Genomic DNA, 72,089 nt, shown 5'->3' with positions numbered 1-72,089 from the left:
AGACTCATTTGGTAATTCCATGCCTTTAAGTCCATATGAAATTACCTATGAAGCCGTGCAGTCGTTTGCCGACCCGTGTTCAACCAAAAATGACGTAATGAATGTGGTCCGTGAGGAATCACTTTTCACATCAACCTCGGATTTAACCATGTTTTCTGAACTTGTTCACTCTGGTGAGAAAATTCGTGAAATCCTATGTGTAGATGGTTTACCATGGGAAGATCTCCCTCACAGATCTTCGTTTTTACCTGAGGATGATCGTTTTGAAAATGATCTCTCATCAATTTACAACTAAAAATGTTAAGGAACCTCACAATCCAATGAAACATCCTAATTCAGAGTTAAATTTGGGAAACATCTCTCGAACTATTCCTATTGACATTTCGGTTAAGCCCGGAATTGTTAAGAACATTCATATAGGTGCCTCATGTACAGATGACGAAATTCAGATATATAAGACCCTATTTCAAGAATTCCGTGACGTATTGCCTGGTCCTATGAGGAAATGCAGGAATTGATCCCACGATTGTTGTTCATGAGATCAAGACTTACCCAGACGCTAAACCCGTCTGGCAACGTTTGCGTCAGATTCACCCACGGAAAGTTGCTGCAATTAAAGTAGAAGTTGAAAAATTATTGAAAGCAGGTTTCATTTATCCAATCCCATTAACGGATTGGGTATCGAATATTGTTCCGGTTAACAAAAAGGAGAGAACAATAAGAATATGAATCGACTATAGGGACATTAATCGAGCCTATCCAAAGGACAATTACCCAACTCCCTATATCGATCAAATCATTGATGATTGTGCCAGCAGCGAAATATTTTCCTTCATGGACGGCTTTTCCGGATACAATCAAATCAATATTCTACTTGCCGATCAACCAAAAACGGCTTTCATTTATCCATGGGGAACATTTGATTATTGCAAATTACCTTTTGGGCTTAAGAATGCCAGAGAAACTTTTCAAAGGGCGATGTCTTATGTGTTTCATGACATCAAACACATTGTGCAACCGTATCTCGATGACTTGCCTGCTTATTCATTACATCGAGCTGATCACCTCGTCCATTTACGAGCAATCTTTATGAGGTGTAGGCATTATCGTAGTCGGTTGAACCCACACAAATGTGTCTTCTGCATAGAAACGGGTCGATTACTGGGGTTTGTAGTTTCAAAAGCCGGCATTCGTGTTGATCCCTCGAAGATCGAAGCTATCATCAAATTGCCTCCTCCTTTGAGTCTTCGCCAACTCCAAAGTTTGCAAGGGAAAGTAAACTTTTTACGACGATTCATTCCTAACTACGCCGAGGTTACAAAGGGTTTTACCCAGTTGTTGAAGCAGAATACTCCATTCTATTGGGATGAGATAGCTCAGAAATATTTTGATGCACTTAAACGCACGTTGACCCATGCACCGTTGTTGCATCCTCCCAATTACAACCAAGATTACTTCTTGTATCTCGCCGCCTCTCATTCCACTATTGGAATGGTCTTAGTTCAGGAATATGAATTTGGAATGGAACATGTGATGTATTACCTTAGTCGAACCTTAAATCCAACTGAGCTAAAATACTCACATGTGGAGAAATTGGCATTGGCAGCCGTTCAAGCTGTCCAACGTTTTCGTCACTACATTTTACTACGTAAAACTATAGTAATTTCGGATTGCAACCCTATGATCTACATTTTGACCAAACAATTGCTAGGGGGCAAGTACTCTAAATGGTTCATTATCCTGCAGGAGTTTGACTTGGAATTTGAGAAATCTAAGTCTAATAAATCTTTAGTTTTTGTGGAGTTAATGTGTGACTTCCCGCATGCTGACACGGAAACTGTGGCGGAGGAGCCCATTGCAGACGGATCCTTATTTCTAATCAGCACTTTAGATCCGTGGTATGGGGATATCATCATTTATCTCCAGACCCAATCCTTTCGGCCAGAAATTTCAAGGTCAGAACATCGGAAAATTCGATTCCAGTCCCAACAATTCAGGATTATTGGAGATACTCTTTATCGCTGTGGGCGGACTCTGTTTTTTGACGTTGCTTAACTCACAAGGAAGCTGAAAGGGTTCTAAATGACTATCACTCTAGAGCGTGTGGCGGTCATATGTCTAGGTATGCCACAGCCCAAAAGATATTGCGCGCTGGCTACTTCTGACCGTCTTTATTTAAAGATCGTATTACGGTGGTCCGAAAATGCCACAACTACCAGATTTTTGATCGTAAGATGCGCGCTCCACCTGCTCCTCTCCACCCTATAATTGCCGTTGGTCCTTTTGCCAAATGGGGTATCGATTTTATTACATGTAACCCTCACTCGGCCGGGGGGCATGCGTATATCATCCTTGCGGTAGATTATTTTACTAAGTGGGGCGAGGCGATGCCTGCATTTGAGGCAGACGGCAAGACAGTTGCAATTTTCGTGTTCAATCATATAATTGCTAGGTTTGGTGTCTCGCAAGCGATAATCACTGATCATGGGCGTCATTTTCGAAACATTATGATGACCGAACTTACAGGCCAGCTTGGTTTACGTCACTATAGTTCAACCCCTTATTATCCACAAGTGAATGGTCAGGTTGAATCCATCAACAAAGTTTTAGTTATCATGATCCGACGAATCATTAGGATTCATCGGTCGAATTGGCACAACATGCTATTTTCAGCGCTTTGGGCGTACCGAACTTCAGTAAAAACATCAATAGGGTTCACTCCTTTCCAACTAGTCTATGGTTTGGAAGCTGTGTTACCCATTGAATGCAAAATCCCGTCACTGCAAATGGCCATCGAGTTACTTCCAGCCACTTCCGAAGAGGAAAAGCGTTTGTTATACTTGGCTCAATTAGATGAGAATCGACGTGATGCTGCATTGGCGATCGAGACTCACGCAAAACGAATGAAAGCTCAGTATGATCGAAATTTGACCCCTCAAAATTTTTCGGAAGGAGATCTAGTCTTAGTTTATGATCAAGCTAATGATAAATTAGGCGGTGGAAAATTCGTTCCGATGTGGCATGGTCCCTATGTTGTCAAGCGAAAGCTAGCCAAAGGGGCCTATGAATTGGTAGACTTTGACGGGGACTCTTTGGGTAAACCCAGAAATGGCCTTTACTTGAAGAGGTATTATGCTTAAAAGAATGGGTATGGAGATTTTAGTTCGGATAGTTTTTTCTTTCTAGCTGGTGTGTTTTAGTTTAAACAGTGTGCTTAGCTTAGAGAGTGTTTTTTGTCATTATTCCTGTTTATCTTGGTTTTACTCTTGATATTGCAGACGTCGATGCCTCTCCAAACATACATTGGTTTCACTAATGGTGCTTGTCGTAATACACGAAACATCTCTTTCGCAGCTTGGGTTATATATTCGCCCTCTGATGAGTTAGTATCTATGCATGGGGTAAGCCTCGGTCAAACAACGAACAACATTGCCGAATATAGTGCAGTGATTGAGTTATTATCTGAATCTATTTCATTTGGGATTCGGAGTTTGATAGTGAGGTTAGATTTTGAACTCGTTGTATTACAACTTAATAGAGTGTATGCCATTAGAAATCCAGTGTTATTAAGATTATTTTTTAGAATGCGTCTCTTGCAACGTGAATTTGATTATATTGAATATCAGCATATTCCAAGATCTTTAAATACATTAGCAGATGCAATTGCTTCTCGAATTTTAAATAGACATTTGCAATAATCATACATATAAATTTAAAAACATTCCATAACATGACTTACAAGATAAGCCGGTAATTGTGATATATATATATATATATATATATATATATATATATATATATATATATATATATAGGAGTGTGTCAAAAAATACATCGTCCTCGATCATAGGTTGAAAAACACCTTATGATCGGCAAAAATGATAAGTACAAAAAGAACAAAAATGTCACATGTGCCCACAATAAGCGATCATCCTATCACTGGTGATGATCTCTATAAGAAACCACTGCATGGTCCACCTTGCAAAGGAACCTCCTAAAAGGTCCCGGGACACCAATCACATAGTGCTGAAGTCGACGAGAAAATGTCGTCTATAGTGGTCTCAGGAATATCTCCTGTCAAGCGCTCGAGATGACCCTCCAACTCGGCCAAAACCTCTACTGATTCGTCCTGTAGGGATAGCGTGGGTGCAACTGGTTGTTTCCTCTCGAAAGGCCGGAGAGCGACTGGTCGCTGTGGACCCACATCTGCATTTGAAATTTTTTACTATCAGTTTTGAGACGATGGAAAAATAACAAAAAAATATAAAATAGGAAAAATGTTGAAAAGGATTTTACCTTAGTCATCCCACTGCTCTCTTGGTGGAAGATCCATGTTTGGGTCACCATGAAAATCAATCCCAGCGTAAGGGAAGTCCTGAATAGAAAACAACTGGTTTTCCAGCCATTGGAAATACTCAGGTTTGAATAGAGCAACCTCTGTCCTCTCGGGGCCATGATTGCGACCCATCGCATCAGTTTGGGCTCTCGAGGAAGCCCACCTCCAACAGTAAGATGCTGTGGGATTAGCATAGGAACCCTCTCTAAGCTAAAAATAATGACCAAAGCCCCATAACCAAAGGTCTTTAGTCGTCCGTTATTGGCCCTGGTCAGTTGGCCTTTCACATTGGCCAACACAGCATCGCACCAGTTGAAGATGGTGCCTCGAAAGCAATAAACTGCCATACGCATCTGGGATCCGGTGGAAATATGTAATGCGGCAGCTCCGCAAAGTCTGGTGACAGTGAACATGTTAGGCCCCTATACTACTAGTGTAACCCCTTATTGTTATTAGTATAACCCACTTATTATATTGATGTACCCATGTAGTGCCCATATTGTTACTATTATGCCACATAGAAGCCCACCATTGTTACTGTTGTGCCCTACAATATTATTGTTATGTAGGCTTTGATTGTATTGGGACCACTTAGACTCCTATATATAGAAAGGAGGTATTTTCATTTGCATCATGCAAGAATTTTTCATTTATGTAATGTAAAGGAGGTTGCCCCCTCGAAGAGGCTGAAGTCTAAGGCGTGGATTTATCTTTTCTATCTTTTCTTGAGCTGGTTTCATAACATTTGGTATCAGAGCTTTGGATTCTAGGGTTTCGCTGCTCCAAACAGGTCATCGTGGCATTTTTGCTATAACTTTTCTTCTGTGATGTTTCAGAAGTCGCAAAAAAAACCCACTTGAGAAGAATTGGCGCTAAACCTTGCGTCCAAATTTCAGATCTTTTTGCGTGATATTTTCGGTGATATGATCTGCGGAAGTTGGTCTTTTTGTAGACTCCTGAATTACACTCAAAACAGGTGACCTGGGGAAAATCGTCATAACCTTCTTTATGAGTATCGGATTGAAATTTCGTAAGAAGGTACAGAAAGAGAACGGACTTTAGTTTCGGTTTATATATTTTTCAGAGTCAAAGGTTGAAACAGTGACACAAGGCACTTCATACAAGTTCGCTCTACTGAACCAGTCTATAATCAGGTCACTGCGGGAGATTGTGCATAACGGTTTCTTGGAGAATCCAATTTGGATCGGACTTGTGGCATTGGAAAGAGGACACAGAGGGCTACTACAGGTCACAAGTTCAGAACTTAAAGATCTGAAAGTACAGAGTTACAGTCGTTTCAAGGTAGAGCTCCTAAAATCAAGAAAAAGCAAGATGAGGAAGTTTGATGGCAAGGATCCGGTAAATTGGATACTTTAGATGGAGCAATATTTTGATATACATGGTGTACAACTGTTACAAAAGGTATGTATTGCATCTTCATATTTAGAACCAGATCAATTTTTATGGTACAAAGGGCTTTGTTCTCGTAAAAAACTTGTTACGTGGTCAATTTTCACGGAGGAAATGATAGCACATTATGAGGATATAAAGAGAAACACCTTCTTTAGAGCAACAACACAACAATTGGAAAGAGTAAAAGGGCTTTGTGACATAATGGAAAGCAAAATTATGGAAACCAGGAAGCATACCCCTCACAACTATAAAGATGGAAGTGTTGTTTCTCCCAGCCTTCCACAACCTACAAGGGTTACACCACAACAATTGGAAGAAAAAAGAGAAAAAGGGCTTTGTTACAATTGTGATAGCAAATGCACTAAAGGTCATAGGTGTGCTGAGAAGAAATTATTTTACATAGAATATGAAGAGGAGGAAGAAAAGGATCAAGAAACATCAAAAGAAGAGGATATACGTCAGGACACCACCCCAGAGAAAGAAGAAATGAATCAGACCATATCTTGTAAAGCCTTGGCAAGAATTACCACTCCTCAAACTCTCAAGATAGAAGGACATATCAAGAAGAAAAAGGTGCAAGAAGTGAAAGATCACATCGAGAAAGAAGAAATGAATCCAACCATATCTCGTAATTCAATGGATGAAATTACCACTCCTCAAACTATCAAGATAGAAGGACACATCAAGAAGAAAAATGTTCAAGAATTGAAAGATCACATCGAGCATCAAGAAATGAATCCGACCATATCTTGTAAAGGATTGGAAGAAATTACCACTCCTCAAAAGATAGAAGGACATATCAAGAAGAAAAAGGTTCAAGTAGAGAAAGATCATATCGAGCATCAACAGCAAGTTCTCCAACTTTTAAAGGATAACGCCACTTTGGTGCAAAATCAAATGAAACAACAGGTAGATCAACATCGTAGTGAAAAATGTTTTGATGTGAGTGATTGGGTATTTTTACTGCTACATCTCAAGCAAGCTATTTATGAGAAGGAAATGTTGGCAATACTACATGCACTTAAAAAATGGCGACCTTACCGAATGGGAAGACGCTTCAAGGATGAGGATGTGGAAGCATTGTTTTGTGCTATTTATATTATCCAACCAAATTGGATAAATGAAGCAACAGATGAATGGAAGAAGAACGAAGAAGTATGGCCACTTATTCAAAAGTTGCAAAAGATCCCAATTCAAGCAATACTGCCAGAAATTGAAGAGGAAGGAAAAATCATATTGGAACCTGGAGCAGTCACAGAAACAAGAACCCGAAAGCTACGAAATCGATCAATTTCAGAGTATCTCATCAAGTGGAAGAACTTACCCACTGAATATTCCACATGGGAGGACAAGAATTTTATATAGAAGCATCAAGAACTACTCAAGCGTTGAGGACAACGCTTTTTGAAGGAGAGGGGCATGTTAGGCCCCTATACTACTAGTGTAACCCCTTATTGTTATTAGTATAACCCACTTATTATATTGATGTACCCATGTAGTGCCCATATTGTTACTATTATGCCACATAGAAGCCCACCATTGTTACTGTTGTGCCCTACAATATTATTGTTATGTAGGCTTTGATTGTATTGGGACCACTTAGACTCCTAGATATAGAAAGGAGGTATTTTCATTTGCATCATCCAAGAATTGTTCATTTATGTAATGTAAAGGAGGTTGCCCCCTCGAAGAGGCTGAAGTCTAAGGCGTGGATTTATCTTTTCTATCTTTTCTTGAGCTGGTTTCATAACAGAACACAATCACCATGAGCTCAGGATGGGATATAGTCTTTATGTCTATCCCTTTGTCTCTAGCCTGGCTATTGCAGTACTCTAGCCGGAGGCTATCGACAGACTGGCCACCTGGCCTAGTCCCATGCAGAGTCAAGCCTTCGCCTCTCTTAGGCAAACCAGTCAAGAAATAAATGTCCGCCGGCTCGATTTCGAGCTGGTGGCCGCCAATGAAGAAGCACTGGACATGTATGCTCCATCTGTCAACCAGCCACTGTAAGAAATCCACCTGAGCCCTCATGTCAGGAATGGCCCAGAATTTGTACAAGCCACAAGCCCTCAAAGCATCAAGTGAAGGCTGATGATTCCATGCGGCAGCATCTACGTCCTCATGCTCTCATTCGCGCCAATCTATCATGATGTACTTTTTGCATCAAGTATAAGGATAAATTAAATTGCTAGAAATTATTTTGATTGGTCCATTTTTGAGAATTTTTGGGTTAAAAACCCTTGTGGCGGGGACTGCACCCTCCAGGTTAGAAACAGTGCGTGGGACCGCACTTTGTCTACATGGAAGGTGCGTACCCCGAGCTTTTTCCCAATGGAGAAAAATTCGGGGTCCGGAGGCCCACAATGGTAAACTTGCGGGCCCCCGCGCACGGGTTTTGTGCCTAAAAACCTTCCCAAAAATGAAATAAATGACTAAAATAAAAAATTAAATGGTTAAAAATGAAGAGTGGGATGATGTGGATTACCTGGAGAAGACAGTGTTCGATTCCGATGGTTGGATTTTCTGCAATCTTCACGGAAAGTTTTCTGAGCAAAAGCACTATTTTCTCACCCAAACTCAAAGGTAAAAATGAATTCACAAAGGCCCTTTTTTATAAGTTTTTTGAGTAAATAAATTGCAAATTTGTTTATGTTTCACTTTGAAAAGGTATTTTGCGACATTTTTATCCATTTCAAACAGGTATGAGTAATGTTTGTGTTTTTGTGCAGAATAACGGATTATTCAGGTGAAATCATTAATTTTCAATGAAAAAACATAAAGTGTCACCTTTAAGCTCTTTTCTGACTCCTAAAATATGAAAAGATTGCCGAGTGTTTCTTTTAAATTCGTTAAAACAGAATTAAAAGATGGTCCACTTACAGCTCTTTTCCGACCGTAAAAACATGAAAAGATTGTCGGATTTTTGTCGTTTCAAATTCGATATTGGTTATAAAACGATGTGTCATTGATCGCTTTTTTACTTTTTCGGGTCAAAGGAACTAATGACGAAAAGTACTCCTTGGTCGTAAAAAGATCAAGCGGTTCTCTCAAGTATTATTTTATACATTTTCGGGCTTGGGAGACACAAATTAACGAAAAAGGTCAACCCTGGAGTCTTCTTAAGTTTTTTCAGACTCTCTAAAAATTAAAAATGCCGAGTTTCTCCTATACTTGACTCGTTAAAATTTCACAGTAAAGGAGATGTTCAATTACAAACAGGAATGAACCACTCCTTCTTAGGGTTCAAATTTAAACTAAGTTGGACTCATCCGAAGGATGAGCTTATGATCAAGCAAATGATATCCTCCTCAAGCTTGTCAAAAATAAAGAGGTACTTGCCAGAAATGGTGGGGGAAAGGAGAGAAAAATGAGCCTGTTTGTCATACTTTGTAACCACTCTTGAACACGACACTTTCATTCACCTGGGTTGGGAAACCCTTTGCCCAACAGTTGATCAAACCACATTGAAAGTCTTTAGCCGGTTTCTGGGTATTAACTTTGGGTCAATTGTCACCAAACCATCTGCCGTGTTGTTATGTGTTCAAGAGGTCACTGCCAATAAGCCATTCATCTGCAAAATATCTGTCATCCATCTTGACCATCCCTGAGTCAGTCCTTGCAACTAAATTTATTCAACTTGATCTATGATTTCATGTTGTGGGCTTGCCTACGATGGATCGCTTTCTATCGACATCAGCTCATTATCTAGAAAGATGATCTAGGAATCGTCAGTACCTTGAGATCTTCATGCCTCAATGGCAGATTTCTCACCTTTGATGACAGTTTACATCATTGACTTTCGATCATAGGATTCCATGACATGTTCGACATCAACACATTTGTTCGCATCTCATGGTCATTATATTGGGTACTTTGAGAGCCATTGACATCACTAGTGGTTTCTCTCACACTTGTTAACAGTTTACATCATTGACTGGTTATCAAGTGGTTTCTACCATGTTCGACATCAACACGTTCATTCACATGAATAGAATCATACTATTTCGGGAAGTAGAAATGAAGACCCTGGATCTTGTTTCCAAAATCCAGGCTGCAAGGAATTTTGTATTCATTATATAATGGACTATTCATAAACAGATGGCTGCGTCCATACTGTGTCCACATGAGTCTATACTTGTGATGTTTTACAAGAGCATTCCTATATCAGAGCAGTAGTTAGTTTTTCTAGTCAGTTTTGATCTGAGTATGGGAATGCCTACCTCAGCGATGATATGATCTCATATATATATATATATATATATATATATATCTTGCATTGAATGTCTTTACAGGTTCCAACCGGGCTCTCCACAAGATGATCCTCAAAATGATAAAGTACTTCACTCTTCCTAAATGATAAGAAATCCTCATCTACTATAGACTTCGCACTTTAAGGGGAAATCTGTTACACAAAAATATCGTCACCATGATTATTTGAAGTCAGTATGGGTCTATCATCACTTGTACTGTCCTCCTAAGCAAGTCTCAGACCTCAGCTCTTCAAATCAAGCTTTGGAAATGGGAGAAAGACATTAAAAATCAATGTAACTCTGGTTCCGCACTTTCTCTCACTGTCACCTGCGGTCCCGCACCTTCTGTGTACAAAAACTGCGAACCTGCCCGCTCTGTCCCTAACGGTGTAGGTGCGGACTCCTGTGAAAGTAAAAAGGTGTAAGTTTTATCTTAAAAAACCCAGTTTGGGTTAATTCTAGAGGTTTCTAGAAGGAATTTTGACGTGGATTGTTCGCTCTGAGGTGGTTCATGCATCCCAGAAGAGAAGGAACTAATCCCTTGATGAGAGGAGCTATCCCTTTGAAGGAGGGCTTTATCCCTTTGAAGGAGTACCTAGTAACCTCCCTCCATTGCACTATAAATATAGGCATTGAGCTGGTTGTTGGGGAGGTTAGAAGCTGAACATTTTTTAGGGTAAATTCTGGTGGAATCAAGACTTCCTAGTTAAGCCTAAGAGGAGAGATCACATACCTTTTTGGTTTCATTGGGGAGTGAGTGAAACTTGTCAAAGTAGAAGAGACTTCTTGCTGGACCCTGGGAGGAGCTTGTACAGCGTCAAGGCAAAGGTTGTAAAGTTCTTCTTCTTTGAATTAATACAATCAAACTCATTTTTCTCAACAAGTATCTTATCTTATTTGTTTCATGGACTCCTTGACTTTCATGTTAAATATGTTTTATGCAATTGGCTTTTCAGGTGCTATTTAATTTGTTTGCCTTGTTTGTGTTTGTAGATTCGCGAAAAGGAGCTTATTTGGATCAAAGGAGTGAGGGCATCCACAAGCTTGCGTTGGACCTAAGGTACGCCCTAAAAACACTTGTTTGTTATTGTTTATCAAAGCATATTTAGAGAAAGATAGTGTCTGGTTGGTTTGCATGTCATTAGGTCTTCTTTAGATTCTAGGAAGGTCTATCTTGTCCGCAAGGTCGACTTATTCCGTGTGGGCATGAGATTAGTAGTGCCAGCTTCGAAAGATGATGGATATGCTAAGGTTGTGACCCTCAATGAAGCAGATAAGGAGCTAAATGCGCTCAAAGTTTCTTTGGGGGTTCTCGGAGTCATTTGTCAGGTACGAATGATTTGCAATATTTGTAAAAAGGAATTTCTTGTGGGCATGAGATTAGTAGTGCCAGCTTCGGAAGACGAGGGATATGCTAAGCTTGTGACCCTCAATGAAGCAGATAAGGAGCTAAATGCGCTCAAAGTTTCTTTGGGGGTTCTCGGAGTCATTTGTCAAGTACGAATGATTTGCAATATTTGTAAAAAGGAATTTAATTTCTCAACCTAGGGTTTTGTCATTTAAATGGTTTTGATGTAATTTTTTGGATTGATTAAATTGAATCATTTGGGTAGTTGGGAAGCATTCGTTAATTATCTATATTGATAAATCACACGAGTAAATGTCCATTCAAATTATTTCATGCAACCAATTGGAAAAATCCTAATAATGAACTATATTAGATAATTCTAAATATATACACTAGTTTATTCTAAACTTAGACCCAAATTATTCAATGAAAAAAAATTACATGGAAGAATTTTATTAATATTTGTGCATTGATAATGAACATATTATGGCCATTTTCTAAAGTGGGTGAAATGTTTATTATGATCTTATGGCCCTATTTAAAGGGTCAGAATCTGTGAAATTTTTGTTGGAATCTTGGAAAATAAGTTGTGAAGAAATTTAATTTTTTGAATGTTTAAATTATGATGGTGGAAATGGATTGAACACCATCAAGAATTCTGAAATATTAAAATCTTAAGATTTGACACTTCTAAAATTTTCAGCTAAATTTTTCCAAAATCATATCAAAATTTCTATTATTTTAAATAAAAAATTATGGTGTTTTCCCTTACCAATTCATTGTATGGATCAATGATTTGATTGATATAAGAGATCATAGCATGGTTGAGTATTTCTTTTCATCAATACTAGGGATCTTTAGGTTTTTCTCTGTGATGCGCAGGTCACCCTCCAATTGCAACAGATGTTCAAGCGATCCATCACGTACGTTGAACAAGATGACTTCGATCTCGAGAACAGGATAGCGCAGTTTGTCCTTGATCACGAATTCGCAGACATTACGTGGCATCTTGCTTAGAAAAAGCTCATCTATAGAGTGGACGATCGAGAGCTTGTTAATACATCTGGTAATGGAGTAAACGATTTCATAGGGTTTCGCCCTACCTTTTCTTCTCTGCTAGCCACTGCCAGGATAGCAGGTAATAGAATCCAACATGCATGCCCATCCACATTGATACACGTTTGATATCATCTAAGGTTGAGTTTATCAAATTTATTGTTCTTGATTTCTATTTATTCATTAATGTTTGAATTTACAGAGGAGGTCGAAGAAAGCCATAATAGCACTCACAGCGTGTGTGTTGTTGCCGCCGTTCAAGTTAATTCCATTATGGAAGTGAGTACAGGACTGAAGAACAACGATCTTCTCTTTCATGGATATCCAGTGATTGGGTACCAGAATAACATGCAAGCTGCAGGATCTTGTCTCAGAAGCCCCGAGGATAGACTAGAGACACCGTGCACATGGGATCCTAGAATCAAAGGCTTGTTCTTCTTTCAGAATGGAATTAGTATCAGCGTGTCCAAAATCGGACAATTACCTTCTGACATAAAGAAGATTAGGGAAATGGTTCTGAAGAGTCTGTGTGGGGTTGAACAATACAATGGTTTTCTGATGCGTTATGTAAAAGCTTCAAGTGCTTATTTGGGGAAACAAGAGGATTCAGTTGACATTGAAATGACTTATTATCGAGCCAACGATCCGAAGACTCCCAGGCTCTATGAAGATGTGTTGGAGGAAATTGAACAAATGGCTCTCATGAAATATGGAGGTTTGCCTCATTGGGAAGGAACATGAACATTGCATTTGATGGGGTCATGAAGAAATATAGCAAATACGAGGCCTTTCTAGCAGCCAAAACCAAATATGATCCTCAGGGACTCTTTTCTAGTGAGTGGATGGACGGTGTTCTAGGAATAGGAGAGGCGGGAGTGATCATCAAGAAGGATGGATGTGCTTTGGAAGGACTATGTGTGTGCTCAGAAGATCCGCAGTGTGCTCCTGATAAAGGCTACTTCTGCAAACCTGGGAGCGTGTACACAGAAGGACATGTTTGCAGACAAGAGGAACGTAATATTGGTAAAGTCTGAGTATCTTATAATTTCATATGGCCTCTCTTTACTAAATGTTAGAAAAAAAATTCGTAGATTTAATTTCGTGGGCAGTTAGGTTCCGCACCGCGGAGCTGATTTCGCCCACCGCGGAAATATTCAAGAGACTATAACAAAATAGGTTTGGAGCAACACACTAAAACTTAGTATTCATTTCTTAAACAAGAAAATACATTTACATGATATTGCCACTCATTTACCAAATAAAATAAAAGTTTTACAGTGATTTAAACTTAGGTGGAATATAACACAGTAAAACAGAGTAAATGTTGTTTTCACACGCCCACCAAAATTTGTTCCACCATTTTCTCCGAGATACTTGTGCTCTTTTTCTCTAACGTCTTTCTCTCTAACCCATTACAAAATGACTTTTACATTCATATATAACTCAACATACAATTTTACATTTAATTCATGACAGAGCGAAATTAATATGATGTTGTTTTTGGGTGTGATCAAAATCGCAGAGGTGTTTCTGGAGTGTGGGCAATAGTCGCTGAATGAAAGCTTGCCCATATCTATTTACTAAAGTACATTGACTGCTTTAAATTCCTTGCTGAGTTTCAGAATGGTTCACGTCTGGCTTCAATCCTTCAATCTTCAAACAGAGATGCAACCTGTAAAAATACGTCTGACAAGTATGATTGTTGTCAGGCTGTTTATTGCAGTGGTTGGGATTATTATTTCCAACACTCCCCCTTAATCACAATTGTCACCACTGACAATTCCCAAACAGTTTCTGAGATAAACAAAATCTTCACATGTCAATGGCTTTGTGAAGCTATCAGCAAATTGTTCCTATGACCTGCAGTGCTGCAACACAATTTCATTATTGTTAATCAACTCTCTAATAAATTGATAGTTAGCATCAATATGCTTGGTCCTCTTGTCGAAGACAAAATTCTTTGACAATGCAATTGCTGAGATGTTGTCGTAGAAAATAGTTGTCGCGCCCTCTTGGTCATGTCGAAGATCCCTCAACATCCTTCTCATCCAAACTACCTGACACGCTGCTACTGTTGCTGCGAGATATTCAGCTTATGTTGTTGAAAATGACACTATTGGTTGCTTCTTGGAAGCCCATGAAGTGGCTCCGAAACCCAAATAAAAAATATCCTGACGTGCTTTTTCTGTCATTGACATTTCCTACCCAATCACTGTCAGTGTAACCAACCAACCTGAAATCACTGGTTTCTATGTACAAAATGCCATACTATTTTGTCCTAATGACATACCTCAGAATCCTTTTCGCTACTTGCGAATGCGTCTCCTTGGGTGTCTCCATGAATCTTGACACCAAACTTACTGCATACATTATATCCAGCCTAGTGGCAGTCAAATACATCAAGCTACCTATCATGTTTTTGCATAATGTTAGATTGACATTGCTACTGCAATCTTCTTTTCTCAACTTCAACCCTATGACAGTTGTAGTTGGTGCAGACTTGTTGTTTTGCATTTTAAACCTCTCCAAAATTTCTACCACATACTTTGCTTCAAAGATAAAATTTTCATTTTCTGTTTGCTTCACTTCTATGCCCAAAAAATATCTTAACAATCCCAAGTCAATCATTTCAAATTCACTCTTCATGACTTGTTTGAAATCAACGATGAAGAAATCATCACTGCCTGTAAAAATCAAATCATCTTCATATAAGACAACAATGAGAAGCTTACCTTCGCTCTCTTTGATGTAGAGAGTAGGCTCACCATTACATTTGTCGAAACCATTATCCAACAAATAAGCATCTATCTTGCTGTACCATGTGCGCGGTGCTTGCTTCAACCCATAAAGAGCTTTCCTCAATCGATATACTTTGTCTTCTTGGCCTTCAATCTCATAACCAGGCAGTTGTGTGACATACACTTCCTCTTTCAGCACTCCATTCAAGAACGCTGATTTTATGTTTTGATACAATCTCCATTTGTGTTGCATGGAAATCGCCACAATTGCGCGCAATGTCTCCATTCACGCGACTAGCGCGAACATCTCTGCATAATCTCTTCCAAGTTGTTGCTTGTATCCTTTGACAACTAGTCTTGCTTTGTGCCTTTCAATCTTTCCCTCATCATTGCTTTTGGTCTTATAGACCCATTTCACTCCAATGACATGTTTTCCTTTCGGAAGTCTAACTAACTCCCATGTGTCATTCCTTTCTATTGCTTTTATTTCTTCCTCCTTTTCTGCAACCCATTTTTCTTCTTTGCCTGCATCTTCAAAGTGGATTGGGTCATCTATATGACAAAATAATGCAAATAAGGAATTCAGACCTGCGCTACTATCAACTTCATCTTGCTCATAAATTTCATTTAAATTTTTAAATTTTGGCCTTCTTGTGCTTGCTGAAGATGGGTTTGACATGTCACTTGGTGTTGCGCTTCGCGGTGTGCTTGGAGAATCACTTGCTTGGCTGCGCGAAACTGTCATGTTATTTGTTGATGGAGTTGCATGCTGCCTTCTGTGTTGCGCTTGAATAGGAGTAGAGGGAGTCACAGTTGAGAAATTACTTGATGCTGTTAATTCCTCTCTATCCTTAGGTGGTATACATGCTTTGACATTGATTGTCTTCTCTAAACTTCCATCTCATACTTCCTCTTCTATAAACTGCACATCTTTGTTGATTATGACCTTCTTGTTTGATGGATTGTATAGCTTGTATGCCTTGGATTCATCACTGTATCCAACAAATATACATTTCTCCCCCTTGCTATCCAACTTCTTCCTCAACTCATCCGGGACATGTGCATACGCCACACATCCAAAAAATCTCATGTGAGTGACATTTTTTTTTCTTCCACTCCATGCCTCTTAAGTAACAATGTTTTGGATGCTTTTGGTTGGACATATATTCAAGATATATTCTACACAAGTGATAGCTTCAGCCCAATAGTCATTTGGAAAATGCTTTTCCTTCAACATACTCCTTGCCATCTCCATAAGGGTCGTATTCTTCCTTTCTACCACACCATTTTGCTGCAGTGTATATCTTGTTGTCAATTGCTTGTGAATTCAATACTCCCTGCAAAATCGAAAGAAGTCATTTGAGATGTATTCTCCACCTCTGTCCATTCTAAGAACTTTGATGTAGTGTCCACTTTGCTTTTCAACAAGAGCCTTGTATTGGTGAAAGCGCTCAAACACTTCACTTTTCTGTTTTAGGAGAAAGACCCATGTCTTCCTTGTGTAGTCATCTATGAAGGTCAGTACATAGTGACTGCCACCAATTAATGGTGTCTGCATTGTTCCACATAAATCTGAGTGGACAATCTCCAAACGTGCCTTTGCCCTCACTAACTATCCTGCTAGAAATGTCTCCCTATGTTTCTTTCCCAAGATACATCCTTCACATATGCTGTCTAATTTTTCTATCAGTGGTAAACCCTTCACCATGCCTTTCCTAAACAGCAAATTCAAACCTCCAAAGTTGAGATATCCAAATCTCAAGTGCCATAACCAGTTTTCATCTTTTACCTTTTCTTGAAAGTTTACTTGTGTGACAATTGTCGTTTTTCTTCCATCTTCTTATGAGTCCATAGATAGTTGTGCTTGTGCACCTTGTTTTTGCAAGTCTGATATTATTTTTAGGGGAAACATTCTATTTTTTGTCATTTGAACCTATGCAATCAACTATCGGCTTGGAGGCCTATCCAAAATTGTGCATACATCATTCTTAAAGAAGACATTGTAGCCCTTTTGCATGAGTTTTCCAACACTGATGAGGTTATGCTTCAGACCGGGGACAAAGTAAACATATGAGATGTATTTCTTCTCCCCCTTCTTTGTTAGGATATTAACTCTTCCTTTTCCCATGACAAAGACTTTGCTATCAGTGCCTAATGTCACTTCAGATTCCACACTTTCATCTAGATTAGAAAACATTTCTATGTTTCCTAACATGTGGTTGCTACACCCTGAATCTAGATACCATATATCACTCTATTTTTTTTGTGCTACATTACAAGCTAAAAACATGCTATCATGATTCTGATTTTCTCTTGTGAAATTTACACTTGGTTTGTTACTAATGTCATATTGCTTCTTTCTACATTCATTTTCATAATGACCATACTTTTTACAGTAATGACATTGAACTTGAGATTTATCATACCTTTGACCTTGTGCTTGATTTTGGCTTGGGCCTTGACTTGGATTTTGGTTGCTGCCTCTTCCATTTGAGCTTGAAGGTTTGCTTCTTCCACCTCTGTGTGGGATTTTTCTTCTTCCTCTAGCATATGATCTTCCTCTGCCTCGACCTTGACCAAATGATACTTTTGTCTTGAAGGCATTCTCCAATGAGGAGCTTGCTACTCTATTCAATCTATGTTCATGAGAAATCAGTGGTGCATTAAGCTCATCCACTGAGAACTATGAGATATCCTTTTTCTCTTCTATGGTCACAACAATGGCCTCAAACCTTGCTGGAAAACTTTTCAAAACTTTCTCAACTATTCTTCTTTCCTCAAGTGTCTCACCATGAGACCTAATTTGAGTAACTAACCCACTTACATGTATAAAAAATGAGTCTATATTCTTAGACTCTTTCATACAAAGTGTTTCAAAATCTCTCCTCAACATTTGCAGCTTTGATGTCTTGACTTTTGCATGCCTTGGTAGGCTATCTGGAGGGTGTCCCATGCTTGCTTGGACTTCGTTGCTACTGCAGTCCTTGGGAAAATAATTTCATGAACTGTTTGGAAAATATAAAACAGGGATTTTTAATCCTTCTTCTTGTCGTCCCTTAACAAATCTTTTTCTTGTTGACATAAGGCATTGTATGCTTCTGCATATGCTGGTTCTTGAAAACCATTCTCCACCAAATCCCAAATGTCTTGAGAAGAAAACAGGGTCTTCATTGTGATAGCGCAATAATCATAATTTTTTCCATTAAACTGAGGTATTTGAGGATTAGTCAAGCTTGTGCTTGATGTTGCCATTTTTGAATGTAAAAAAATATTTCTACATGCTAATAAATATGCTAAAAAAACAATCCGTGCTCAAAACAATTTTCACTGTTAGTAAAAACACTTGTTTTTACGCTAACAATATTTAACCCACTCTAATACCATGTTAGAATAATTTTTGGTAAATTTAATTTCACGGAGGGCAGAAAGCTATGACTTCCACGCAGCTAGGTTCCGTGCACCATGGACTCCTGATTTCACGTGCACCATGGACTCCTGATTTCACGTACCACTTCCACGCAGCTAGGTTCCGTGCACCATGGACTCCTGATTTCACGTGCACCATGGACTCCTGATTTCACGTACCACAAATCTGATTTCGCGCACTTGGATTTTGTGCACGCGGAACTATTCCAGAGATTTAAGGAATACTCACAACAAAAATAACAAGATAGGTTTGGAGCAACACACTAAAACTTAGTATATATTTCTTAAACATGAAAATGCATTTACATGAGACTGCAACTTATTCACCAAGTAAAATAAAAGTTTTATAGTGATTTAAACTTAGGCGGAATAACACACAGTAAAAGAGAGTAACTGTTGCTTTCACGCGCCCACCAAAATTTGCTCCACCATTTTCTCCCAGAGACTTGCACTCTTTTTCTCTAACCTCTTGCTCTCTAACCCTACAAAGTGACTTTTACATTCATATATAACTAAACATAAAATTTTACATTTAATTCTTGACAAAGTGAAATTAATATGATGTTGTTGTTGAGTGTGATCAGGATCGCGCAGGTGTTTCTGGAGTGTGGGCAATAGTAGTTGAATGAAAGTTTGCCCATATCTATTTACTAAAGTAAATTGACTGCGTTGAATTCCTTGTTGAGTTTCAGAATGGTTCACGTCTGGCTTCAGTCCTTCAATCTTCAAACAGAGACGCAACCTGCAAAAATACGTCTGACAAGTATGGCTGTTGTCAGGTTGTTTATTATGGTGGTTGTGATTATTATTTCCAACACTAAGTTGATATCGTATTTTACTGTTGCCTTTGTTTCGGGTGTCTTGTTTTATTGGTATGTTTTAAAAGAGTAGTCTAGCACTCACAATTCACCCAATGGAAAATTTGGTGTAAATTTAGCGGGTCACCATTGTGGTTAAATTTTAAGATTCTAAGTATCTATATTTTTGATAGTGCTAAATCAACTTATATTATAAAAAAATTATTCAAACGCTCAACAACTTGATATTTTAAGATTTTCTAACCAAATTTAATCCCGCAAAAAAAGTTCTACCCAGTCCAAATTATATCCTCTATAGAGAACGCTAATTTTAAATAACTATAGTCATTGAAGATTGTTGTATTTCCTTCGGGAGCGTGCTATTGTGATCAATTATTCTTTTGAATAAAAGTACCAACCTCTTCTCAAATACACAAAACTTTGACCATTTTAACTCGAAATTAATACATCTAATATGAAGATAATATGAAGATATAGTTAATATGCTCAAATTGATGATTTCCCCAATATCCAAGAATCAGGGAGGTCAAATGACCCAACTGGACACCAAGATATCCTGGGATGGATAAAACCAGAGAAAACTATTTTATGGTTGGGTTCGAACTAACTTTATTTAGTTTTATTGTAGATTTTGAAATATTTTAGTTTTATCCCCTATATTTATATATATCAATTATATGAAATAATATGAATTTTATGTTAAATTCTACTTCTGTCATTTTTACATTCCCCAGCATCAAGCACACTCTCACAAACCTTAGAAATAATCACATTTTTATCAGGCTAGCCAATCGTTTCTCTTCTCAGAAATGAACAAAACTCGCGCTCATCTTTCAATCTTAATCTAAAATTCAACCTCCTTCATTCCTACATTAGCCAACATCAAGCACACCCTCAGAAACCCTAGAAATAATCACATTTTTATTAGAGCTAGCCAATCCCTTCTCCACTCAAAAATTACCAAAACCCACACTCATCTTTCAATCTTAATCTAAAATTCAACCTCCATCATTCCTACATTCCCTACCGTCAAGCACACCCTCAAAAACCATAGAAATAATCACATAATTAAGTTTTATTATTAATTATTAATTAACCTTCCCTGAGATATGGTTGGCTACCATCATTCTCGTTCCATCACTATCTCATACTTCTATTTATTCATTCATCTTATACACTTATTGATCTATCCTAATGATGAGCCATGGTGGAAGGCTCGAAATGTCGATTCAATCAATTATGGATGCGATGATTCCTGAAGAAAGCTCTACACAGAATCGAAATGCAAAAGCCTCAAAACAATAATCTCATCCTCATTGTGGTCATTTGGTTGGTTGTTGATATTACAATCCAACATGAAAAAGAAATGGTAAAAATATTTCACTTTCACTTTAGGAGTTATAAATAAAATATTTCCATGTCTATGTTAAATAATATAGTTTTATATAACTTTATAAAAATAAATTTATATATATATATATATATATATATATATATATATATATATATATATATATATACACTTATCATTTTTATATGCATAGTGTTTGTATATATGTGTTAATATTGACCTTAATAAAATATTTCGATACTGAAAAAGAAATGTATTTAAAGATAAAATAATTTGGTACTTCTTAATAAGAGATAAATATGTGACTTTGGATTTAAAAAATAATGATAAATTATAAATTGATAAATACCAAACAAAATATCTCTCATTCTCATTAAGGTTTCTAGCCACTACTCTGTGAAGTTTGGCGTCGTGGTTTTTGATCCTTCTTTTGATGCCATGGTGGCCAGGGGTAAGTGGGAGAAGAGATATTTAGCGAAAACAAACATGGATATCATCATGGCTTGGATTTTCTGGTGAGAACTTATTTGGATCGATGACACTTTGTTCCCATGGGTCTCCTTGAAATAAGAAAGCAAGATTTTATAGTTTCATGTTGTATGGCGGATAGTCAAAAGACAGAAGATGACACCCTTTTGGTTGATTAGTGGCCCATGACCATGTATGAAGAAGATTTACAAATGTGGTGGTGGTCAATTTCGAATGGATGGGCCAGTTTGTGAGGTTATTCCTCTCTCCAAACTTATATTTTTGTTTTATATTAAATTTTTAGGTTCCCCTAGTGGGGTTTCACTCGACATTGACGATATATGTAAGTACGTTGCGATTGGTGCCTCCTTGTGTGGGGTTTTGTATGTTCTTGGTCATTGTGTTGAGACCCTTCACCGGGGATTTACATATGATCATGCTCACAAAATTGTTGATCTTCCCACGCCCCGCTCATGGTGAATTGGGTGCAACTTTTCCATCTATGTCATCTCCCCTCCTTTTTTTGTCGGGGAGATTACTTTTTGTCTCTTCCCATCTATCAGTCGATTCATTAGACCATTCCTTGGTTCCTTATGGCATCAATCTTGATGTGTTATCGTTGTAGAGGGTAGGCATTTGTGGCCCTCGGAAGATTAAAGAGTCTAAACATATGGAAACATGACTTTGCTAGGAGCCTATTGTTCCCCAGTCTTGTGTAGAGCCCATTACATTCCATATTTTTATTAAAATCTTACAAGGGAAAACATCGTTGTATTAGATTAATGCCTTAGGGCTATCTACATCCTAAAACATAGTATAAATAACTCATGGATATTCCAGTATAGGATCAAAATCTCATTTATGTAGGGGTTTTACTTAAAGGCAGTACAAAGATTCAATAAAATGGCATTTGCAGGAACTCTTCCATTACCTTTAATTTGTGGTTGCGTGGTGGGGCTCCAAATTTCAGGGCATCAAATGGAGATTTTTTTTACAAGGACACAACCTAGGGAAATGCTACCTTTCCTTTTGGTCTTCAACAAAAGAAAACATTGGACCTTAGATCCAAAATAATCTCGGTCCCTACATTTAAAAAAAAAATGGTGAATGCTCCTGCCATGGTAGTAAATTTTACTGAGGTAAACACTCTCTTATCTTCCATTAAATCAAAGGTTATTATTTGTAGATTCAATGGGTTCTAGCCCAAACTTGAGGATCTACACCAATGGATTTTAACACTTTGGATGCCAAATTGCGACATTTACTTATGTTCCAAAGGATTTTTTGTTGTCCAATTTGACACTAAAAAATAAACGGAAAATGTGTTGAATGAGGGCCCATGATTTTCGGGTAAGGCAGTCCTTTTCATTATTTCATGGTCTCCAGAATTTGATGATACAACTATAGTGGTTTACACCATGCTTGTTTTTGTGAGACTCCCAAATCTTCCCCTTCCTTTTTGGCACCTCAAGGTCAGAGAAGACATTAGGAACACACTTGGGAAATTCAAGAAAATGGGCAATGAAAGGACAGAGAAAGATATCTTTACTTTGGCTAGAATATGTGGTTAGATTGACCTCAGTAAAGGGCTTCCTCCTTATTTTCTTTTGAAACACAAGGATATATATTTATTGGACACCAGTTATAGATTACAAGAACACAAATTTTCGGTGTCAAGAATGCTTTCAAACCAACCATTTATAAAACACATATCCCTAGGTAAAGAAGAACCTAAAAATGAAGAAGAGGCTGACAAATAAATAAATAAGATGGCAGTATACAGAGCCACACCTTATAGGTGATAAGGAGGAAGAAACTTTGAGAAACCAACTAGTACAAACATAAAACGAAGCTTAGACACACTAGGGTTTACAAGAGAGTGGGGTTACTCCTGTTGATGTCACTCTTAAACAAAATATGGCAGATTATGAAAATCACATGGTTTCAGAACAACAAAATATAGAGATACACACGGAGGAAGGTCTGGGGAGCACAAAACGTGTCCATGTATGTGAAAGCTCAAACTCAGACAAAGAACACCATCCAAATATGTCAGAGGATACTTTCGCTTTGGTCCCAGTTGGATCTGACTTGGGGGTTTGGCAGTAAGTCTAAAAAAAAGGAAAAAGGAAAAAAGGAGAAGATTATCTCTACTTGATCTTCCATAAAATTTACTTTTATATTGTATATTTTTTCTGTGCCATTTGGCCATTATTGTGTATGATTTATGCATTTTTCTTCTTAGCATCATGTGTGATTAGCGCATATCCCCAAGAATGCATACATCTTCGGTGCATATACATAATGTATTTTAACTTCAATTTATGAATGAAAATACAAACTTTCTTTTCAAGAAATATGTATAATTCATTCAATTTATAATCCTGATGATGAATCACCTTTGTTGGTTCGAAACATTGATACAACCAATACTTATGCAATGGATTAAAAACGATTTCTACACAAAAATAATCATAGAAATCTAATTTTGAAATAAAAAATACAATTTAAACAATGAAAAAATACTCATAATCTATATCAAAACACAAAAAACCACCATAAATCCATCTAAATCATTGATTAATTAAACACTAAAAAAATCCTTTGACCTATAAATCCTTTTCCAAATTTTACATTCTAAAAAATAAATCCTTTTCAAATTTTAGATTCTAAAAAATAAATCCTTTTCAAATTTTACATTCTAAAAAATAAAATCCTTAGCCAAGATCAAACAATACTAATCATTAAGCGAAACCTTTGAAATTTGAAGACATAAAATAATCATATTCCACGTGGCAACGAATTAGACGATAGGGAAATTACACGTTTATAATGGTGCCACATGAATATGCAGGCTATGCATGTATTTAAAGCATTACGACTTCTAATAGAGTTAAAATTGATTTTTGATATTATTTTCTATATCCACATGGAGAACTAACATGAGACAGTCACGCCTTCTAATGGAAATCGAAATTTTTAATGAAATTTTTATGACGTAGGACAATTACACTAAGGGAAGTTGAGAAGCATCAGATAAAAAAATATGTAGACAAATAAAATAATCATTTCACTTAAAAACAAGGTATCTCGTGAGGAATATTGACCCACAGGTAACATGGAATAAGACAAATAGGATAGGACAATTACGTGTCCTCCAACTCGAGTTTGATTAATGTTGCTGAATAAATAAATAGGTACAGATTCTCCATCTTAAATGTGCTCTAATAGCATTACTTCTAATAGTGTTAAACATCAATTTTAAAGAAAAGGAGAAATAAGCTAAGCTAATCACAACTTCCAAAGGATAAGAAAATTATATATATATTAGGGATCAATTGCATGCATGGTATTTATATTTATTATTTATGTAAATATTTACTTGCCTTTAATAATAGATTTTTATCAAGTGCTAATATTTATTTCTATTTGTAAGTACATGAATTTGAAAACTTTTCATGGAAGATGACATTTGCTAACACTAACCATATGATGAGGTGCATATTGAGAAATGTAGATTGAGTAGGAACTTTGTGCATATGCTTAATGTGGATATGTATGAAGTTGTTTGAGACATTTTTTTTGTGAGTACTTAGGAAATGTGCGAAATAATTTCAATTTATAATTTAACTAAAAAGTAAAAGTCTTAGCTTTTGAAGTCAATTAGTCTTAGAAATCTAAACGAAATGTTCAAGAAGTTCTAGAACATTATTGGTTTAGATTAGGATATAACCTTAGCTACACATCTCATGACCAACATAGATAGTTGCTAGGATTGAGAAAATTAGTTATCTTCTCTTAAGACATAAGTAGAAAATAATGGGAGGTCAATCGAACACATGAGAAGATAACAATAGAGCTAGAGCAAGGTAGAGTGCATTCAAGCAAGACAAAAGCAGTATATTATTGAAGTAACTAGTAAGTATGGAAAGCTATAAAGGCCATAATAGTAATATAATACTCATTTATATATACATAGGTTATAACTCTTAGATTTGGCCATATACTAATATTTGAGGTGATTTCATTGATTGTACAAATGCTAGTTTAAAGCAAGTTGTAGAGGTCATCTAGTAAGCTTTGAGAAAAGTAATGACAATATGATTAAACGGAAAAATCCATGTGTATGTGTTTTATTTCTTCCATTTCTCATTTTTCAACAATTGTGTGATGCAATGTTTAAAAAATTAATTTGATGTTCTTAAATACATTTTATTTTTTATTTATTTCATGTGAGAACTAGGACAATAGTCAACTAAATTGAAAATTTTACAAGATATTAGAGTGATCTGTCTTATTGGGATTCCAAAGCATTTTCATTGGAAAATAAACTATTGAAAAAAAGGATCAATAGTTAGAGGGTTTCAATAATCCTCTTAAGGACTAATTTTCAAATCTATGAGATTTTTCATTAGATCTTAGAGATGGCCTTAGCTAACATTACATTCAAGGATAGTTTAGATGGAACCTCAAGTTTCATGCCATGTAAATGCCATGTAAATTGAGGGTTGTGCTCTTATTAGAAAAGAATAATATCTAGATGTTGTCAAAGATGTTATGCCTTCACCTACAAACTTGTAGCAATTGACAACTCAAAAGAAGAAGAAAATAAAGGCCTAGTGGATGATCATGGATTCAATAAAGGATCATTTGATCCTGCATATATATAAGTAGAAAAGGACAAAGTAAATTCTTGATGCATTGGTAACCCTCTACTATAAGAATAACATCAAGATGATGTTGTGAAATAAAATTACATCTATAGAGATGACTAGATTATATTGAGCTACCATTTACCTTATGAGATTCACAAAGAATCATAATCAATTTGTAGTACATGGGGAGAATGTCGTAGATGCAATGCTAGTGAACATGGCATTGGATCAATTCCTAACTTCATGGAAATCATTACCAAAGGTATTTTTTTCTTGCGATATATTTCCCAACTTTGAAAGCAAATGGGATGACTATATCTAGAAGGAGACTCATATGGAGTCAAAGGCCAGTAAGAAGGCTGATGATTAGGACGTATCCCTATTTGGTTAGAAAAATAAGGGCAAAGGAAAATAACCTAATAAGGGTAAGGGAAAGAGTGAAGATTTATCTTCACAACTAGAATAGAAGGACTTAAATAGAATCAATTTCTCTTTATTTTTTAAGCATGATCATTATGTCACAATTCCTGAATAATAGGAATGGTAAAGGGAATCAATAGTAGAAGCAAGTATAAACCTTTGCAAAATCTTAGATGATGAGTTTGTTGCCAAGTTTAAGAAGGAATTCCTAATGGCACCTTCCCTTTATACTAACATGATTCATACAAATGCACAGTATGTGGACAATGGGGCATTTTTTCATATGACATTAGAATGAAAATAGTTTTTTAATATAATGGAGGACTCAAGAATACAAGTTAAGTTTGGTGATGATTCCAAGTACCTAATAGCAAGAGATGATAGTATTCCCTTCTGACTCAAGTCAATTAACCTTTTAAACACAAAAGATGTTTTTTTTTCGTTCCAAGTTTTAGAAGAAATTTTTGCAGTTTTGGTTATGGAGGATGAAATATTTGTAGTTGAATTTAATAACTAATATTTCCTCATCAAGTAGAAGGAATCTATCCTAGATGACTCAAGTAATAGGAATAAGAGAAGGTAATATTTATAGGTTATAGGGCGAACTTGTCACTAATTCCTAATTCATAACAATGATAGCTTGTGTTAGGTGTCACAAGAGGATGGAGAATATACATCACAAGGAATTTCCTATTTTGAGATAGATAACAAAACATCTCCCAAAGTTCAATATTGAGTAACATGGAGTATGTAAAGGATGCACGCTTGGAAAAGGTTTATTTCCCAATAAGTGAGGATAGCTCTAAGAGAGTTTTAAACCTATTACACAGATGTTTGTGGACTAATGTTAATAGCATTATTTATAGGAATCAAGTATTATGTTTCCTTCACTAATGAACTCCTCTCTAAACTAGGATCTATTTCTTAAAGACCAAGGATGAGGTATTAAGTAGTTTTTATGAGTTCAAAGATCTAGTTTAAAACTAGATGTGGGGAGAGAACAAAATATTGAGATCACACAATGGTGGTGAGCATAGCTCCAAGGAGTTCGAGTGTTCTACATGGAGGAAGGAATCAATAGGGAGTTGGTTGTTACATACAAAATACAAAAAAATGGCGTTGCACAGTATATCAATCAATCCTTCATAACAAATGCTAAGGCCATGATTCATGAATAGGGGTTGCGATCCAAGATCTTTTACTTATAGATGCATTAGAATTACATATAACATAGCTAATTAACAATGGAACCTAAAATAACATAAATAATGCAGAAATAAACAGAAGAACATGAAACCTTGACACAACGATTTGACTACGGAGTTCGACCAATTTGGACTATGCCTCCAGGCCCTCCTCAATAGTGGGGAGGCCTCCATTCATTAAGTGGCATAAAAAAAGATTAAAGTACAAGAAACATTTTGTACAATCCTTATACCTCCAAGCTAGAAAATGGACAAACAATGGAGAGACCAACTTCAGAAACAGACAGAACCACTGAACTACTGGAAAAAAAATCATGTAAAAACACCTATCCAAACACCCAATTTGGCTAATCAAGCCTTCTGCAACTTCTCGGAACCTCCCTTCTACTCAAGGCGAGGTCTCGGTCTGTTGCGTGCAATGCTTCTGAACTATTCTATTGATTCCCTCTGCCTTTCTTCCAACACAAAATGGCCTTTTATAAGCATGGCGGAAACCCGTCAATACCCGGGCAGTTCTGAACGATGAACCAAGTTGAGCAGGTGGGATAGTCATATTTTTGGCTTAACTTGGCTATCTATTAGTAGTAGCACTAGATATGGACTCACTCCTTGCTATGCACCTTGGTATGGGCCTTTAATTACTCCTATGCCTATTGGAACCACATAATATTGTACTATTAGCAGTTTTGGAATTTCTTAACCAATAAAACCAACATCAAACGTCTATGTTGGATCTACCACTAAGTCAACAAGAATTTATGGGAATTTAAAATTTTGGCTTTATCTATCTACCACAAACATCCATATATACTATTACATGTGTAATTTTTGGATATTCTGTATATATGTGTGTTGATGTTCTTAATATTATTGATAGATATGTTTCTTCTACTACTTGATATTGAATACTATAATCTCGATCATGAACGTATTTTTTGGTTCTAGACCTATAATTGCTCCTAGGAGTAGAACTCTATATTTATTTGGAAAATATTCTATACATAGTGTAGTGCAAAAATGGTATGCTAGATAATGGGTTAGGGGTAAACTAGTGGAAGATATGCTACATGTAGTGGTAGTGGGTAAAGGGGATGCTAAATTATGAGTTAGGGGATAAGTGGATAGTTATGAAGGATAAGTTAGTCCCACTTCCAAGCTTCAAAGTACTTTAATAAGCTATAACTTAGTATTTTCTATTGTTCCTAGGAGTAGAAATCTATCTTTATTTGGAAAATATTCTATACATAGTGTGGTGCGAAAAGGGTATGCTAGATAATGGGTTAATGGTAAACTAGTGGAAGATATGCTACATGTAGTGGTAGTGGGTAAAGGGGATGCTAAATTATAAGTTAGGGAATAAGTGGATAGTTATGAAAGATAATTTAGCCCCACTTCTAAGCTTCAAAGTACTCTAATAAGCTATAACTTAGTATTGCTAGTGTATATTATAACCATGTATCTCAATTAAAAGTATATAATACCATGTACCCGACTTCATTTATATCAACTGCTCCTAAAATACATGAAAATATTTATGCTCTAGTTAATTTAGAATTAGATATAAATATGCAAGATCTTGCCATAGATATGTTATGGGGTAATAAAGTTGGTGACTGAGCTTACCCAATAACCCTTATATAGATTTTATATATTCTCATCCATTTAATTTTGTAGCCCTTGTATAGATTTTATATATTCTCATGCATTCAATTTTGCAACACCTATGAACTTCTTAATTTAAATGTACCCGTTCTGGGTGAAAGACTTCAACGTTATGCTTTAGCTGCAAATATTTAATAACTCCTATCACCATTAATTCTGAATTAGTTACACCATTAAACCTGAATTGGACACCCTACAAGTGGTAGGGTTGTCAGCAACTCCATCTAAATATAGTTAGATGGATAAGACAAGGGATATTTTATAAATGAAATATGTATTGGCCACGTAGCTACCAATATGTAATAACTTCAACATCTTTAAATCTCAATTGGACACCCTGCAACTGTAATTACACCATTAAACCTCAATTGGACACCCTACAAGTGGTAGGGCTGTCAGCATCTCGAGTAACTATATTTAGAGATGGATGAGACAAGGGACATTTTATAAATGAAATATGTATTGGCCAGGTAGCTACCAATATGTAATAACTTCAACATCTTTAAATCTCAATTGGACACCCTGCAAGTGTAATTACACCATTAAACCTCAATTGGACACCCTACAAGTGGTAGGGCTGTCAGCAACTCGAGTAACTATATTTAGATGGATAAGACAAGGGACATTTTATAAATGAAATATGTATTGGCCAGGTAGCTACCAATATGTAATAACTTCAACATCTTTAAATCTCAATTGGACACCCTGCAAGTGACAGGGGTGTCGGATCCACGGTAACTATATTTAGATGGATAAAGAAGACAAAAAGAAGAGGACATTTTATAAATTTGACCATTAAAATCATTTAAGTGATGAAATTTTTATTGGACAGCTAGCGACCAATATCTAATAACTTGCAACACCATTAAAAATCAAATGGACACCGTGCAACTGGCAGGGGTGTCAGCAACCACATAGAAACTACGTTGGGATGGATACAGAAGACAAAAACAAAAGGACAAATTTGCCTATGAAAGACATTTCAGTGATTAATTTTTTATTCGACAGGCAGGGCTTGGAAATTGTTAAATTCCTGGTATGGTTTAGAAACCCATGTGTGCAACGTGCAAGAGAGGCGAACTAAGTCGCTGATAGCAACGATTTCAGCTACCTCTCGGACCAGAACAGAACGTGAGGCCATTTAAATCGTCCTGTGCTCAATATGTGCCTGTCAAAACTAAGTTCTCATGCGTACTCTGCTTCCGTTCATTAGTTACGTTGCGCAATGGAGTTTCACATGGCTGCTATTTTGTTGTCGTGCCATGCCTTTGTTCTGTTAGTCTCCATTGTGAAATTTAGCCGGCCTGGTCCCGTGGTTAAATGCTCCGATGGATCCACTAACTGCATAGTTTCTGCTGCTTATGGTGTGTTTCCTGATCGTAGCACCTGCAGGGCTGCGCGGGTTGTGTATCCCTCTACCGAAGAGCATCTTGTCGCCTACGTTGCCGAGGCCGTTCAGAAGAACCAGAAGATGAGTGTTGTGACTCGCTACGCCCACAGCATTCCCAAACTTGTATGCCCTGCTGGAGACGCCGGTCTCATCATGATCAGCACTCCGCATCTAAACCACGTTGTTGCTGTGGACGAACACAGCATGAGCATGACGTTCGAAAGTGGCGTGACCCTTAAGGATCTCATTGATGCCGCTGCCAACGAAGGTCTTGCGTTACCTTATTCGCCATACTGGTTGGGTGTAACCGTAGGGGGAATGCTAGGCACTGGTGCTCATGGTAGTTCCCTCTTTGGCAAGGGCAGTGCTGTTCATGAATTTGTTGTGGGCATGAGATTAGTAGTCCCAGCTTCGGAAGACGAGGGATATGCTAAGGTTGTGACCCTCAATGAAGCAGATAAGGAGCTAAATGCGCTCAAAGTTTCTTTGGGGGTTCTCGGAGTCATTTGTCAGGTATGAATGATTTGCAATATTTGTAAAAAGGAATTTAATTTCTCAGCCTAGGTTTCTGTGATTCAAACGGCCTTGTTGTAATCCTTGGGATTGATTGCATTGAATAATTTTGGTAGAAATTTGGAATCATTAAGTGTTCCGAATATTTATGTAGTTAATTATTAAGATAATGATGATGAACCATATTATCTTTTTCTAAATATCTATCTAAGTTATTTAAGGTAATAATATTCAAAATTTTAATAATGCATTATACTAAACAGAGTATCTTAATAATGAATTATACTAAACTAGCAATTGCAGCACATGTTGCAATGGAAACGCCCTAAGGCTGTAGGATGTTATAAGAAATTTTAGAAACTAGATAAATATTGAAAAGAAAGTATTTAATTGGATCATCCATATGAAGTTTTCTTTGACTTCTTAATAGGAGAATATTTTTACAAAGTTACGAGAGATATAGCTAAGATTTTTATTAGTATTAAAATTGATGAGGAAAGCCATTATGGAGTAACTTACTATGTTTTTTACTTGATTACATCATTTGCTTGTATACTAAGTAATAATAAAGCTAAACCGAAATCATAAATATGGGCAAATGACTTTTGTGGCCCATGGTCTTAGAGCCTGTCAATTATATGTGATGAAGTTGTTAAAATCTTGAGGATTCTCTATTGTAATATTCCTAAATTGATTGTAGGGCTCACTTTGGCTAGTTTGGATTCTTTTAAGCCATGAGAAATAGAATATATATTATTCAATTTTCTCGTAAGGGATTCTAGGGTAAAATATGGTGTTCATGTATTTTTAATTGTTTTTGTGTTATCATGTATTATAAAATGTATTTATTTCTATCTCATTTTTTACGACAAGTGGTTTCAAAGCCAAGAGATTGTGGCTTGTAGAAGGAGATATGGTTGCAAATGACAACATGTTGAGGGTAAAACTAACATAGAGAAACCTGATTAGGATTTTATGTACATACATGAATATTGTATGAGAGGATAGAGGTCTAGTAGGGTGATAAGCAACTAAATATTTAGATATAGGAAATAGATCTTACAAACTAATAACACCTTACTAAGATTATTTGCAACCAAATAAAATAAAAAATAAAAAATTATTAGAATTATTCTTTCATTAATAATAAAACTAGCTGACTTGCTTCTAACGGACCTAGAGATCTGAGCGATGGCGAGCTCCCGCTCCAGGCCGCGGCCCTGATCTCCTTGAGCTTGCCCGAGCTTGGCAGCTCTGCTGCTGGGCTGCAGCACCCTGCTGCGGGCCCCCTCCGCCTGAGACCTCCTGCCCTCCCCTCATTCGAGCCTCCCGCCCTGACCATCTTGATCGCGTTTGGCAGCTCTGCAGCTGTCGGCAGCCTCTTGCTGCTTCCCTTTGCTTAGGGCCTCCTGCCCTCTCCTCATCCGGATCTTCTCGCCAGTCGTTAGAGCGCCCCTGCGTGGCTCAATGGATCCACCCTCTCAAGAGCAGGCTGAACTGGAGAAAGCCTTTGCATCTCTTATCCCAGAGAATATTACGGAAAGGATTCGGCCTTCAGCCTCAAAGTTTGTCAAGAAGCTTGATGAAATCCCGGAAGTCTCCCTTCCCCCAGCACTTCTAAGGAGAGCTGATGTGGCCCTGGCTGAATGCGGCCTGGTTGGCCAGTTCACGGGGTTATGGCCTTCCCCTCGTACGGTTCAGCGTTGGGTTGAAAGAAACTGGAATGCTATGGTCCAGGGAAAAATCGCAATAAGGTTTTGTGGAAGGGGATTCTTTACCTTCCTTTTTGAAACAGCGGAGGATCGTAACCTCATCTTCAGAAACGGACCCTATTTCATGGATACCAGAGGCCTTTATCTCAACTGCTGGACCCCTGACTTTGACCCAGAAATGGACGTTCCCAATGCAGTTCCTGTCTGGGTACGCCTCCCGCATCTTCCGCTTCACTGTTGGGGTGATGAATCGGTTCGGGCCATTGGAAACGCAGTAGGGAAATACGTGGACAGATCGGAGCCAAAGGAGAATATGCATGCATGCGCAAGGATTTGTGTAGAAGTGGATTTGGGAAAAGGCTTACCAGAGGCAATCAAACTCAAAGTGGATCAGTGGACGCACATTCAGCAGGTGGACTACGAGCAGCTCCCTTTCAAGTGTAAGGTATGTCATGAGTATGGTCATTTTGCTAATAGGTGCACTAAATCCAGATCAGAAGATAATAGCAATAACGAAACCCCCGAGGAAGCATGGGAAATAGTCAGGAAAAAAAAGAAGTCAAACCCTCCCCCTGAATTAGCAGAGCCCTCCTCTGAAACCCCAATCCTCTCCACTCACCCTTCAAGCTCGGGCCCTCCCATCCCCACATCCTCCAATCCCTTTGAATCCCTAGCTTCAGAGGAACCCTCATCCCCCCCTCCATCTCCCAAGGGCCCCAGAACCTCCCCCTCTTCTCCCCTCCAGGTCTCCCCACCTCAAACAGTGGAAAGGATCCTAACGAGAAATAAAACAAAGGAAAACATAGCAGCCACGGATCCACCAAGAAAAGTAGGAAGAAAGTCAAACAAGGAAATAAGAGATGAGAATGCTGCTAAAGAAATGGCTACAGGGACTCAGCAACCAATGGACACATACCTGGACAGGAACAAAGGAAGTGGTGAGAAGATGAAGGAGAAAAGTGGGATCCACAATAAATCAGGTAAATGATGATTTTGGTCTCTTGGAACTGTAGGGGGATGGGCTCCTCCCTGAAAGCAAATGCAGTCCGAGACCTTATTAGAGCAGAACAACCAGACTTCCTCCTACTCCAGGAGACCAAAATCAGCGAACAAGAATTCCAAAACAGCCTGATAAGAAATAGAAAGTACGAAGGAATAGCCATGAGTGCAATAGGAGCCTCAGGAGGTATAGGAGTAATATGGAACAAAAGTAACTGGAATCTCATAGATAACAAAAAAAACAGATGGTGGATTAGAATAGATATGCAAAGCACAGATATGAAGAAGGAATACACAATCTATAACGTGTATGCCCCCCCACACTTCAGAGACAAAGCTACTTGTTGGGAATCTTTGACTGCAGATATTGAGACTACCCAAGGGAGGAATATCTTTCTAGGAGGAGACCTGAACTTAATCAGGAATGCAGAGGAGAAGCTAGGAGGGAAGTTTTTCATTGACCCATATAGAGAAAAACTGGAGGATATCATACAAACTTACAATTTCATAGACATTCCTCCCCAAAATGGCTGTTATACATGGTCAAATTAAAGGACAGGCAGGAATAATATCAAAGAAAGACTTGATAGAATCCTCGTTCAGGAGCGAACAGCTGCCAACTTTCCGAGGATTCGCAGCACAATCATTCAGGGATTCATTTCTGATCACAAACCCGTGGCGCTGTATTTAGACAAAGAGGAAGACTTGGGCCCGCTGCCATTCAAATACAACAAAGTCTGGGATTCCAGCGAGGATTTCAAAGCCATGATAAAAGAAATCTGGAGAACAGAGATAACAGGCTCCCTGCACTTCGTTTGGGAAACGAAGATCAAATTGCTGAGGGTTGCCATAAAAAATTGGGCGAGGAATCACGTGAAGGAGGAAAGGAAGGAAAAAAACGATCTGCAAATGAAACTAGAGCAATGGAATCAGGAAAAAGAGGCAGTCCAAGAAACGGAAGAAGACCAAAGGAAAGAAGGTGAGATGTATAAAGCACTGTACAATCAGCACCGTAAAGAAGAGGAAGAGCTAAGACAAAAGTCAAGATGTCTCTGGCTCAATTCTGGGGATAAAAACACCTCGTTCTTCCATAACTGTCTCAAAGTAAGGAGAGCTGGAAATAACATTGAAAGGATAATGTTTGAAGGGAAAGAGCTAACGGATAAAGGGGAAATCAAGGAGGCTGCCTCAAAACACTTTCAATCTCTACTCACAGTTGATCCCCACTATCAAGAAAATACAGATTTCGCCAACATCATTGAGAGAAAGGTCTCAGAAGCCCAAAACTGTGAACTGGACAAAGAAATCTCAATAGAGGAGGTTGAGTGGTCAATCAATAGTATGCCTCTTGACAAAGCACCCGGGCCGGATGGCTTCACGGTGAGCTTCTACAAAACACACTGGGACATCATCAAGAAAGACTACATAAGAATGGTGAGAAATTTCCACTCAAAAAGTAAAATGGGCAGCAGTATCAAATCTTCGCATCTAGCACTAATCCCAAAAGAGCCCAACCCTCAATCATTTGACAGGTTCAGACCTATTTCATTATGCAATGTCTCATACAAAATCATCACAAAGATTCTGGCAAATAGGCTGAAAAAAATCCTTCCCTCACTCATCTCGGATAACCAAGGAGGATTTCTCCCCAAGAGACACATAACAGATAATGTAATTCTGGTTCAGGAGGCGATACACAGCAGCGTTGCTAGAAATGAGAAGGGTATGATAATCAAGCTGGATATGGCGAACACCTTTGACAGGGTAAACCACACATTTCTGAGGACGGTGCTTGCAAACTTCGGGGTTTCAGAGCATTTCATCAGCACGATTATGGAATGTGTTTCCCACAACTGGACAGCTCCTTTAATCAACGGTATGCCATGCAGCGCCTTCAAGAGCACAAGAGGCTTGAGGCAAGGTTGTCCTCTTTCCCCCTTCCTCTATATCATCATGGCAGAGACATTAAGTTTGCACTTGGAAAACAAGCGAAAGTTAAAGGAAATAACAGGAGTGGACATCATCCGAGGAGCCAAGGGGATCAACCACTCCTTATTTGCAGATGACACCCTTTTAATCGGTAGTGCCTCAAGCCTCATGGCCAGGAGATTCAAGGCCATCCTGGACCTCTTCCTTCAAGCCTCGGGGGGCAAATTAAACAACAACAAATGCATGATTTACACCTGGAATGTTCCAAGATACATAACCCAAAGGATCTCTATAATCATGGAAATCCCAGCTCAATCAAACTGGTCTCACTTTATGTATTTAGGACTGCCTCTGGCCAAAGAGACAATCAAAAACGAAGTTTGGGTCAAGCTAATTGAGAAGCTGAGAGGGAAACTACAAAGCTGGGGGATGTATTGGCTTAACCTGGCGGGCAGAACAATCCTCATCAAAGCAATCCTTTCAGCCCTCCCTATCTACCAATTTGCCATTACCCTCGCACCATCAAGCATTCACAAGCATATGGAGCTGATCTTAAGAAGCTTCCTCTGGAAGGGAGGAAAGCAAGACACAAAAAAATTCAGTTTAGTAAAATGGGAAAAGGTCATCCTCCCCATAGAAAATGGTGGACTAGGAATTAGAATTCCCAGGCTGGCAAATATGGCAATGGGCTTCAAACTAACCTGGAGAATCTTAAAAGAAAAGGGATCCTGGTGGGCAGAGGTACTCAAAAAGAAATATCTGAGTGGGAGCAACAGCAACATCCTCTCTGATGTAATCACAGAGAGGCAATGTACCCCTGTTTGGAAATTGATCAAAAAAACCTTACCCCTTCTCAAGTCTCACATCTCTAAAGTCCCAGGTAATGGGAAACATATCAGCATATGAAGGGATAGAATCATGGGTTCGGAAGCCAAGGAAAAGTCCTTCAATTTGAGGCCACTGCAGCTGTGGATGTCAGAAGTGAATCTTAAAACCCTTTTTGACATCTCACTTTGGGATCAAAACAGCTGGAAAGGATGGAAAACTATGCACCTACCTAAAGATTTAGAAGACCTATGGAACGAACTTAAGCTATCTCTTACAGGGGCAGCCCCTACAAGCAGAATGAGAGATGACAGTTATGCTTGGGATCCAACTGGAGGCAATTACACAGTCAAGGAAGGCTACAAGGCGCTTCAAAATCTAGCAGCACCCAACAATTGGCAATTCTACAAAACAGCTTGGAAAATTGAAAGTCTTCGGAAGATCAAATTTTTTAATTGGACCTTGCTTCATGGAAAAATCCTAACAGCAGAAAATCTAAGGAGAAAGGGTATTCAGGGTCCTTCAATTTGTTTTATGTGCAGGAAGGCGGAGGAAAACATCAACCATCTCTTCATTGAGTGTCCGGTAGCAAAGTCCTGCTGGGAACTCATAACTAGCCCTCTAGATATAGGAGATCTACCCAATCAGACTTCTCTCCTTCAGAAAAGTTGGGGGAAACTCTTCCCTTATGCAAGCAAGAACATGATCCTCGCCAAGAGATTATGGACCAGCATCCCTTCAAACCTCTGCTGGCAATTATGGTTAGCCAGGAACGAAAGTATATTCAAAAACAAAAAACCTAGTATAACAAGTATTTTGGCTAAAACAACTGCACTCATAACAGAGACTATTGAAGCTAATGGGATCCCTCATGCTGACCCGGTTTACACAGAAGAGAGGGTGAAGGAATGGGTCCGAAGATTCAACCATAAGCCAAAAACAAAAAGCAAATCAATAAATGGAACAGGGCAGAATGAATGGAAACTCAGAGGGACAAAGGAGGAAATCAATAGTTGGATCCAAAATCAAAAGAGGTCCACGCTTCACTTCGATGGGGCTTCAAAAAACAACCCAGGCAGAGCTAGAGCAGGGGGAATAATTAGAGATCCTCAAGGGAAAACAATCGTCACTTATGAGTGGAGTTTGGGTACCATGTCGAACAATAAGGCTGAAGCATACAGCCTCCTATTGGGGACCTCCATTGCCCTGAAGCTGGGCATTCATGATCTCTTAGTGTTAGGGGACTCTACAATTCTTATAGCAGCCATGAATACTGGGAAAGACTTCAATCAAATTGCTTTAAACAGAATCAAAGGAAGAATAGCGGATCAGACCAGGGGCATCAACAAAGTGACCTTTAAGCACGTCCTAAGAAGCAACAATAGGGAAGCGGACGAGCTGGCCAACAAGGCCACGGGAAGATCCACGGGTAAGGTAAAGGAAAACAACGAGTTCTATGACAAAGATATTCCATAGTCAGCACGCCATCCCCTTGCATCAGATTATCAGTCACCTTAGGCATCCGCTTCAATACTGCTGGACTGCGCACATCCGATCCTCTTCAAACCATATCCTTCTCGACTGTCGAAGTTGGGGATACAGGACAGCGTATCGCTCTCCGGATTCGAGGAATGCAGGAAAAGGTAGGAACTCATCATGGTACACCACTGACAAAAACAGAGGGCGTGATCACGCCCATGCTGGCTTCAGGCTCCAAGGACCGGTAAAGATCAACTCAAAAGATCTCACGACAGTCAAGAACAGATTCACCACTCCTCGTTACAAATGTGAGCAAGCCCGCTTCGCTCTTATAAATCACAGCGAGTCTCTCAGCGCTACCACATCTCATTGCAATCTGAGACAGAGGCGAAGGGCTCTTAGGAGGCGGGGACAACAGACAGAAGGCCTCTCTCAAGACCGCAAGATCAGTATCTGGGTTAAAGGAAACACCGAGCCCCTCTCGGTAGGCAGCAAATATCAGACTCCCTCTGCTTACACTGCCCTCTCTAATCTCAAGCAACATTCGAAGGCACCCTGCCCGCTGCTCAGGGTAACCAACTCTCTTTATTTTTGTGCTTTTATTAGTGCTAATAGTTTGGTTTATGTTCTCAGCTGTGCCCTCACACAGCATCTGAGCCTCCCGTCACATATTCCTCCGAACAAGCAGCCCTGTAGCATCACCCTCACGCCCTCCATAACTCCAGACACTCCTCGAGGCACTGCTGAACCTGATCCATACAGGATGGCTGAGCAGCACAATCAGCCTGCCAATCAGTCTCAGCCTAGAAGCTCTATGGGCAATATTTTTAACAACAAGGAGTGTAACATGTGTAAAGCACATGTAGTCATGATCAATGCCCTGAACAAGCAGGTGAAGGAGCTGACTGAGGATTACCACGCTGATAGAAACTCCAAACGCAAAAAACTGGAGAAAAGGAAGAAAGAGATCGAAGATTTAAAGGACCGTTGCATACATATGGAAGCTGCCATAGACCATCTTCGTTCCCTCACCGAAAGCCAGCAGGCTGAAGCCTCAACTAGAGTAAGCAGGAGGGAACACCTCCCGGATGATTCGGTCACCCAACACTCTCCTTAATACTTATGCACTGTAAATTTAGTTGGCTAGGAGGCTCGTTCGTCAGGCAATATAGCCGATGGCTTTTAGTTTTATGTTTAATCAAGAGAAGCTTTGAGGATTATGGGTCTGCGCACCCACTTTTGAACCTCAGCTCTCAGAGCTTTCCCTTTTTTGTACTAGATTTCTGAATTGCTGTTTTATAATATACAAGTAGACGACTCTGTTAAAAAAAAAAATAATAATAATAAAACTAGCTATTCAATTATACAAATTTCCTTCTATAATGATATAAAAATAATCTAATTATTTTATTACTCTTAAAGTTAAAAGAATTGACTAAATAAACAAAAATATATAGTTCAAAAACCAAATCCATATTAAAATCATTTATAAAATTGCACCACAAATACCAAAGGGCTAAAACTCTTAATATGTATAATTTAAAAACCAAATTCATATATACATATTAAAAACCAAATTCATATTAAAAACATTTATAGAATTGCAATACAGATACCAAAAGGTCAGATGTCTTACTATAGAAATCTCTTATAGCCAAAATGAGAAACAATGTGCACTATGGATTCCAACAATCTAATATGAAATTCTTTTAAATATTTTAGAAAAAATAATAAAAAAAATTGAAAAGAAAAAATAATAAATAGCAATGTGCATTATAATTTATATAAATAATAAATAATAAATAACAATATGTAATAGAATTTATTACAATTTAATTTAGAAATTTCTTAGAAATGAACTAAAAAAAACAATACCGAACAATAATAAAAATATTTGAAAAGAAAAAATAATAAATAACCATGTGCATTATAATTTATTACATTTAATTTAGAAATGTCTAAATTAAATTTCTTAGACGAACAACTACGAATATTCGAAAGAACAAATAATATAAATCTGACAAAAAAAAAAGAACGAATCTCTGAATTTTATGTTTAAACTACTCTTTACATGATTTTTAAAATTGATTTTTACCCATTCTATTTGATTTGTGAAAATAATTGTGATTTGTGTCATTGGTTAAAATCATTAAAAGATTAATCATAATATAGTGTTAATACTCATTAAAGTTGATGAGTGAATTTGATTACCATGGAATAGAAAGTAGGCCCCTCTCTTTAAAGTTGTCAATGTCCTTAAGACAGAACAAATTTGGTTGGATCCTTAGACTTCTCAATGAAGAAAGCTCCCCAAAACTACCAGGGAGCATTTTCAACCCCGTACTTTTCAAATCAAGCTTTCGCAACAGTAATGCCATTTGTGATCTGCAGCCTTAGATTATAATATCTTTGACAAACCTATTTCCCTTCTTCTATTTGCTGGCTTTTTTGAAAGTTTCTATAATGTGCCTTTCAATAGGTAGTGGAATTCAAACCAAGTCCTCAACATATAAGTTGTCACATGAGCAGAAATGGAAGTTCGGTGATTTTTCAAGGGGGTGAATCCATAAAAATGAATACACAGGCAAAAGTTATAATTATAGTTGACCACCATTGGGACTTTATAGTTTTTTATTACGAAGTACTCTGTGTTTCTGCAGACTCTTAGTGGCTCTATACAGTCTCTTCTGAGATTGATTGAAACTTGGGAACAAACTCCTCTCATTTCCCTTGGGACCATGTCAAAGGTTTAGGAAATGTTTGCACAGTGGATAGTACTCTCACAAGATTCCCCTGCCATTACCCTTGTCATGTCTGAGACCTCACCGCTGGCTTCTAATATATGTATTTTTCTTGGCCTGTAGTTCCTTCCCTGCAGAACTCCAGTATTAATGGCAATATCATTTGAAATGATCATGTGGTTATAGAAACGGGAATGTGGAACCTTGGGAAATTAGGGATCCAAGTTGAGAAACATGATAGCTACAATAAGGGCATCTCAGCAATTCAAATATGATGCTGGAAGTTATGCTCTGAACTTTGATGATGGGTGCTATAAGGAACTGCATGAGCATTACTTGGCCTGCAAATATCACGCCTTAACCCTGGGAAATTAGGGAGCCAAGTTGAGAAACATGATAGCTACAACAAGGCCATCTCAGTGATTCAAATATGATGCTAGAAGCTATGCTCTGAACTTTGATGATGGGTGCTAGCAAGAACTGCATGAGCATTTTTTAGCTTGCAAATATCATGCAGATGCAGTGCACCCAGTAGTACTTGACACATGCAAACCCAACTCTTAGGTTTGAACGTACTGTGAAATAACAGTTGGTGAATGTCTGAGACAAAATAGAAATGCGTTTGGATTATTTTGCAGAGTCTTGGATTAGTTTATCCCTGGTATTTGAATTTCATTACTTGTTGAAAAGGGACAAAGCACATCCAAATCCGAAGGCGATGAAATTCACTATTATATTGTTATCTATTTCCAATTTAGTAATCTACTCCCTTGCCTTAATGTCATGACCAACTATGACATCATATCCTCATTAATCGTCATGAATAATTCATTACTCAAGTTTTCAACTCTCCATAAGGGATTGGTAGATTACATTAAACTAGATATCATCACCCTTATATGCCAAACAAATTCCATCCCTTTGGGTGTGGAAGTTCCAAGAATGCATGGCGTCCCACTAGAAGAGGCCATGAAATTGACCTTGGATTGAATTAAATCTGTTAGTATAACTTTTTTTTACAACTACGCCAACCACTATAACCATACAACAACATTAACTATACAACAACTATATCTATATGCATATAATTAATATGATTTTTAGGGAGCAGCTTGTAAGCAGAGGTTGTCAAGAGCTCAAGAGCTAATGAAGCTTAGCTTCATAATGAGAGGAATTTCCCAATCTAGTATGTTAAAATTAGTTTATATTGTCTCACCACTTTTCTCAAACTTACGTTCCTATTTTCAGAGGAGTATGGTATGGAATTGAACTTTTTGCTAAGAAAATGTCATCATGCCCACACTATTTTGTTATAAATGTGGGACGAAATGAATGTTGTTTGGGAGTAATAGATTTTGGTTATCAGAGATTGGGACTGCTTCTCTCTTTCATTGTATTTAGAAATGCCTTTATTAAAGGAGTGGTGGGGAATCTGATCAATGTTGTAGTTGTTGATTGCATACTTGTTTGCATGGTTGGCATGGATTTCTAATATTGCCTTGGCACAATTTGAGGTCGGTGAAGCTGAAGTTGTAAAAGCAGCAAGTAGCAATATTCCTGATGTAGGAATTGCTTGGGTAGGAAATATAACAATTTTTGTTATAAGCCTGTTAAGAGGTAGTTTTGATCTGGAGATTGGTGCCAGAGATGTTCTGTCTACCAATAGAGGTCCTGAGCTGAAGGAAATTAATGGGTTTGGACTGACCACATGTACAAGGAAATCTGAAGATGAAAAGGAATATGGTAATGTTGTTGTTATAATGTTGTCAGGTCACATGCCTAGTTCCTCTATGAAGCAATTCATGAAGTATATCCACCATTCCCATGGTGTGGATTCCATATGCTTGAATTTCCTTCCTTTAGAGTCTGCACCAGTCCATGCAGAGGTTTTCTTCTGTCAATACATTGCATTCCGGACAATCTCTGTTGCAGAGGAGCAGAGATGTCAATGCATTGCATTCCGGATAGTAGAAGAGATTACAACCATGCTTTCTCTTTGGATGCCTCATACATTAAAAAGACTATCATTCCTGGTGCTTATTGCCATGTTCAAATTTCCTCACAAATGGCTGCCATGGGTATAAACAGGACCTGTTGCATGTCACGGACAATTGGGAAGAATCCCTTGCTGCATTCTCTGAAATGCTTCATCATATTTCCTCGGTATCGGAAGAAAACAGTTTCATCTACATTCTAGTGCGTCTAGTGGGCAGTGATGACTGGACCAAGCAAACACATCAAGCACCAATTCATAATGAAAATGCAAGTGGAAATCCCTATACTAACTACTATCTAGATGCTCCTGAAATGACAAGCATTGTGAAAACAAAGACACTAAAGCATATTGAAGCTACATCCAAAGGTCTAACTGGTGAATTAGTGGACATCACGAGTATCTCCAACATTGACATGTTTTCTGGTTTGAATATCCCAACTGCCAAAGTGCAGAATAATGCACATCAAACTTCAGGTCATAGTGAAAATGTTAGTGAGTAAGAGGATCAATGGACAAAGATTTTATGGCTTGGATCACCAAGTTAGTGATATAATTAATAGGATTTTTAGGGAGCCATTTGTAAGTAGAAGTTGCCAAGAGCTCATGAAGCTTAGCTACATAATTGGAGGAATTTCACAATCTAGTATGTTAAAATTAGTTTATATTGTCTCATCACTTTGCTCAAACTTAAGTTCTTGTTTTCACACGAGTATGGTATGGAATTTAACTTTTTGTTAAGAAAATGCCATCACACCCTCACTATTTTGTTATAAATGTGGGATGGCATGAACATTGTTTGGGAGTGATATATTTTAGCTATCAGAGATTAGGATTGCTTCTCTCTTTCATTGTATTTAGAAATGGATTTATTGAAGAAGTGGCAGGAAATCTGATCCATGTTGCAGCTGTTGATTACATACTTGGTTCCATGGTTGGCACACTATCTGCTATTGCCTTGGCACAATTTGAGGTTGGCGAAGCTGAAGTTGTAAAAGCAAGTAGCAATATTCCTGATGTAGGACTTGCTTGGGTAGGAAATTTAGAAATTTTTGTTACAAGTCTGTTAAGAGGTAGGCTCGATCTGGAGATTAGTGCCAGAAATGTTTTGGTTACAAATAGAGGTCCTAAGATGAAGGAAATTAATGGTTTTGGACTGACCACATGTACAAGGAAATATAAAGATGAAAAGGAATATGGAAATGATGTTGTTGTAATGTTCTGACGTCACACGCCCAGTTCCTCTATGAAGCAATTCATCAAGTATATCTAGCACTCCCATGGTGTGGATTCCATAGGCCTGAATTTCCTTCCTTTAGGGTCTGCACCATTCCATGTAGAGGTTTGGTTATGTCAATGCATTGCATTCTGGACAGTCTCTGTTGCAGAGGAATAGAGATGTCAATGCATTGCATTCCAGACTATAGAATAGATCACAACCACGCTTGCTCTTCGGATCCCAAGTACATTAAAAAGACTCTAATTCCTGGTGCCTATTTCCATGTTCAAATTTCCTAACAAATGGCTGCCATGGGTATAAATAGGACCTGTTGCATGTCACCAAGAATGAGGCAGAATCCCCTACCACAGCCTTTGAAATGCTTCATCATATATCTTCGATATCAGAAGAAGACATTTGCATTTGCATTCCTGTGCATCCAACGGGCAGTGATGATTGGACCAAGCAAAGTAAAAACTACCAAAGAATCAGTGTTGCAAGGGGAGTCTATCAGTTCTATAAATTTATGGAGGGATTGTTTTCGCCTTAGGAGTTGTGGGAATGATCTAATGAAATTCGTGGTATATAGTACATGCAATTCAATCCTAGTCTAGGCTCCATAGAGCAAACTAGGAGCATTGATCTATGCCAAACAAGTGGTAGGAAAATTGATTTAGAGAACATCACAAGTAGCTCCAACATCAATGCAATTGTATGTCTGCTAGTTAATTTTGCAGATTCTTTATTTTTGTTTTCCTTTTCTAGGTCATGCTTAAAAATTTTTCCCTTCAACAAAACAATATGTTTAAAAAAAATGATATCCTGGATTTATGATTAAAATAATTTCTTATGATGCAAAAGCATCCTAGATTTATTGTGAAGCTATTTACTTATGATGCAAGAAAGTAGTAGAAGGTGGAGAAAATGGCCATCACATCCTAATTAGAACCTGAAGTGGAACCTAAAATTCCAATAGGGCCTCCATAATCTTTAGTAAGATCTCAAATGCATTGGAAGGATAGGGAATGGAGATCGCGCTACATGAAGAAATGGTGACGGCTAGGGTTCTGCCCTAGCCCCCTTGCAGGCCAAACCCATCCGTGATCCAGCTTCTCATGGCCGGATTAACCTCATCAAGCTTTGATTCTAGGCATTCGTCCTCGAGGATGGTCGATCAGATCCTTTCAACCTCCCCTCACAACTCTGACATTTGTATTTTGCAGCTCATTTCGTTTCAGCTGTCTTCCCCCCCTGGTGCATCTCAGTCCTCCGTGACAACGATGGATACCCTCCTGGAGTTGATCTGCACAAATGAACTTTAGAATTGTGAAAACCTTAGTTAAAAGAGGAGGCTATTTTCTTAGGAAAACCAATACATAGTTCAATGTTCAAAATATTCAAGATATCCCTTTTCAAATGTCTCCATGTTCAACATTCTATGTATATACAAATACTAACTGCTACAACATTCAAAAAATACAAACTATCAAAATTGTATATCTAAAGCCATATAGAAAGCATATAATGGGCCAGAGTATCCATGTGCACCGAGAAAAAATGAAGAACCCATTGGACCTCTTGTTCAGTAGACATACATTCCCATCAAGTCTATCCATCCATATGCACACATATCATAAACAAATCCATTTTTATGGCTAGAAGGAAGTGGCAGTGGAACACACCAGTTATAATTATAGCTCACCACCATTGTGACTTTACAATTTTTTATTACAAAGTACTCCGTGTTTCTGCAGACTCTTAGTGGCTCTATACAGTCTCTTCTGAGATTGATTGCATTCTAGTGTGTTTAGTGGGAAGTGATGACTGGACCAAGCAAACACATCAAGCAACAATTCATAATGAAAATGCAAGTGGAAATACCTATACTAACTACTATCTAGATGCTCCTGAAATGACAAGCATTGTGAAAACAAAGACACTAAAGCATACTGACCCTACATCTAAAGGTCTAACTAGTGAATTAGCTAACACCACGAGTATCTCCAACATTGACATGTTTTCTGGTTTGAATATCCCAACTTCCAAAGTGCAGAATAATGCACTTCAAGCTTCAAGTCATAGTGAAAATGTTAGTGAGTAAGAGGATCAGTGACAAAGATTTTATGGCTTGGATCACCAAGTTAGTGATATAATTAATAGGATTTTTAGGGAGCCGTTTGTAAGCAGAAGTTGCCAAGAGCTTAAGAAGCTTAGCTACATAATCGGAGGAATTTCACAATCTAGTATGTTAAAATTAGTTTATAGTATCTCATCACTTTGCTCAAACCTAAGTTCTTGTTTTCACACAAGTATGGTATGGAATTTAACTTTTTGTTAATAAAATATCATCACGCGCTCACTATTTTGTTATAAATGTGGGACGGCATGAACATTTTTTGGGAGTGATATATTTTAGCTATCAGAGATTAGGACTGCTTCTCTCTTTCATTGTATTTAGAAGTGGCTTTACTGAAGAAGTGTCAGGGAATCTAATCCATGTTGCAGCTGTTGATCACATACTTGGTTCCATGGTTGGCATGCTATCTGTTATTTCCTTGGCACAATTTGAGGTCGGCGAAGCTAAAGTTGTAAAAACAAGTAGCAATATTCTTGATGTAGGACTTGCTTGGGTAGGAAATTTAGAAATTTTTGTTACTAGCCTGTTAAGAGGTAGGCCCGATTTGGAGATTAGTGCGAGAAATGTTCTGGCTATAAATAGAGGTCCTAAGATGAAGGAAATTAATGGTTTTGGATTGACCACATGTACAAGGAAATCTGAAGATGAAAAGGAATATGGAAATGATGTTGTTGTAATGTTGTGAGGTCACACACCCAGTTCCTCTATGAAGCAATTCATGAAGTATATCTGGCATTCCGATGGTGTGGATTCCATAGGCCTGAATTTCCTTCCTTTAGGTCTGCACCATTCCATGTAGAGGTTTGCTTATGTCAATGCATTGCATTTCGGACAATCTCTATTGCAGAGGAATAGAGATGTGAATGCATTGCATTCTAGACTATATAAGAGATCACAACCACGCTTGCTCTTCTGATGCCTAGTACATTAAAAAGACTCTAATTACTGGTGCCCATTGCCATGTTCAAATTTCCTAACAAATGGCTGCCATGGGTATAAATGTGACTGGTTGCATGTCAGCGAGAATGAGGCAGAATCCCCTACCGCAGCCTTTGAAATGCTTCATCATATATCTTCGATATCAGAAGAAAATAGTTGCATCTGCATTCCTGTGCGTCCAACAGGCAGTGATGATTGGACCAAGCAAAGTAAAAACTACCAAAGAATCAATGTTACAAGTGGAGGCTATCAGTTCTATAAATTTATGGAGGGATTTTTTTCGCCTTAGGAGTTGTGGAAATGATCTAATGAAATTTGTGGTATATAGTACATGGAATTCAATTCCTAGTCTAGGCTCCATAGAACAAACTGGGACCACTGATCTATGCCAAATAGGTGGCAGGAAAATTGATTTAGAGAACATCACAAGTAGCTCCAACATCAATGTGATTGTATGTCTGCTAGTTAATTTTACAGATTCTTTATTTTTGTTTTCCTTTTCTAGGTCATGCTTCAAAAAATTTCCCTGCAACAAAACCATATGTTTAAAAAAAAATGATATCCTGGATTTATGATTAAAATAATTTCTTATGATGCAAAAGCATCCTAGATTTATTGTGAAATTATTTAGTTATGATGCAAGAAAGTAGTAGAAGGTGGAGAAAAGGGCCATCACATCCTAATTAGAGCCTGGAGTGGAACCTAAAATTCCAATAGGGCCTCCATAATCTTTAGTAAGAACTCGAATGCATTGGAAGGATAGGGAATGGAGCTCGCGTTGCATGAAGAAATGGCGATGGCTAGGGTTCTCCCCTAGCCCCCATGCAGGCCAAACCCATCTGTGATCCAACTTCTCATGGCCGGCTTAACCTCATCAAGCTTCGATTCTAGGCATTCGTCCTCAGGAATGGTCGATCAAATCCTTTCGACCTCCCCTCACAACTTTGACATTTGTATTTTGCAGCTCATTTCATTTCAGCTGTCTTCCTCCCCTAGTGCATCTGAGTCCTCTGTGATGGCGATGGCTACCCTCTTGGAGTTGATCTGCACAAATGAAATTCATAATTGTGAAAACCTTAGTTAAAAGAGGAGGCTATTTTATTAGGAAAACCAGTTCATAGTTCGATGTTCAAAATATTCAAGATATCCCTTTTCAAATGTCTCCATGTTCAACATTCTATGTATATACAAATACTATCTGCTACAACATTCAACAAATACAAACTATCAAAACTGTATATCTAAAGCCATATAGAAAACATATAATGGGCCAGAGTATCCATGTGCACCGAGCAAAAACAGAGAATCCATGGGACCTCTTGTTCAGTAGACATACATTCCCATCAAGTCTATCCATCCATATGCACCCATATCATAAACAAATCCATTTTTATGGCCAGAAGGAAATGGCAGTGGAACACACCAGTTATAATTATAGCTGACCACCATTGGGACTTTACATTTTTTTATTACGAAGTACTCTGTGTTTCTGCAGACTCTTAGTGGCTCTATACAGTCTCTTCTGAGATTGATTGAAACTTGGGAACAAACTCACCTGATTGCCCTTGGGACCATGTCAAAGGTTTAGGAAATGTCTGCACAGGGGATAGTACTCTCACAAGATTCCCCTGCCATTACCCTTGTCATGTCTGAGACCTCACCGCTGGCTTCTAATATATGTATTTTTCTTGGCCCATAGTTCCTTCCCTACAGAACTCCAGTATTAATGGCAATATCATTTGAAATGCTCATGTGGTTATAGCAAAGGGAATGTGGAACCCTGGGAAATTAGGGATCCAAGTTGAGAAACATGATAGCTACAACAAGGCCATCTCAGGGATTCAAATATGATGCTGGAAGCTATGATCTGCAGTTTGATGATGGGTGCTGGAAGGAACTGCATGAACATTACTTGGACTGCAAATATCATGCCTTAACCTTGGGAAATTGGGGAGCTAAGTTGAGAAACATGATAGATACAACAAGGCCATCTCAGGGATTCAAATATGATGCTGGAAGCTATGCTCTGAGCTTTGATGATGGGTGCTGGCAAGAACTGCATGAGCATTGTTTGGTGGCTGGCCTGCAAATATCATGCCTATGCAGTGCACCCAGTAGTACTTGACACATGCAAACCCAACTCTTAGGTTTAAACGTACTGTGAAATAACAGTTGGTGGATGTCTGAGACAAAATAGCAATGGGTTTGGATTATTTTGTAGAGTCTTGGATTAGTTTCTCCCTGCTATTTGAATTTGATTACTTGTTGAAAAGGGACAAAGCACATCCAAATCCGAAGGGGATGAAATTCATTGTTATACTGTTATCTATTTCCACTTTAGTAATCTACTTCCTTTCCTTACTGTCATGACCAAATACGACATCATATCCTCATTAATTGTCATGAATAATTCATTACTCAAGTTGTCAACTTTCCATAAGGGATTGGTAGATTGCATTAAACTAGATATCATCACCCTTATATGCCAAACCAATTCCATCCCTTTGGATGTGGAATTTCCAAGAATGCATGTCATCCCACAAGAAGAGGCCATCAAATTGACCTTGGGTTGAATTAAATCTGTTAGTACAATTTTTTTTACAACTACACCAGCCACTATAACCATACAACAACATTAACCATAGAGCAACTATATCTATATGCATATAATTAATATGATTTTTAGGGAGTAGCTTGTAAGCAGAGGTTGCCAAGAGCTCAAGAGCTCATGAAGTTTAGCTTCATAATGAGAGGAATTTCACAATCTAGTATGTTAAGATTAGTTTATACTGTCTCACCACTTTTCTCAAACTTATGTTCCTATTTTTAGAGGAGTATGGTATGGAATTGAACTTTTTGCTAAGAAAATGTCGTCATGCCTACACTATTTTGTTATAAATGTGGGACGAAATGAATGTTGTCTAGGAGTAATAGATTTTGGTTATCATAAATTGGGACTGCTTCTCTCTTTCATTGTATTTAGAAATGCCTTTATTGAAGGAGTGGTGGGGAATCTGATCCATGTTGTAGTTGTTGATTGCATACTTGGTTGCATGGTTGGCATGGCTATCCACTATTTCCTTGGCACAATTTGAGGTCGGTGAAGCTGAAGTTGTAAAAGCAACAAGTAGCAATATTCCTGATGTAGGAATTGCTTGGGTAGGAAATATAGCAATTTTTGTTGCAAGCCTGTTAAGAGGTAGGTTTGATCTGGAGATTGGTGCCAGAGATGTTCTGCCTACCAATAGAGGTCCTGAGCTGAAGGAAATTAATGGGTTTGGACTGACCACATGTACAAGGAAATCTGAAGATGAAAAGGAATATGGTAATGTTGTTGTTATAATGTTGTCAGGTCACATGCCCAGTTCCTCTATGAAGCAATTCATGAAGTATATCCACCATTCTCATGGTGTTGATTCCATATGCTTGAATTTCCTTCCTTTAGGGTTTGCACCAGTCCATGCAGAGGTTTTCTGATGTCAATGCATTGCATTCCGGACAGTCTCTGTTGTAGAGGAGCATAGATGTCAATGCATTGCATTCTGGATGGTAGAAGAGATCACAACCATGCTTTCTCTTCAGATGCCTCGTACATTAAAAAGACTATCATTCCTGCTGCCTATTGCCATACTCAAATTTTCTAACAAATGGCTTCCATGGGTATAAACAGGCCCTGTTGCATGTCACTGAGAATGGGGAAGAATCCCTTGCTACATTCCGTGAAATGCTTCATCATATTTCTTCGATATCGAAAGAAAACAATTTCATCTGCATTCTAGTGCATCCAGTGGGTAGTGATGATTGGACCAAGCAAACACATCAAGCCCCAATTCATAATGAAAATGCAAGTGGAAATCCCTATACTAACTACTATCTAGATGCTCCTGAAACGACAAGCATTGTGAAAACAAAGACACTAAAGCATACTCAAGCTGCATCCAAAGGTCTAACTGGTGAATTAGTGGGCATCACGAGTATCTCCATCATTGACATATTTTCTGGTTTGAATATCCCAACTGCTAAAGTGTAGAATAATGCACATCAAACTCCAGGTCATAGTGAAAATGTTAGTGAGTAAGTGGATCAATGGACAAAGATTTATGGCTTGGATCACCAAGTTAGTGATATAATTAATAGTATTTTTAGGGAGCCGATTGTAAGCGGAAGTTGCCAAGAGCTCATGAAGCTTAGCTACATAATCGGAGGAATTTCACAATCTAGTATGTTAAAATTAGTTTATACTCTCTCATCACTTTTCTCAAACTTAAGTTCTCGTTTTCACACGAGTATGATATGGAATTTAACTTTTTGTTAAGAAAATGCCATCATGCCCTCACTATTTTGTTATAAATGTGCGATGGCATGAACATTGTTTGGGAGTGATAGATTTTAGCTATAAGAGATTAGGACTACTTCTCTCTTTCATTATATTTAGAAATGGCTTTATTGAAGAAGTGGCAAGGAATCTGATCCATGTTGCAGCTGTTGATCGCATACTTGCTTCCATGGTTGGCACACTATCTGCTATTGCCTTGACACAATTTGAGGTCAACGAAGCTGAAGTTGTAAAAGCAAGTAGCAATATTCTAGATGTAAGACTTGCTTGGGTAGGAAATTTAGAAATTTTTGTTACAAGTTTGTTAAGAGGTAGGCTCGATCTGGAGATTAGTGCCAAAAATGTTCTGGCTACAAATAGAGGTCCTGAGATGAAGGAAATTAATGGTTTTGGACTGACCACATGTACAAGGAAATCTGAAGATGAAAAGGAATATGGAAATGATGTTGTTGTAATGTTGTGAGGTCACATGCCTAGTTCCTCTATGAAGCAATTCATGAAGTATATCTAGAATTCCCATGGTGTGGATTCCACAGGCCTAAATTTCCTTCCTTTAGGGTTTGCACCATTCCATGTAGAGGTTTTCTTATGTCAATGCATTTCATTCCGAACAGTCTTTGTTGCAAAGGAATAGAGATGTCAATGCATTGCATTCGAGACTATAGAAGAGATCACAACCATGCTTGCTCTTCGGATGCCTAGTACATTAAAAAGACTCTAATTCCTGGTGCCTATTGCCATGTTCAAATTTCCTAACAAATGGTTTCCATGGGTATAAATAGCACCTGTTGCATGTCACCGAGAATGAGGCGAAATCCCATACCGCAACCTTTGCAATGCTTCATCATATATCTTCGACATTAGAAGAAAACAATTGCATCTGCATTCCTGTGCATCTAGCAGGTAGTGATGATTGGACCAAGCAAAGTAAAAACTACCAAAGAATCAGTGTTGCAGGTGGAGGCTATCAGTTCTATAAATTTATGGAGGGATTGTTTTCGCCTTAGGAGTTGTGGGAATGATCTAATGAAATTCGTGGTATATAGTACATGCAATTCAACTCCTTGTCTGGTTCCATACAATAAATTGGGACCACTGATCTATGCCAAACAGCTGGTAGGAAACTTGATTTAGAGAACATCACAAGTAGCTCCAACATCAACGCGATTGTATGTCTGCTAGTTAATTTTACAGATTCTTTATTTTTGTTTTCCTTTTCTGGGTCATGCTTAAAAATTTTCCTTGTAACAAAACCATGTGTTTAAAAAAAATATGATATCCTGGATTTATGATTAAAATAATTTCTTATGATGCAAAAGCATCCTAGATTTATTGTGAAACTATTTACTTATGATGCAAGAAAGTAGTAGAAGGTGGAGAAAAGGGCCATCGCATCCTAATTAGAACCTGGAGTGGAACCTAAAATTCCAATAGGGCCTCCATAATCTTTAGCAAGAACTCAAATGCATTTGAAGGATATGGAATGGAGCTCGTGCTACATGAAGACATCGCGATGGCTAGGGTTCTGCCCTAGCCCCCGTGCAGGCCAAACCCATCCGTGATCCAACTTCTCATGGCTGGCTTAACCTCATCAAGCTTCGATTCTAGGCATTCGTCCTCGAGGATGGTCGATCAGATCCTTTCGACCTCCCCTCACAACTCTGACATTTGTATTTTGTAGCTCATTTTGTTTCAGTTGTCTTCCTCCCCTGGTGCATCTGAGTCCTCCGTGATAGCGATGGCTACCCTCCTGGAGTTGATCTGCACAAATGAACTTTAGAATGGTGAAAACCTTAGTTAAAAGAGGAGGCTATTTTCTTAGGAAAACCAGTACATAGTTCGATGTTCAAAATATTCAAGATATCCCTTTTCAAATGTCTCCATGTTCAGCACTCTATGTATATACAAATACTAACTGCTACAACATTCAACAGATACAAACTATCAAAACTGTATATCTAAAACCATATAGAAAGCATATAATGGGCCAGAGTATCCATGTGCACCGAGCAAAAACAGAGAATCCATGGGACCTCTTGTTCAGTAGACATACATTCCCATCAAGTCTATCCATCCATACGCACCCATATCATAAACAAATCCATTTTTATGGCCAGAAGGAAATGGCAATGGAACACACTTATGAGCAACCTGAAACATTAAAAGCCCTAACGTTAAAACCCTAAAATTTATTGGTCAAAACCATAAAGGTCAAGAACGAAAGCCTTATAAGCCTTTGCAGAACCCAAATGGAGGTAACCACTAACTTGGTGGCGTTTTGCCTCCTCAGAGCCTTTCCTCCAGTGGAGTTACGAGCGCCATGGAGCCAAACTAAAACTTCGAATAAAGATTCGAAGAAACAACCAGGTCTGAAAAAATTCGACATATCCATCAAAATCAAGTATGTGAGAGGCGAGCATGGCATTCCCTGTAACTTCTTGCTTCATTCACGACAGAAAACACTGCCTGCAATTCCAATGAAGGGTACTTTGTAAGAAACAGGTTCTTCGACAGCTCTTCCTGGCCAAGATGATGAGTTGCAACTCGATGAGTTCATTAACCATGGTAATGGCACGGGAAGATGCATGCCCAACATGTACCCCAATGCCCACGCCTCAAAACTCGATTATGTCACGTTTGGGAAAGACAGCAAGGTTTTGGCATGTTCAATCAACTGGGTGAAAGATGAACCGAATTTGACATGTTAAATCAACGGCTGGAAACACTCCAATCGTCTAATGATTCATCAGACGAAGGGGAGAGATGACACGAGGGCAGGGAGGGGAATTCATTTCAGAGGGAACGCCTTACGACGTAATAATTTCAATTAGTTGATTCCAAACTTAGACCAAAATTATTCAATATGATGAATTATAAAATTATATGAAAGAATTTTATTAATTATTGTGTATTGATTATGAACATTTTATGATTTTATGGGCGTTGTCTAAAGAGGGCCAATCTTTATTATGATTTTATGGACATTGTTTAAGGAGATCACAATCTTATTTTGATAGTGAATTTTTTTTTAGAATCTGGTGAGAACTTTTTGAAAAAATCTTATTGTATAAGTGTTTGAATCATGACGCTAAAAATAGATTCAACACCCTAAAAAATACTGAAATGTCCAATAATATATAAGTGTTTGAATCATGGTGAAAATAGATTCAACACCCTAAAAACACTGAAATACACAAAATCATTATACTTGACACTTCCAAAAATTTCAAGTAGAATTTCCATTTTTTCCTGAGAAAAATTATAGCGTTTTGCCGATCAATGATTTGATTGAGATCGTTTTTGCGGTTCACTGATTTGATTGAGATGAGAGATTATAGCAAGGCTGATTATGGTGTTTTCTCTTACCAATTCGTTGTATGGATCAATGATTTGATTGATAGAAGAGATTATAACAAGGTTGAGTATTTATTTTCATCAATATTAGGAATCTTTAGGTTTTTCTCTGTGCTGCGCAGGTCACCCTCCAATTGCAACCGATGTTCAAGCGATCCATCGCGTACGTTGAGCAAGATGACTTCGATCTCGAGAACAGGATAGCGCATTTTGGCCTGGAGCACGAATTCGAAGAAGTTACGTGGCATCCTGCTCAGCAAAAGGTCGTCTATAGAGTGGACGATCGAGTGCCTGTTAATACATCCGGCAATGGAGTAAACGATTTCATAGGGTTTCGCCCTACTTTTTCTTCTCTGCTAGCCACTGCCAGGATAGCAGGTAACAGAATCTAACCTGCATGCCCACCCACATTGATGCACGTATTGATATTTATATCATCTAACCTGCATGCCGACCCACATTGATGCACGTATTGATATTTATATCATCTAAGGTTGAGTTTATCAAATTTGATGTTCTTGATTTCTATTAATTCATTAATGTTTGAATTTGCAGAGGAGGTCGAACAAAGCCATAATAGCACTCACAGCGTGTGTGCTGTTGCCGCCGTTCAAGTTAATTCCATTATGGAAGTGGGTACAGGACTGAAGAACAATGATCTTCTGTTTCAGGGATATCCAATGATTGGGTACCAGAATAACATGCAAGCTGCAGGATCTTGTCTCAGAAGCCCCGAGGACGGACTAGAGACAGCGTGCGCATGGGATCCTAGAATCAAAGGTTTGTGCAAAATCGGACAATTTCTTTCTGACGTAAAGAAGATTAGGGAAATAGTTCCGAAGAGTCTGTGTGCGGTTGAACTATACAATGGTTTTCTGATACGATATGTAAAAGCTTCAAGTGCTTATCAAGAGGATTCAGTTGACATTGAAATGACTTACTATCGAGCCAACGATCCGAACACTCCCAGGCTGGATGAAGATGTGTTGGAGGAAATTGAGCAAATGGCTCTCATGAAATATGGAGGTTTGCCTCAGTGGGGAAAGAACAGGAACATTGCATTTGATGGGGTCATAAAAAATACAGCAAATACGAGGCCTTTCTGGCAGCCAAAACCAAATACGATCCTCAGGGACTCTTTTCCAATGAGTGGACGGATGGTGTTCTGGGAATAGGAGAGGCGGGAGAGATCATAAAGAAGGATGGATGTGCTCTGGAAGGACTGTGCGTGTGCTCAGAAGATGCGCAGTGTGCTCCTGAAAAAGGCAACTTCTGCAAACCTGGGAGGGTGTACACAGAAGCACGTGTTTGCAGACAAGAAGAACATAATATTGGTACAGTCTCAGTATCGTATAAGTTCATATGGCCTCTACTTACTAAGTTGATATCGTATTCTGCTGTTGTCTTTGCTTCAGGTGTCTGGTTTTATTGGTATGTTTTAAAAGAGTAGTTTAGCGCTCACAATTTCGCCCAATGGAAAATTTGGTGGAAATTTAGCGGGTCACCATTGTGGTTAAATTTTAAGATTCTGAATGTATGGATAGTGGTAAATCAATTTATATTATAAAAAAAATTATTCAAACGCTCAACAAGCTGATACTTTAAAATTTTCTTGACCCGATTTAATCTCGGGAAAAAATTTCTACCCAATCCAAATTATTGTTGAAGATAATGGAGAATATCCTAGAATAGGTGGAGTTAGTTCACGTAGCCTCAGGATAGGAATTAGTTTCTATTTCTTAGGATGCTTTTCTAACATCCCTAAAACCATGTATTCTATTTAATGTGTAATGTTGATGAACAATGTACAATGTTCTGTAGAGCCAGACTCTCTTGATTCAGACTCTCTTTTTTAGAGCTGACCAGTGGGTTTTATTTCTTAATACAAACATCGTTATTTTTATCATGGTATCAGAACGTCAGGGCTAAGGAACCTGTACGCTCGCTGGTGGGTGGTTCTTTGAACCGAAATTGTCGCAGGTTTTGAGTAGATAGCCGCGACAGTAGCACTACTACACTTTTATTTTCGATCGTCACAATTTTTTCAGTGTATTTCTGCGACGATTGCGACTAGTCTCAGAATTTCTGCGACAGTGGCGACTAGTCTTAGAAAATTGGTGTATTTATGCGACGATCGTGTAAATCAAAGAAATTGCATGAGGGAGCCAAGAACAAGGTTGTAGCTGTCAGAGACGCTGAGTGGGGAAGCCAAGAACAAGGTTGTAGCTGACAACAAGAGGTTGTCTGGAGGCTGAGAAGGAAGCCACGGTGATCTGCACGTGTGTTGCGAGATCAAACAACAATGATCTGTCTCTGTCACAGATCTGGGGTAAAGTTAACATCTTTTGCCTGTCGATTTTCTTTTTTTCTAAATCGCCAAGATGAATAACAAAATTTTTTAAGCATGCATGAACGAGCATAACAAGCTCGATGGTTCCAATTATGCAAATTGGAATTCTAAGATGCAGACTCTGCTAGAAGCGTAGAGTGCTTGGAAGATTGTGGATGGGGATGAGCTGAGGCCCGCGGCAGGGTCAACAACAGTGCCAGATTGGGAGAAACGAGAAAGCGGAGCAAGGACAATGTTAAAGATGTCAGTGAAAGACTCATTATACCGTACATCAGAGAAGGTAATTCAGCTAACGAGACCTGGGGAATTCTGAAGGAATTATAAGAGATCAGAAATTCAAATTGTCTTTTGTTCCTCAAGAGTAAAATTCTGTCCATGAAGATGGAGGAGAATGAAATGATTGCTTCATTTGTAGCAAGGATCAAGGATCTGAAAACCAAATTATCAGATATTGGTCATACAATGGACGATACAGATCTTGTGACCATTACAATGAATGGTGTCATTGATGATTATCAGATGTTCATCACAGGGATTAATGCCAGAGAAAAGATCCCACATTTTGAAGAGCTAATAGGTATACTAATGCAAGAAGAAGAGAAGAGATTGACTCTGAAGCCCTGGAGTGCCGATCTTGCATTGGTGGCAAGGAAGAACTTCTACAAAGGGAAAGGAGGTCCACAAGAGGAAAATGGAACAAATTCACAGAAACAGCCAAATCTGACCCAAGGTATGCACCCCAATAAAAACTACTGTGAAACTAAATGTTTTTATTGCTGAAAATTCGGTCATATTGCCAGGGAATGTAGGAAAAAGAAGTATCATGAAGAACAACAGAAGCCAAAGAGACATGCAGGTCTTCTCGTGAATGGTGATCAGGTGTAGAATTTAAGGTTGTTCATGGTAGATCGTGATGAAAATTTTGATGCAGACATCTAGTATGTAGATTTAGGAGTGTCAACACACATGACAGGGAACAAGCACTGGCTAGAGGATTTTAAAGAGATCAACGAAGGCACACAGATTTACCTAGGTGATGAGAGAAGTCATCAAATCAAAGGATGTGGGAAAGTTCTTGTCATTCTACCTGATGGTAATATCAAATAAATTTATAATGTAATGTACGTGCCTGGCATAACAAAGAACTTGATTTCCATATCTATGATTACAGATCAAGATTTGAAAGTTGAATTTTTAAAATCTAACTGTTACATTAAGGATCTACTAGATGGAATGACGACAATTGCTACAAGGATCCGAACAGGAGGACTGTACAAGTTGGATGTGAGACCTGCACCGGTTCGAGCATTGACAGCAGCGAGCCTGAGTACAGAAGAGCTTTGGCACCAGAGATTCAGCCACATCAATTACAATGATTTGCTGTTACTACAGAGGAAAGAAATGGTAAGAGATTTTCCTATGCTAAAGCAAGTACATAATGATTGTGATGCTTGTACTTTAGGAAAAATGCATAGAGAAGAATTCCCTGTTAGAGTAGAAAAGAAACAGAGGGATATACTGGAGTTAGTGCACACAGACCTTTGTGGTCCCATGCAGACAAAATCATTAGGAGGTGCAATGTATTTCCTACTGTTTATTGATGACTGTACGAAGTTTTCTTGGGTGTATTTCTTAAGTAAGAAGAGTCATACATTCGAATACTTTAATCAGTTTAAAAATATGATTGAAAGACAAACAGGGAAATAGATAAAAATTCTTCGTTCTGATCAAGAGGGAGAATATAGGAAAGATGAGCTGATAAGATATTGTAAAGATCATGGAATTTTGCAGCAGTTTACAATACCCCATACTCCACAGTAGAATGGAGTAACAGAAAGGAAGAATAGAACTCTGGTGGAATGTGTGAGTAGTATGTTGAAAGGTAAGAATCTTTCAAATGGCTTTTGGGTTGAAGGAGTGAGTACTACGGTTTATTTAAAAAATATGGGTCCTGCAAGAAGTCTCGAGTTTAAAACTCATTTTGAAGCTTTGCATGGATATAAGCCTGCAGTAAAGCACTTAAGAATATTTGGATGTAAAGAACATGCCCACATACCCAAGGAAGATAGAAGAAAATAGACTCAAAAGCCATCATATGCACTTTTATAGGGTATTGTTCATCATATAAAGCATACATATTATTTAATTCCTCTACTCACAAGATATTTGTTAGTAGAGATGTTAAATTCCATGAGAAGGATAATGAAGAAACTGATAAGCACTGTGACAAATGGGACATTCTGTACTTTGAAGAAGAAGAAGCAAAGAAACAATCAAGTTCAGCAACAAAAAAAGTAGAGGATGAACATCAACAACACCAGCAACAACAGCAATAGTAACAGCAGCAGCAGCAGGAAGAAATAAGGTTTGAAACCACCACCCCACCACTCAGGAGATCAGGTAGGAAAGCTCAAATGCCTGCAAGATATAGGGAAAATGCATTTATAACTAGTATGATGAATGTTGTTGAACCATCTAGTTATAAAGAATCAAATGAAAGTAATGAATGGAAAATAGCCATGGAGCAGGGATATGATTCAATAATCAGAAACAACACTTGGGAATTGGTAGAACTCCCTAGAGGAAAGCAGCTCATAGGTTGCAAATAATTATATAAACTAAAAATCAATGCAGATGGAACTATAGAAAAACTGAAAGCTAGGTTGGTTGCACAGGGGTATACACAAAAAGAAGGGATAGATTATGAAGAAACCTTCACCCCTGTAGCTAAATTGAACACCATCAGAATGTTAATCGCTTTAGCTACTAAGAAACATTGTATGATGCACCAACTAGATGTAAAGTCTGCATTTCTGAATGGAGAACTGAAAGAAGAGGTTTATTTAGAGCAACCAGAAGGGTTTGTCCAGATGGGAAAAGAACATTTAGTCTGTAGGTTGAATAAAGCACTCTATGGACTAAAACAAGCTCCCAGGTTGTGGTATGAGAAAATTGATTCATTTTTTCTACAAGTTGGCTACAATAGAAGGAAGAATGACCCTAATCTTTACACCATGAAAACTGAACAAGGGTGTGTAGTGCTAATTTCATTATATGTAGATGATTTGATAATTACAGGTGATGTTATATATTTAATTGATGAAATCAAGCAACAGATGTCACAAATGTTTGATATGAAGCATCTCAATGAACTCAGATATTGTTTAGGTCTTGAGATCTAGAGAGATTCAGGTCAAACATTCCTGTCTCAGCAAAGATGTCAAAGGCCTGTTAGAGAAGTTTAGAATGGATAAGTGCAAGTCTGCAGCAGTACCATTGCAACAGAACATCAAATTGCAGTGTGAGGATGGCTCAAAAGTGGTGGATGCAACACTTTACGGACAACTGGTTGGGAGTTTAATCTACCTAACCACCACTAGACCTGATTTGGCTTATGTAGTTAGTGTGTTAAGCCAATTTATGTCTAAGCCACTTGAAATCCACTGGAATGCAACGAAGAATGTTTTGAGGTATCTATAAGGTACTGTAGATTATGGAATTATTTACACTGACTCTTCTGATGCTAGATTGGTAGGAATTGCGGATTCAGATTAGGCAGGAAATGTAGATGATTGCAGATCTATAATAGGTTATGCATTCAATCTTGGATCTGGGTGATCACTTGGAGCAGCAAGAAGTAGAACACAGTCTCCTTGTCCTCAGTAGAAGCAGAGTATCAAGCCATGTGTGCAGTAACGTGCGAGGCGGTTTGGTTACGGAGACTTCTCCAGGATGTTGGGGAAGAACAGACAGTCGCAACAACAATCACATGTGACAATCAAAGTTCAATCAAGCTGACCAACAATCCGATGTTTTACAAAAACACTAAACATATTGATACTCAATTTCATTTTGTCAGGGAGAAAGTGCAATCTAAAGAAATTCATCTGGAATATTGTAATACATGTGATAATGTTGTGGACATTTTCACTAAACCCCTTGGAAAAGTAAAATTTCAATTGTTTATGGAAATGTTAGGCATATATGTGAACCCATTCTCCATTAAGGGGGAGTTTTGAAGATAATGGAGAATATTCTAGAATAGGTACAGTTGGTTCACATAGCTTCAGGATAGGAATTAGTTTCTATTTCTTAGGATGTTGTTCTGACTTCCCTAAAACCATGTATTCTATTTAATGTGTAATGTTTATGAACAATGTAGAGCGTTGTTATGCTCTTAACCTGAAAAAATATACCTAAATACAGAATATGCGAAGAAAGATACCCAGAACATAGAATAGTGAGGGACAACAACAAATATTTTATTATTCAGAAAGCAATGTTCACTGGCCTCTTCGAGGGGGCAACCTCCAATAGAGCAAAGCTCGATTCAAAAATAAGACATGATGCTCCTCGCAGGGAGTCTCTATCCTTTATATATGACTCATACATGCAATACCATGGATCAATACCATGGGTTTTATTAATACCATCTATCTAATACTACGACACATTTGGAACTATCTGTGGTCCCGTCATTAATTGCAGGTTAACCACTTACAATTATTAATATGGGCTTTATTGACTCTTGACTATGACTTGATCCCATTACATAAATAAGGGGGTTAGGGTTGGACCCTAACATGCCCTCCCCCTTTAGACTAGCCTTGTCCTCAAGGCTGAAGCTTTGGAAACTACAGAAGAATAGTGGCTGGTTCCCAAGTTGCATCTTCCGGAGAGGTGTCTTTCCACTTGATGAGGACTTCCCTAATCATGCGGCCCCGCAGGTGCCTGTCTCGTGTGTCTAGGACCTGTTCAGGTTGGAGCCAGATTGACCCTTCTTCGTCCAATTCATGTAGGCTTGTTTGAATTCTACAATTGCCCAATCACTTTCTTGAGGCACGAGACATGGAAAACTGGATGGATTTTTGCAGTAGGTGGCAAAGCCAACTTGTAAGCCACTTCTCCAATGCGCTAAAGTACTTGATATGGTCCGTAGAATTTTGGAGATAGTTTCTGACAACCCTTGTCTTTGAGTGATGTTTGCTTATATGGTTTTAGCCTCAAAAATACCTGATCCCCTTCTTGAAATTGGTGCTCTGAGCGATGCTAGTCTACCTGTTGCTTCATGCGGTTTTTTGCTTGATGAAGATTCTCCCTAAGATGGGCGAACATGGTTGCACGGTGTTGTAGGAGTTGACCCAATGCTTGTACCTTTGAGCACCCCTTGAGATAAGTAGGGGAAGGAGGGAGTTGACCATCTACTACTTGAAAGGGAGTCATTTTGGTGGTGGCATGATAGTTGGTGTTATACCACCATTCAGCCAGAGGTAACCAATGTACCCAAAGATGTTGCTTTTCTTAAGTGAAACACCTAAGGTAGGTTTCTAGACATTTGTTGACGGCTTCAGTTTGACCATCCGTTTGTGGATGATAGGAAGTACTGAGTTTTAGTTGAGTGCCTTGTAGCCTCCTGCCAAACATTACTGGTGAATATCGGGTCACGATCGGACACAATAGAAGTGGGCATGCCAGGCAATTTGAAGATCTGATCCATGAAAGTTTGAGCGACCAAAGTCGGTGTAAACGGGTGGGGTAGGGCGTAGAAATGAGCATACTTCGAAAGTCTGTCCACAACGACCATCATGACTGACTTGTTTCCTGACTTTAGAAGACCTGTAATGAAATCCATAGAAACCTCCGTCCATATTGATGCCGAGATGGGCAACGGTTGTAATGTGCCTGGTGCGTTGACGGTCTCCCCTTTGTGGCATTGAAAGACATCGCCTTCAGCTACGAAAGTAAGGATGTCCTTTTTCATGCTTGTCCGAAAAATGATCTTCTGGTGTGAGCATATGTCTTCTGAAAGCCTGAATGTCCTGCAATGGGGGATGAGTGCAATTCTGCCAAAATGTGACTTTTGAGGGTGGATGTTGGTGATATTACGACTTTGTCCCTGTAGTGAAGAATCTCATCCTGCCACGTGTAGCCCTTGGTGGACTTTGGATCTGCCTGCAATTGAGAAATGAGCTGGGAGAGCCCGAGATGTGAAAACCATTCCCTGCGAGCCTCTTCAATCCATTCTGGAATGGGAAGGGAAATTGCTAGCAGAGTACTTTCCTCCTCAAATTGGCGAGATAATGCATCTGCTACACTATTGTCTTGACCTTTCTTGTAAATGATCTCATAATCATATCCCAGCATTTTGACAAGCCATTTATTTTGTTGTGGGGAGCATAGGCATTGCTCCAAAAAATATTTAAGACTGTGATGGTCTGTGCGGATTTGGAAACGTCGCCCCAATAAGTAAGGTCGCCAGGTCTCTACTGCATGTAAGATGGCCATCATTTCATTCTTGTAGGTAGATTGGCCCAGATTCTTCCCACTTAGTTGTTGGCTTGTGAAGCCCAAAGGTCGTCTTTCCTGCATTAAGACCGCCCCAATACTCGTACCCGAAGCATCACATTCAATGACAAAAGATTTGGTGAAATCAGGTAGTGCTAAGATTGGAGTGGAACACATGGCATTTTTGAGAGCTGTAAAGGCCTGTTGTGTGTCCTCATTCCAAAAGAATGAATTTTTCTTCAGGAGTTGAGTGAGGGGCTTCGCTATGCGACCATAATTGTGGACAAATTTGCGATAATAGCCTGTGAGACCCAAAAATCCTCTCAGGCTCTTCAAGGTCCTAGGTTGAGGCCAATCCTGCATTGAATGGATCTTTTTGGGGTCCACCTTGACACCTTCACGCCCCACAATGTGGCCCAAATACTCAACTTCTTCCATTGCAAATGAACACTTGGACATATTAACAAATAATTTATGCTTGCGGAGCAGTTGCAAGAGTAGATCTACATGCTGAAGATGTGTGGCCCAAGTGCAACTATAGATGAGGATGTCATCAAAGAAGACAAGGACAAATTTCCTGAGATATGGTTTGAGAAGGTGGTTAATAAGGCTCTGAAAAGTAGATGGGGCATTACAAAGACCGAATGGCATGACCAGGAACTCATAATGGCCTTCATGAGTTCGGAAAGCAGTCTTTGGAATGTCGACTTCCTTCATGTGAATTTGGTGGTAGCCTGAGCGCAGATCCAGCTTAGTGAAGAATTGATCCCCATTGAGTTCATCCAGCAAATCATCAACCACTGGGATGGGAAATTTATCTTTGACTGTCAAATTATTGAGGGCTCTGAAGTCTGGACACATCCGCCACTCCCCATCTTTCTTGAGCACCATGACCACCGATGATGAATAAGGACTAATGCTCGGACGAATGACACCTGCTTCAAAAAGTTCCTTGATTATTTTTTTTATTTCATTATTTTGGGTGAACAGATATCTATATGGGCGCACATTTGGGGGTTGGGCCCCTGGAACCAAGGTGATGCTATGATCATGTTCCCCTCTCGAGGGTGGAAGGTCATGAGGCTTGTCAAAGACCGGCAGATGGTTATTTAAAATCTGTTGCATCTCAGGATGAATCGGTAGAGACTTGGTTGTGACTGCCTGGATAGCATTAAATTGAGCTATAACTCCATGACAGACCTTTTTTAGCAATTTTTCCATCCTATGCGAGCTGATGATAGAGGGAGCTCCCGCCTGGAGTCCACGGAGGGTATGTGTGGAGTTGTTCTACTCAAAACTCATATATAACTCCTGGAAATCCATTGTGATTGGCCCAAGAGTGCGGAGCCATTCAGCGCCGAGGACAATGTCTCACCCTCCCATGTGTATGGCAAACATGTGGGTCTTCAACTGATAATCCCCCATTTGAAGTTTGAAATTTTCACGGCGGCCTTCACATTTCATTGTGCCCCCATCCGCAATTTGGACTTGGAAGTTAGAAACTGCTCATACAAAACAATGCATTGCTTCCGCGAGTTTGTGATGGATGAAATTATGTGTACTTCCATTATCAATCAAGGCTACTACTGGTTGATGTTTAATAAAACCTCTGATTTTGAGAGTTTGAGGTGAAGAAATCCCTGCCAAAGCATGCAGTGAAATAACTGGTTCATCAGGGACATTGTCCTTTTGGTTGTCCTCTTCTACCACCTCATGTTCCTCAAGTGGTGGATCCTCCTCCGATGAGCTGTAGTCAGTGGCATAAATTTGAAAAAATTTGGGCTCCTTGCATTTATGACCTAGGGAGTATTTTTCATCACAGTAGTAACATAATCCTTGTTTTCTTCTTTCAGCCATTTCGGCAGGTGACACCTTTTGGACCTTAAGTGTTTGAGTCATGTTGTGAGCCTGTGGGGGGCAACCCTTAGCGGAGAAATTTGGGCGACTGTACTGGACTGCTAACGCACGTTCCATGTTACGAGCTACCTTGCAAGCCTCTGTCCATGTGGGAGGGTGGTGCAGTAGTACTTGGGCTTTTATGGCTTCTTTAAGACCGATGATAAAACATTCCGTGTAGAACACATCTGAGAGACCCTTAGTGCGGGAGGCTAAGGCTTCAAAGGCTGTAATATATTCATCCACTGTGCCAGTCTGTCGGAGCTTAGTAGACGACCCAAAAAAGAAGATTCCTGGTCAAAGCAGTCTGTAAGAGCTTTTTTGAAGTTGGTCCAAGCTAGAAAAGGTCCATTGCAATGTTGATGCCATTCCCACCATTTCCACCTTTCATTGTCCAAGTACATGCTCCCCACCATAAGCTGAGTCTCATTATCTAAGATGTTATTCAGATTGAAATATTGCTCCATTTGTGTTATCCATGCTGCTGGGTGAGAACCGTCAAACTTATGCATATCCAACTTGGGAGGTCGCTGACGGGATTCTTGGTGGGTGCCCCAGACATGAGGAGAGTGGCTAGACTCACCCTCACTGTGTCCATTGCCATTATACGCCTCCTCGTGGGCTTCCTCCTTGCCCTTCAGGATTAGGGTATATAGTCTGTCAAATTGACTTTGGATGGATTGCAGGGTTAGTTCAAGTTTGTCAATCCTCTCATTGGCCATAGCTTGAGCTCTAGTTTCTACCATGCACCGATCAGATGTTCTTAAGATTTGCGACCGCCCAAAAAAAAAAGAAACAGTAAGAATTGAATGGTACCACCGTGCTTAGCTCGTCGTCCTGATTCTAATGGGCTAGATCACCAATAAGCACCCCGAGAGATCTCAAACTTTTTATTTATTTATTTATTTATTATTTTTTTTTTTTGCTGAAAACTCTTAACGGAGTTTTACTCCTTCCTTATGAATACTGCAGTTGCCAAATCCTCAAAATGTCAATGCTACCAAAAGTCCTGCAAAAATTACGCCCCGATATAGGAACCCCATACAACTACTCAGATCTGGTGGATCTGAGAGATCTGAATGGCGGATCGGATAGCCCTGGGTGGCGGAACAGACTGCTGTTGCGGATCTGATGGATCTAATAGATTAGAATGACTGGTCTTCTAACTCGGAACTGCGGGACTGATGTCCGCTGCTGTTGCACCCCTTTGCACGAGCGGATCTGGCAGAGATGATGCGTGATCCCAAGATAGAAAAGGGAACTATGGTCTCGAGGATTGTCAGGTGCTACAGATCACAATATACATAAGGGTTTGACAGTAGTACTTGGCCCAATGTTTCAGGGCTCTAACTAAGGAGGATCAACCGTACCCTTAGCCGTACAACCCGACTACCCTATCGTATGGGCAAGTAATCTCTCCGGGTGTTGTTCTCAGTGTACTATAGCAGCAAGATGACCGACGGTTTATCTATGGCGAGGTTGCAGAGGAGCTAAGGGGCTTCCGATATACCCAGAAGGTACTTGGAAGACAGTCCGTACGTGGTTTTGTCTAATGCGCTAATACTCGAAGGGGTACCCACAGGGGTTACAAGGGAGGCCAATAAGCGTGACCACCTCTTGTATTTCCTACGTGCATGCCTCCCCAAATCTATAAGTTTATGCGCTCAACGACAGATCCCGTGGTTTAAAGACGTCGGAACACGTCTCTAGCCAAAAAAAACTTTGCTAAGAAATGGAGATCCCACCGGCCCTGGAAAGTGCTCTGATACCACTTGTTATGCTCTTAACGTACAAAAAGATAACCAAATATAGAATATGCGAAGAAAGATACCCTGAACATAGAATAGTGAGAGACAACAACAAATATTTTATTATTCATAAAGCAATGTTCACTGGCCTCTTCGAGGGGGCAACCTCCAATAGAGCAGAGCTCGATTCAAACATAAGACATGATGCTCCTCGCAGGGAGTCTCTATCCTTTATATATGACTCATACATGCAATACCATGGATCAATACCATGGGTTTTATTAATACCATCTATCTAATACTACGGCCCATTTGCAACTAACTGTGGTCCCGTCATTAATTGCGGGTTAACCACTTACAATTATTAATATGGGCTTTATTGACTCTTGACTATGACTCGATCCCATTACATAAATAAGGGGGTTAGGGTGGGACCCTAACAAGCATTCTACAGAGCCAGACTCTCCTGGTTCAAACTCTCTTTCGTAGAGCTGACCAGTGGGTTTTATTTCTTAATACAAACATTGCCATTTTTGTCAATTATATCCTCTATAGAAAATGAAAATTTTAAATAACTATAGTCATTGAAGATTGTTGTATTTCTTTTGGGAGCATGCTATTGTGCGCAGTTATTCTTTTGAATAAAAGTAGCAACCTCTTCTCAAATACACAAAACTTTGAACATTTTAACTTGAAATTAATACATCTAAGATGAAGATACAGTTGATATGCTCAAACTGATGATTTCCCCAATATCCTGGAATCAGGGAGGTCAAATGACCCAACTGTTGTTTTTCGGACACCAAGATATTCTCGGATGGATTAGACCAAAATAAACTATGTTTATGGTTAGGTTCGAACTAACTTTATCTAGTTTTATTGTAGATTTTGAAATATTTTAGTTTTATTTCATATATTTATATATATGAATTATATGAAATAATATGAATTTAGATTAAATTCAACTTCCATCATTCCTACATTCCCAGTGTTATGCACACCCTTAGAAACCTTAGAAATAATCACATTTTTATCAGCCAATCTTTTCTTGACTCAGAAATTACCAAAACCCGCACTCATCTTTCAATCTTAATCTAAAATTCAACCTCCTTCATTCCTACATTAGCAAGCATCAAGCACACCCTCATTCCTACATTAGCTAGCATCAAGCACACCCTCAAAAATAGTAAAAATAATCACATTTGTCAGCCAATCCCTTCTTTGCTCAGAAATTACCAAAACCCGTGTTGATCTTTCAATCTTAATTTAAAATTCAACCTCCGTCATCCCTACATTCGCCAGCATGAAACACACCCTTAGAAGTAATCACATTTTTACTATGTTGCACAAGTTTCCAGTACGAGAGTGTTTCTCATACGTGGTAAATAATATAATATATTAAAATTAAATATATATCTTAAAAATAATTTATTTATTTCCATCCAAAACTTTCTAATCAAATTCTATCGTGCAAAGAAATATGTTAAAGGTTGAACTTTGAAACATGCAAAACCCCCAAACTGGAAAAAAGGTTGTTATTACTAGATTATTAGATGATTTAATGCAATGTTATATGTTAAGTCACCAGTTCAATTCCTCGCCCTTGATATCACCTCACCATATATATATATATATATATATATATATATATATATATATATATATATATAACATCTATATATAATGGAGATAAGAGAAAATAAAATACATATTAATAATAATTAAAAAAAATAGAGTTTAAAACCAATGTTATTTTAAAGAGAATTTGTATAATAAAATTATAAATTTTCATGTTAATATATATTTTATACTTAAATAAATATGAAAATTAAATTAAAAAATGTTTTTTAATAATATTTATATTTCATAATTTTAACCAAATTTTTTTTTTAGTATTCCATCTTTTTTCCATTAAGCCCAGGCGATAATGATCGTTTTTCGAGTGTCCAACAATCTGTCTGAATGATTTTATATCCCATCCACCATCCACGTATATGAGGAGAATTAAAAGCTTTCCAATGAAAAAGATCAGGATTGGCCAGTGGCCTCATCTTCATTTGGATAGAATGGCATTCCATAAATGGGTTGTTTCTCTTAGTTCCAAACTCATATCTAGATCTAAACCAACAACATACCCTTCCCTTCGCATAATTCCATGAGTTGCAATGTCAAATACACCTAAGTTTGCAATTATTCATTGTTGTGAAGCTCCCAAAACGTCAAAAAATTGTTACAATGAAGCTTCGAAAAGCTCCAAAGTACCCATTGAAGCTCCCTGCAATTTTGGAGCGTTTCTGACCAGCTCCCAAGCTCCCAGGAGTGGGGGAGCTTGGGGTACGTGCTCTCCAATGCCTGGAGTCGGTACCCGTGTAACTATGCATTATTATCAAGCGAGCCAATCCCTTCTCCGCTCATAAATTACCAAACCCCTCGCTCATCTTTCAATCTTAATCTAAAATTCAAGCTTCGTCATTCCTACATTCACTAGCATCAAGCACACCCTCAAAAACCCTAGAAATAATCACATTTTTATTAGATCCAGTCAATCCCTTCTCCGCTCAGAAATTACCAAAAGCCATGCTCATCTTTCAATCTTAATCTAAAATTCAACCTCTGTCATTCCTACATTCACCAGCATCAAGCACACCCTCACACCCTCAAAAACCCTAGAAATAATCACATTTTTATAAGAGCCAGTGAATCCCTTCTCCGCTAAGAAATTACCAAAACCCGCCCTCATCTTTCAATATTAATTTAAAATTCAACCTCTGTCATTCATACATTCCCCGACATCAAGCATACCCTCAGAAACCCTAGAAATAATCACATTTTTATCAGAGCTAGCCAATCCCTTCTTCGCTCAGAAATTACCCAAAACCATGCACATCTTTCAATCTTAATCTAAAATTCAGCCTTTGCCATTCCTACATTTACCAGCATCAAGCACACCTTGAGAAACCATAAAAATAATCGCATTTTTATCATAGCCAACCAATCCTTTCTGACCTCAGAAATTACCAAAACCCACGCTCATCTTTCAATCTTAATCTAAAATTCAACCTCCATCATTCCTAGATTCACCGGCATCAAGTACACCCTCAGAACCCCTAGAAATAATCACATTTTTATCAGAGCCAACCAATCTCTTCTCCACTCAAAAATTACCAAAATTAGCACTCATCTTTCAATCTTAATCTAGAATTCAATTAATTCTAAAAAAATTATTAATTGTAATAATTATTAAGTTTTATTATTAATTATTAATTAACCTTCCCTAAGACATGGTTGGCTACCATCATTCCCGTTCCATCATTATCTCATACCTCTATTTATTCATTCCATCGTCTTATACACTTATTGATCTATCCTGATGATGAGCCACGATGGAAGGCTCGAAACGTCGATTCAAACAATTATGGATGCGATGATTTTGGAAGAAAACTCTACACAAAATCCAAATCGGAGAAGCCTCAAAACAATAATCTCATCCTCGTTGTGGTCATTTGGTTGGTTGTTGATGTTACAATCCAACATGAAAAAGCACTGGTAAAAATATTTCACTTTCACTTTTGGAGTTATAAATAAAATATTTCCATGTCTATGTTAAATAATATAATTTTATATAACTTTATAGAGGTAAAGTAATTAGAAATATATATTTATATATATATATATATATATATATATATATATATATATATATATATATATATATACACTTATCATTTTTATATGTAGAATGTGTTTGTATATATGTGTTAATATTGACCTTAGTAAAATATTTCAATACTAAAAAGGAAATGTATTTAAAGATAAAATAATTTGGTACTTCTTAATAAGAGAGAAATATGTGACTTTGGATTAAAAAAATTATGATAAATTGTAAATTGAGACATACCAAACAAATATCTCTCATTTTCATTAAGGTTTCTAGTGACACAAGAAAAACCTGCAATACCCACAGTATGCATATAACATGCATAATCTCATCGATCTCGGGAATTTCAATGACCTTCTTGGTCAAACCTTCATTAATTATGGTTTAAGGCCCACTCTACGATCCAACTCATCCTTTCTCGCAATCGCGGAGTTCAAAGGACTGCATAGAACATGCATATAGGATTCCTGACTTGTGATATGCGATTTCCTTTTTCCACCGTTGATTTCATCCGCGAGATCAACGGTTGTCACAATATCGCATCGCACTATCATGTGACTTCATCGCCTCTCGCATGCGATATGCGATAACACATCTGAACTTAAAATAAAATGAAACATCACTTATAACCTTCTCCAGTCCGCTCTCCACAAATCTTATCACTTCAATCTCCACCGTCGATCTTACCTTCAATTTGACGGTTGATACTTTCTTCGAGTAACAGAGTTGTTTGGTGATCTTGCACCATAGATCAAAACCCATTTGATCCAATGGTCCTCAATGATATCGCATCGGGAACTTGCGCGATACTTACCCGCTTCACGAAGCCGATACCGTTCATAAACCTTGGTCTATAAAACTTCAGGTCCGCTCTTAGACTTAACCTCCGACTACTTTAAAACCCGATATCCATTCGATAATGGAGGCACTTAAATCCTATGGTCTGCAGCCCTTCAACTAGAACGCGGGTTACAAATAGTTGAAACCCCGTAGTTACTTGTGACGTCAGCATTTGGAAATAAGATCGACAGTCAGGGTTTATTGCAAAACTTCAACCAGGTTCAAGGAGTTTCGCTCTCTCCTACTCCCGCTAGTATTTTTCCACCATTTATGTTCATTGATCTTACATGATCTGGCGGTCCTTGTTCTTTTCTTCCAGCCTTCCGTTTACGCCCTTTCTTCAATGTTTTCCATGGTATCAATTTTCTTCAGGATTCTAGTCTTTCGTTGTTCTGCATCATAACTTCCTCCTTAACTTAGCTCCGCTTGCGCCTTTATGCTTCCTTCACTTTCATTGTAACATTAAAGGCTTCCTTTTGTACTGTCGGTGCATACAAAGCCGTAACACCTCTTTTTTATTCTTCTCTGTATTCCGCCTCTGATTATGCACATGCAACTTCTGTTATATAGAACTCACTCTAGTTCACACACAGATTATAA

The 72,089-nt window shown here is 38.4% G+C and overlaps 1 pseudogene; it reads left to right on the top strand.

Moving 5' to 3' along the window:
* Positions 1-30,463: 30,463 nt before the first annotated feature.
* LOC149214157 (L-gulonolactone oxidase 5 pseudogene) lies at positions 30,464-56,162 on the top strand (annotated as a pseudogene).
* The last annotated feature ends 15,927 nt before the right edge of the window (positions 56,163-72,089 follow it).

Source organism: Pinus tabuliformis, chromosome 1_1 (genome assembly GCF_031772625.1).
Source record: "Pinus tabuliformis cultivar Carrire ecotype Pingquan chromosome 1_1, CPIR1, whole genome shotgun sequence".
Taxonomy (NCBI): Eukaryota; Viridiplantae; Streptophyta; class Pinopsida; order Pinales; family Pinaceae; genus Pinus; species Pinus tabuliformis.
Note: the sequence above shows the minus strand (reverse complement) of the source record. Positions and strands in the feature narration are given on the sequence as shown.